A 69,264-nucleotide genomic window follows, 5' to 3' on the forward strand; every position below is an offset into this window, starting at 1 on the left:
ATAGGAATGTCTGAAAAAGCTCAAGAAAGCATGAGAAGGCACTTGCAGGACCTACAGGTTAGGTTCCCATTCCTTGGGACCTCTCTACACCCACAGGCAGTGTTTAGGGATAGACAACAACATCCCAAAAACTGGATGTGGTGTAGTAACATGTAGTAACATGAAGGCATCTCCTTGCAAGACGTTGGCATCAGGAGGCTCTCGCGTACACTGAGAGCAACTTCATCATACAAAAATGCTTGGAATGCTGCAGGGACGGTCTCAGATGATTCAGGTTTATTATTCATGTTCATGGATTGCTCTCTTTACTCTGTGGGTTCATAGGCAATCACCTCTGGTGATTTTTCTCTCCCTATAAAAGCATTTCTGAGGTATTTTGTATGCATTTTATGATACTGCATAAGTAAGAGACCTGTGCAAATGAAGTTGCAAAGCCATGATCCATCATATTGGAGAAGTCATAGCAGCCCAGTGAAGTTCCCACTGACTGGAAAAGGGGAAATGTAGCCCCTGTTTTTGAATGGGGCAAAAGAGAAGACCTGGGGAATTACAGGCGAGTCAGTCTCACCTTGGTGCCTGGCAAGAGCATGGAGCAAATCCTTCTGGAAACTATGCTAAGGCACATGGAAAATAACGGGATGATTGGTGATAGCCAACATGGCATCACTAAGGACAAATCGTGCCTGATAGATTGTGTGGCCTTCTATGACGGAGTGACAGCACCGGTGGGTAAGGGAAGAGAGACTGCGATCATCTACCTGGACTTGTGCAAAGCATTTGACATCCTTGTCTCTAAACTGGAGAGGCATGGATATGGGGATGGACCATCTCCTGGTTGGTTCACATCAAGGAGCAAGCCTTCTACTGGCTTTTCATCCCCAAATCTTGCATATATTTATCATTCCCTAGACTTTCATAGGATATAAATCATGTCCCTGGCCCCCGGGCGTATGTTATTATAGGGTATGAATCATGACCCAGCACCCTGGGGCAGCTGCACTGGAGGTTTTCTCAGTTAATGAAGCTGCCCCATGCCAGGACCAGCCACTGAAGGGGTGAGCAGTGAGCAAGTTAATCCAGTGTCTGAGTGATTACACAAGTGACATCAGTGGGAAAACGCCTTAATTATCTTCTTTCCCCCCTCAATCAGTTCTTGAAATGAGAGAGGTCTTTGAGATCTCATCACAGCTCCTCTGAGCACAGCCTGGCTGCGGAAAACCAGGGGCAACCTGGGGCTGATGAGGACTTTGGGACAGGGGGATTGAAACTGCAGAGACTCAAGGTGAGAGGTCATCACGAACTTTGCTTCTGCAAGCATGGGAGGGGACCTTCCCCAGGCTTCTGCTGCCCTCCTCCCTGTCCTCCTCACCGGCTAATGCCAAGTTATTCTGCTTTCACTCACTTCTGGAGGATAAAGTTTTCCAGTTGTAGCTATATGCCAGGACCTGGGAAGTCATAGCATCTTTAAACTGCATTTCCTAACAGAGGAATTGGCTTTTTAGAGTTTCTCCATTTTGCCTGCAGACAAAACATGCGATCACCGCAGAAAGAGTGAGGATAGGATGCCCACATGGAGGTTTATTCACCCGAATATGCCACTGATTTTAGGGAGCTGCCCTTGTGGTAGCATGTCCACCATGCCAGCCCTGCTCTGCTCTTCCCTTAAATGTCCAACAAAAAACACACCATGGAGGAATTTGCCTGGCTAAGAGGGCTTTGGGGCTGATCCAAGGTTTGCTATAGCTTTCTCCCCTTGGGCAAAGGCTGCCCTCAGGGATTTTGGGCATCTGAAGCCAGGTTTGATTAGACAAAGCTGGCTAGAAAAAGACTTTCAAAGTGGAGGGATTTGACACCCATGCATTTTGGGTGTGAAGAGCTGTGCTGGCCACCCCCAGCTCCTGGGATGCCTCTTGAAGCTCCAGTGAGAATGGGCAGCAGTTCAGGCAACTGCCTGCCCTGAAGAAGGCATCTACCTCCAGGAAACATGAAGGTCATGAGCTCGGATGTCCAAACCTGGGTGATTTGACTTTCATCCCTATACACATTTAATTCAGGCTTTGGAGATCGATTTCCCCCAACATCAGTGATGAGAGTTTAGGTTATTTACTATGAGGCTTTGTCACCCTATTCACACCTGGTGAGGCTGTGATAATGAGCATGTCTTTTCATGGTGAAAAAGTGCAGAAGGTGAAAATACAGCTGAAATGCACCAAAAGCGACTGAAAATACTGAGCTGGAACAAGAGGCTTTAACAACTGTGCATAAAAGAAGCCTCGAGTGCAGGTAAGCACCAGGGCAGACCAGTAGGATGACTAAAACATGACAAGATTTGGATAGGGATCACAACCCTGCCTATAGCAGAGGGAAGAGAGGCAAGAAGGCTACTGCAACATGCAGCCATGGCCATTTCTATGGAGAATCCTTATACCCAGATCCTGATGGAGTGATCTTGGTGCTGAGGGTACCTGAGCATCCCATTGTTGTTCCCACCTGCAGCAACTCACTGTGATTGCTCCCTGAGAAAAGAGCCCTTTAGCCCTGGGTATCTTCCCCACCTGCATTGAGTAGAAATAATGGGAATCTTTCAAATAATACAAATCTAACTCAAAGTGTTTGTTTGAGGCTTGTTTCTAGAGAGAAAAATAAAACTGTGAATTACCTACTTGGATTGCTCCAAAGGGATGTATAAAGCAGATTTGGCTCTCTGACAGCTTCCAGTGGTAAGGAAAATTAGCTTTCCTTCTTGGCATCCAATGGAAATATCAGAGGAGGGATTATAGCTTGCAGCAAAGTAGAGGGAAGTCCAACAGGGTCTACTGGGAGAAAGGCCAGGAGTGAGTAGAGAGCTCTGTGCTGTCTCCTGCAGAGCTCCCTGGGAGCTTCTCCCACTTTGGAACGGTCAGGCCAGGGTTTGGAGTAGGACAAAGAGGGTAGGGCAAGGATGTTAGAAAGCAGAACCCATGGTACAGAAATGGCTCTTTTGGAGGTGCTGGAATTACTAAATCTAGCAAGGAGAAACTCCCCCACTATTTGTATCCGATACAGTGGTCTGCATTCAGTCTGGATGTAAGGAAGGAACTGTTTACACTGAGGGTGGTGAGGCCCTGTCATAGGCTGCCCAGAGAAGCTGTGGCTGCCCCATCCCTGGCAGTGTTCAAGGCCAGGTTGGATTGGGCTTGGAGCAACCTGGTCTAGTGGAAGGTGTCCCTGCCCGTGCACCCCTCCTCCAAGTGTGCGTTTTCTTCATCTGCATCAGGCTCTTTGGCACCTTTGTGCATTGAGCCCCACAGAGCTCTGGTTGGCAATGCTGAACTTTGGTCTGCTTCATTGGGAGCAACCCAATGGAAGACCAGGGAAAGCAACAGCTCTCTCCTTTCTGCTCCAGACAGACACTCTTGCAGGATCAGCCTCTCCAGCAGAGTGGGCTGGACAAGCACATGAAAGTCGATTCTCCAGGCTGAACAAGCCCAGCTCTCTCAGCCTGTCTCCATAGCAGAGCTGCTCCAGCCCTTGGAGCATCTTCGTGGCCTCCTCTGGCATCGCCTCAACATCTCTACATCCTTCTTATGTTGTTGCCCCAGAGCTGGATGCAGGACTGCAGGAGGGATCTCACCAGAGCAGAGCAGAGGAGAATCCCCTCCTTCAACCTGCTGGTCATGCTGCTGGTGATGCAGCCCAGGATGCAATTGATTCACACCTAAAGTAAGTGATCAGAGACCTGCCCAGGCTGCTCCATGATTACGTGCTGACAGGACTAGCCAGGTCTTGGGATGGTCATGCCATGGTCCAGAGACTGATGTCCTCCCACCCAGTAGCAAGTTCTTCAGGACTCGTTCTTCAGCAGGACTCCAGGAAAGAGAGCAGGAGTATTGCAATCCAGGACAAGGTCAGAGAGTCATGGGCCCTTCCTCAAAGAAATGATGCTCAGCTGTAGGAAAATGTGAAAATGGAGACAACCCTGCCTTTCCTCTGTAATCTCTACTGTGTCTGGGTTTTGTCTGGGGTGGGTGCTTGGCTTTCTTGCTACGGCACTGAGGGCCTTGGGCAAGATGTGGGCGACTCATCAGGTGAGCTGAGCTGGGGTGGTTTGGGTTTCTCCTACAGACAGTGTAGGGAGGGGCTCTACAGGAGGTGGTTTTAGCCCTACCTCATTTAGGACAGGAGACATCACCCTGCAAAGATCTTTATTCTGTGCTCAGACAGGCTGCTAGTGGCCAAAGGAGGCTGCAGGGAGAGCAAAGCAGAGGGTTTCTATCTGTCCGTTTCGTACACTGAGACAAGCAAGAGTGCCCAGGGAATCCAGGAACAATGGGATGTATGAAAGTACAGAAGAATATAGGGATTTGGTTTGCTTTGGTTTGTTTTCCTGGGCCATTACATAAAAATTGCCACCGGGAATTCTGAAATTCTTTAAGCCTTCACTCATTTTTTAGTAGAAGCAGAGCAACAAGAGCTGATTCTTGCTGAATCCAAATAAACACAAAGAAGCAAAATCTCATAAGCCATGCTTTTGGCTTGGCAGGACAAGATGATCCAACTCTCATCCTCAATAAAACAACTCCAAAGAACTCTCTGTATCCCGGTACATCTTGTCTTTATTCCCTCAGTGATACACATGCCTGGTGAGATGTTTGCTGCTGTCTAACCTTGCCTGGTTCCTTCTCAAATATCCCAACAAAACTGATGTTGGGAACTCAGCTGCAGGCAACTGTCTGGGAAGCACTCAGGTCTTTCTTCTTCCCCCCCCAAAAAAACAAAGGCTTTTTCCAGTCACTAAACAAACTAAAGCCATCTCACCATTACTCATTTACTAAGGCAAAGCTTCTGACTGACTTGTCTCAGCAACTTGCTCATCCCTCCATCAGTTACTTCTAATGTTCTTACAGCAAAAAGCCCCCAGCCTTCATTTACCTAGACAACCAGGATGGGTATAGTGCATTAAAAGAGCAATATATAAATCACAGTGGCATTTGCAACTCCATCGTTTTCTGCTCTGTGATTTACATGGGTCAGGCAGAGTAAGAATGAAAATTACTATCGTCCTATCTCCTTTTCCCTAGAGAAAAATGAATTCTTCTCGTGTCTTCTGATAAAAGAAACTGGTCTTTACTGGCAGACAAGAAAACAGCAATGGTAAATGATCAAAGGATCAGCAAAGAAGATGCTCTGAGGGACTGGAGCCCCTCTGCTGTAGAGACAGGCTAAGAGAGCTGGGCTTGTTCAGCCTGGAGAAGAGAAGGATCCATGGAGACCTTAGAGCAGCTTCCAGTGCCTAAAGAGATCAACAGGAAACCTGGAGAGGGGTTTTGACAAGGACCTGTAGGGACAGGACAGAGGGGAGATTGAAATGAGATCTGAGGAAGAAGCTCTTCCCTGTGGGGAGAGCCCAAGGAACAAGACCAAATCTGCTTCATTAAATTCTGTATCTATCTTGTGTACCTTTCCTCTGATGGGAGATGAGGGATGCTGGGTGGAAGGTCTCAGCCCTGGCAAGCTGGTGTCTGGTGTCCAGTAGCATGAAGTGGGATTTTCCTTGGGAAAACCAAGCTCTCCACTGTTAAGGATGCCCATGAATATCCACTAGATTGTAGCACATACTGGGAGGTCCCGAAGCTTAATGTCTCTGTCACCTGATATCTGACACTTTCACCCTCTGCAACAGCAGAAGAATACCATAAAGATGCTGAAGAAGGACTCTTCCAACATGCTCAGCCTCACTTTTTGTCTGTGGGACCAACTGGCTGGGATGCTGCCAGGTATGGTCTAGTTTCTCCTCTCTGGGACAAATGTGGTGTGTGGGAGAGGGCCTGAGGGCATATATATATGGGGTGCTGTGTGTCTTTTGCCACCATATATTCCTAAATAAACAGCTGGGGTCCATGACGGCTGAGCATACGTCAGTGTTCATTCATTTATACTGATTATGTTATCATTTTCTTTCCCCAACAACAAATCCCAAAACAACTAAATCTATGTTTCAGTTTCCTCTTCTCCTTGCAGTTTTCCAGATGGAAATCCAAAGAGCCAGGCTTTGCTGGAATACCTGTGACAGCTGCACCTGTGGTGACCCAGGCAGGAGCCAGCAGTGACCCCACTGTCCCAGTCTTCCCGATGCTTGCTGCAGCGAGGGTTACCCCGATGCGGACCCACACAAAAGGACAGCAGTGACCCTCCAGATGGTGCCACTGGGACAAGCCATGCCTCAGTTTCACCTCCACCGTGGGTGCAATGGGAGACAAACACCCCTCTGAAGCTTGCCATGGGCTGAGCTGCTGGACAATGGGGCAGTGAAGGGAGGGCAAAAGGCTGGAGACCCACGGAAGCTGGAACGTGGACCACCAGATGCACCCACCTCCTGCCCCACGGGCAGGACTTACAGGGGGAATCTTTTCCTCATGCCGGGCTGAGCACACCCGGTGGAGGCTCCAGCCCCGGGTTCACCCTGGGATGCTCCGGCTCCTGTTCCCTGTGGGATCCTTCAACCCTTGTTCACCGTGGGATGCTCCGCTCCCAGTTCCCCGAAGGATGCTCCAGCCCCGGGTCCCCGGGGCCGGGGCGGCCCGAGGCCGGCAAATGGGCGGCCCCGGAGGATGGGGAGGGCTGGTGGGGGGGCGTGGGGAGCCCGTCCCCGCTCCCGTTCCCCGCCTACAAAACCTTCCCGTCCGAGCGGTCCTCGCTCACAGCTTCCCGGCTCCGCAGCCGCCCCACCGGGTCCGCGCATCACCCACCCCCGGGGACCCCCCCCACCCATGGGTGGCTGGCGGAGAGCGGCGGCCCCTCCGCGCCCGTGGGGAGCTGGCGGTGAGGTCGGGGGCTCCCCTTGCTGTCCTCGCCACCCTGCCCCAGCCACCATGGCGCAGCCCGGGGACTGAGCGAGGAGGAGAGGGAAGGGGCCACAGGAAACTCGCTCCCGAGTGGGTCCGCCCGGCAGGTGAGTGATGCCGCGGTGGGGAGAAAAGGGAGAGGGGATAAAGAAAGAGCTGGATCCATTCCCTGGGTTACACGGGTGATGTGTCCCCCTTGGGGGTGGGAACAGGGGTCGGGGAGGCTGCTGCCCAGCCTGCTCCCACCATGGGTTTAGCTGCGAGGGAGGGATGGCGGTGGCAGGAGCACAGCATCCATGGGCTGACAGCGAGGGGTGGCTGGAGCTGGGTGTGTTGCAGGGGATGAGTTTGGGAGCGCTCAGCAGGTCCCACTTTGCGGTGATTTTAACTCCTTCCACACCAGAGCATGGCTGGGGGCTGATTTCCCCCCAACTGAGTGCTGTGATAAGACATCAGTGGCAGCAGGGACACAACTTCCCCAGGTCCCTGGGACCAGCCCAACTCAAGCACTGAGGCAGTGCCAGCCAGACTGGGTCTATGGGCAGAGCTGGCTCAGAACACAGGCAGGGTGCTGGGGTATCTAACGGTGGTGTGGGTGCAGGGGTATCCCAAGCCCTAGGGGTGAAAGAGGTCCTGAGAGGCCTGCATGCAGGCACTGAGCCCTCATCTCCCCATTCCTAGGGAGGGACAGATAGCCAGCACATGCCTGGAGGAGACACTGAGACTGGGCATCCATGAGGGATGTGTTTGAGCATGGGTGGGTGGTAGGAGCTCCCCCTTGGAGCCATGTCAGATTATCCAGGATCAGGCTCCTGCCATGTCAGGATAACACCAAGCCACCAAGCACCACCTCATATGCCTGTTCTTTTCCACCACGGCAGGAAGATGGAGAACAAGGCCATGTACCTGCACACCTTCGGTGAGAGGGAGAACGGCTCCATCTTTGAGGAGCCCTTCGAGGGAAGGAACCTCTCCAAGCTGAACCTCTGTGAGGATGGTGAGTAGGGTTCACACACAGCTTGGTCTGGGGTGGGGGCCTTGAACCTGGTGGTAGAAACCTGGAGAACTTCACGTGGGGACATGGGAGCTTGGATTGCTCAAGAAGAAGCTCAGCAGCTTGGCTTCACACAGACAAAGGTGTCTGGGCTGAGCCAGGTGCTCGGTGTGAGTCCCAGTGCACTGGAGCAGAAGAGCAATGTCTTGGTGGAAGCAACACCATGAGGAATGTGTGGGTCCCAAACAGAGCAGGAAATGTCTCTCCAGGCCACCATGGGCCTCTCAAGCTGCCCAGGATGTGATTTGGTTCTGCCCCTGACCAGAGTTGTGCTCCATGGAGCTTGCTAAAGTCTGATTTTTGTGGGGTTTTTGGCATTTTTTTGTGTCCCCCAAGCCTCTGGCTCTCTGGCATGAGGTCTTGTCCAGAGGTACCCTGCACTGGGGCCGATAGCACCAGGACTGTGCATCAGGACCTGCTTGTATCTCCTGCACATCTCAGCTGGCCTCTATCTCCACTGAGGACCTGCTGAGCTCTTTTCCCTCATTCTTGTCCCATGAGACACTGCTCATTTTTCACTGGATCTGGTAAAAAAAGTCTTGAGTGTCCCCAAGCAAAGAGCCCTGATGAAGTTTTCCCCATCTCTGATGAGTTTCACCAGGGAGGCTTCCTGGCCAGGGTGACAGAGTTGGGTGCACAGCAAAGACATGAGGTCCTCTTTGCTGACAGCTTTGCTTGGAGAGGCTCACCAAGGTGAGGCGCTCTGGTGCTGGCACAATGGGCAGTGGAACGCTCCAGTACCGTGCACCAGGGATTTCCCTGTCTTTTCCCTGTCGTATCTCCACCTGACTGAAAAGGATCTTTGTGCAGGAGTTAGTAGGGCTCATTGGAAGAGCTTTAAACTTGAAGGGGGAAAGGGATAAAACCTTGTGTTGGAAGGACGATGTGCTAGAGAGGTCCTTCAGTCTGCTGTTTCAGTGGAGGTAGGAGATGGAGATCCACGCAGCAGCAAAGATGCAAGGCTTATGGATGTGCTGGAAAGCATGGAAGAGCCTGAGAACAATCACATAGGAATTAGCACTTCCTCCCTAGAAAAGGTGGTGGGATTTGATTGACAGCCAGCTACATTTGAGCCAGCTTGTGCCCAGGTGGACAAGAAGGCCAACAGCACACTAGCTTCTATTAGCAATAGTGTGGGCAGCAGGGCCAGGGCAGTGATCATCCCCCTGTACTAGCACTGGTGAGGCCGCACCTCAAATCCTGTGCTCATTTCTGGGCCCCTCACTACAAGAGAGACATTGAGGTGCTGGAGCGGGTCCAGAGAAGGGCAACGGAGCTGGTGAAGGGTCTGGAGCACAAGTGTGATGGGAAAGGGCTGAGGGACCTGGGGGTGTTTAGTCCAGAGAAGAGAAGGCTCAGGGGTACCCTATCACTCTCTACAACTGACTGACAGGAGGCTGTAGAGAGGTGGAGTTGGTCTCTTCTCCCAAGTCACAAGTAACAGGACAAGAGGTAACAGCTTCAAGTTGTACCAGGGGAGGTTTACATTGGATATGAGGAAAAATTTCTCTCCCAAAAGGGCTGTCAAGCACTGGAACAGGCTGCCCAGGGATGTGGTGGAATCGCCATCCCTGGAAGGGTTTTAAAGAGGTGTAAAGGTGGTGCTTGGGGACATGGTTTAAGGGTGGGACTGGCAGTGCTGGGTTAATGGTTGGACTTGATCTTAAAGGTCTTTCCCAAGCTAAATGATTCTAGGAGACCTGTGGAGCTGCTGGAAAAATTGGACTGGTTCTGAGCAGGCTTCCCAGCACTGCTGTCTCCAGCACAAGCATGGGATTCAGGGTGATGGGGACTCGTCCTCCCAGTTCTAGGCAAGTGGGGCAAACCCATCTCTGGCCAAAGTGCTTCTGGATGCTTGCATGGTGAAAGTGGCTCGTGGTAGTTATTGCAAGAGGAGATGGGGCATTGCTGTGTGCTCACCTGCCCACCAGCCCTTGCAATGGGCACAGCTTTGAGTCCAGAGGGTGGATTTCCCACCAAGTAGAAACCTGAGTCTTGATGCCAATCCTCAAATTGATGTCGCCCTGCAAGGGTCCCCCTGCCCTCAGCTCCTGCCTCTGCTCACCTTCCTGCAGCAGAAGGAGGCTCAGATTCCCCCCAGGGGCTCTGTCCCCATGCTCTGCCACACTACAAACATAGCAGGGGAGTGGTGGAGCCTGGAGGGAGAGATGCTGGAAGAGATAGGAAGGGGGAGTTGGTGTTCTCCACAGCTGAGGCCACCATTCCCACCAGAGACCTCTCCCTGGTACGGGGCCATGGCAGGGAGGGTTCAAGGTATCCCTGGCTTTGGTGCTTTTGTGGTAGTTTTGCTCATTCATAACTCACCCCAGTGCAGAGTTGGGTCTCCAAGGAACCCAGGGGAGAGTTTGCTGGAGCGAGGCTGTGTCTGGTCTGCAGCTGCGCAAGGCAGGGACAAGGTCAACCCTGAGAGCATCACCATGAGATGGGATAATGAGAGTCCCTCCTGGGCTCATGGAAAATGCTCGTTATGGGGCTGCAGACCTGTGTGGCAGCGTGCTGCTTGCTGCAGAATAGTGAGGGTTGGGAAGGACCTGAAGAACCTGAAGTTCCAACCCCCCGCTGCCATGGGCAGGGATTCTGTGACCCTCAGGACAGCATCCCTGGACCGCCCCAGGGTTTGCGGGATGACAAGTCCTGGCTGGTTCCAGCCTTCCACCTCCTGCACCCGCAGTGACTGGGCGGGCCACAGCTCCAGCTCCCCGGGGCATGGGCAGGGGGAAGAAATATTTGCTTTTCCCCTTGGTTACTGGCCGGAGCCCGCCCGTGGGCTCCTCGGAGCTGGGCTGTTGTGAAAACCCTGCTTACGCAGCTGCGGTCCCTCCTGCTCTTCCGAGAGCAGCAAAGAGGAGTGGGTGGTTCGGGGCTCGGGGCCAGCTCCTCCCGGAGTCTCCCAGGACCTGATATAAGTGTTAATGTCAGAAAAATATTGCAGCTTTCCTCATGCTGAAACCCTCGGCTCCATCTGTTTGGCAAATGGGAACCGCGTGCGGGTAATGCATCGCAGATGGAGGGGTCTCGGGGGAGAGACACCGCCTTTCGCACCTGAGCTGGGGCTCCCCGTGCACCCCACATCCCCACGGGATCCCTGCTGGGTGTCAGCAGCCTGACCTCAGCACTGCATCATTTTGGAGCCCCAAAATGGGGCTGAGTGAAGCAATACACCCTGTGTAACCCTTTGCTGGCTGGAGGCTGCTACAAAGCATCCTCCTACAGCAGGATGGACACATGGACCATCCGCAGGGGAAGGGTGCAGTAGGGAAAGGACCCAGCCAGGCTAGGGCCATCCCCAACCTGTTGTACCTCCTCTGGCACCCTAAAAGCCAACTTGGTCCTGCAGGGAGCTCAGCTCCTGCCTCATGGATGGGGGTGAGATGAGGTGAGGTCGCAGAGCCCAACAGGGACAGTCTCAGCCGGAGGTGAGCATCGCTCATGGCCAGCTACGAGTGTGGTCTGCTCCTCGGGAGGCTTGACTTTGGGGCTGTGGTGCTTCAACTGTTACGCTGGATGCATGCAGGCTCTGGATCAGTGCCACATTGTGCCTTGGTGCTTAAAGGGCAGGAAGCAATGGGATGTAGGCACCCAAATGTCAAGTGAGCGGGAGTTTTGGACTCTTCCTCCACCTTTTGTTGGTGTCTCCCTTTGGCAAGCGGAAATAACCAGGCGGTGCTGTGTGCCCCGGCATAAAGTTGCTGGTTCTCAGAAACCTTGTGTTTCTTCAAGGGTCCAACACAGAAATGCTGATACCCAATGCCCTGCACCTCGTCCCAGTCGGGCAGGGACACCCAGAGAGCCAAGGTGTCAGGATGAACCATTACTGAGCCTTGAGGCTGGGGACAGCGAGATGCAGGGTCTGTATCCAGATCATCCTCTGGCTATCCTCTGAGACCACAACCTGGCCCAGATTTCAACACAAGCTGAAGCTCTAAATACATGCAAAGTCCACAATCAGGTGATATTTCTCAGCCACTGGGTTGGCAGCACAGGAGCCTTTTCTCATCTCTTCTTGTATTTTCCTCACAGCTATTTTACTCATAAACCCCCACCTCCTTCACACACAGCTCTTGCCGCTCAGGCCATGCGGCAGAGTTGAAGAGGAGCTGGATTGCAGCTAGCACAGATTTGGGCAAGCTGGGTCTTTCAGGGGCATCAGGGTCTGGGCATCTTGTAATCACAGAATGGTTTTGGTTTAAGGGACCTTCGAAGCTCATCCACTTCCAGCCTCCCATGGGCAGGGACTTCTTCCATTAGATGAGGTTGCTCAAAGCTCCGTTCACCCTTGTGCTCCAGACCCTTTCCCAGCTCCGTTTCCCTTCTCTAGGCATACTCCAGCAACAAAATGTCTCTCTTGTAGCTGTTGACCAACACCTCCAGGTCCTTTTCTCCCAAGCAGGTTTCCAGCCACTCTTCCCCAGTCCTGTAGCATTGCAAGGGGTTGTTATGGCCCAAATGCGGGACACAGCACATATCCTTGTGGAACCTCACATAACTGGCTTTGGCCCACTGACCCAGCCTGGTGTCCCAGCCGCACTTCAGCCTTCACCTGGCAGCTTGGGCTTGTGCCAGCATCAGTGGTACAGACTCAGGGAAATCCACGTGGTCCAACTCAGGACATGCAGAGCTGTGCCAGCACCCACAAGCCATTCCCAAAACTATATGTGCAATGTTTTCTCCCCATGGGAGATGGATCCCAGCAGTCCAGGTGCATGATGCTTTCCCTGTCCCCCAGGGCCTGGGCGAGGGATGAAGACAGCAGGACGCTGTGGCCGGCTGGGCTCTTTGGCGGCACTGAAGTACGCTGTGGTGGGACTCTACCTCCTCGTCTTCCTCATCCTCGTTGGAGTCTTCATCCTTGCAGGTAAGGGCTGAGCCTGCATCCTAAATGGTGCAGCAGTACCCTAGGGTGATACCTCTGGCTGCAGTTGCTCAGAGAACTGTGTCTGGTCACGGAAATGGGACCGCACTTCTGTTGCCCCTGCAGAGGTGTTGGGGAGGGTTTTCCATGCTATCCAGGGGAGGAAAACATGAGATCCAGCAGAAGCAGAGTAAGGAGGCAATGCCTGCCTTGGTTTACAGCCCCTGCTAAGAGCAGGCATGGCCTCCACAACCTGCTTTCAGCTCCTTGGAGACAGCAATATGAGCCCATACCGTCTCCATGCTGCATGTCTGGAGTGGTTTTGATATAAGCTTTGAGGCTGGAGGGTCCAGGCACCGTGAGCTGGGGATGGTGATGCTCAGGAAAGGCTCAGGAGCCCCATGTTTTGGGGTTCAAATCTCTCACATCACTAGGTGCTGAGTTTACCCAAACCCCCCATTTTGCTTGGGGTAAGGATAAGCCCCAGCTCTATTGGTGACAGAGGCAGGGCATTATCCTTGCACAGCACATCACACATGTGCCAGCAAAACTCCTGCCTCCCCTCTTCAGCTTTTGGATGAGCACAAGGATGGGAGAGCTGCTCACAAATGCCTGTAATTGCTCCCAGCCCCAGCTCATCCCTGCACACATCCCCTATGTGGTCCTCATAGCCACAGGCTTGTTTTCCCCTTTGTCCTGCTGGAAGCAGTTAGAGAAGTTGCCTGGTTTAACCCCTGATCCCAGTACCCTCCTTCCACCCGTACCATCCCCATGTGGGCTGGATGGGGGGGTTTGGATGGGAGCTACAGAGTGCTTGGGTGGGAGATGCCAGCTCCTCACTTCCCACCCACCTCCTTCCCAGCTTTAAGCCCATCATTGACAGTGGGGGGATATGGGGATCCCCCTTTCCAGTCCTAAATCACCACTAGCTGCTCTCTAGGGCTGGGCAGGGCTGAGAGCTGCTTCCACACCATTCCTTAGGGATCATTTCTGTGCCTTGCCTGCAGCAGGCAGCTGGGGGATGATGGATCTCATGCTGAACTCCAGCCGCTGGAATGCCAGGACTATGAAGGCAGCCCGTGTCTTGTGCAAAGGGTGGATTTATTTCTTTCCTGGGCTAGGGAAGAGACAGGGGAGGTTTTGCTGGAATTTTGAAGCCTTTCCCACTTATTTCTTGCATTACATTGTTTTAATGTTGTTGTTGGCCTGCGGAACCCAGAGCGAGGGATGCCATGAATTGTGCAAAGAGCTGGGGACAGGCGCTCTTGTCCTGGGCTGAGCTACAGCTGCTCACCCCAGAGCAGCTCCAGCAATAACATTATGGCATCAGCTCACAGCCGGGACAGCTGGAGGGTCACGGGCATCTCCAAAGCTTCCGAGCCCTGTGACTGGCAGGATTTCAGCTTTCTTACTGAAAGACCCAGTAAAACCACCTTACCCCTGGGCTGTTGGAGTCTTGCGAGAGAAAGGCAAAATGAAGAGAAAAATAGTCTCTTCCATTATTGCTTTCTGCATGTCTGGAGTTCTAAGCCAAGGCTCTGATTTTGGATGGAGCTGACTCACAAGGGCTGGAACCAGCCGTGCTGCCCTGGGCAGTCTTATCACATCAAGGCAAACCAGAGGCACAGGCTGGTCTTGCAACAGAGTGAGGAGACCAGATCCAGCTGGGAGCCACATGTAGACAACACTGATGATCCTCAGGTTCAGGTGCCTGTGGCTGGAACCTCGACGTTGGAGCTGATGGTCCTCAGAGGAGTGGGATTGGGTGTTCATGGGCAGCCTTAATGGTAGAGAGCTTGTTTTTCCTATGGAAAATCACACTTTGTGCCACTGGAGACCAGACACCAGCTTGCCAGAGGTGAGACCTTCTGCCCAGCCTCCCTCATGTTCCAAAGCAGACTCGCTCTCACCTGCTCCTTAGGCTGGGGTGAGCCAACCACGACGCTGTTAGAGGAACATCATTGGTTTGTAGCATCCCAGACTGGTTTGGATTGGAAGGGACCTTAAAGCTCATCCAGTTCCAAACCCCTGCCACAGGCAGGGACACCTTCCACTAGACCAGGTTGCTGCTCCAAGCCCTGTCCAACCTGATCTTGAACACTGACAGGGTTGGGGCTGTCTGGGCAATGGTGATGGGGAAACCAACCCTGGTCCATGCCCTCCACTGCCAGTATCCCTGCATCCCAGGGCCGGAAGCACAGAGCAGGGATGCGCCATCTGCCTTGCTCCCCTGCTTCCCATCCTGTCCACACTTGCACAACACACAGTACTTCCCAGCATGGCTGGGGCATTGCAAGGGAACACCTTGCAGAGACAACCTCCCAGCCCGTGATGGTGATCCCAGCATGTGAAGTTCATGGTTTTGGCAACGCAGATGCCCCAGGCATCACATTGAAGCTGGCTTGGGCAGGTGTCCTGCAATGCGCTCTGTGGAAAAGGCCCAGAAAATGAGTAAAGTGCCAAAAATACCGTGAACCACCTCGGAGCTGTGGAAACAGGATGTTTTCAGCAACAGAACCTGGGGTGGTTTCAACACAGGCTGCTTTTAATAGCCTCTCTCACAAGCCTGGCAGCAGTTTTGTGGCTCTGGGAACACACTCCCTTTCTCTCTGTCCCAGACTCCATCATCATCCACTAAAAAGGCACCTAGCCCAAAGCAGGACTCCACTCTCAGCTTTTTTTTTGCAAGGTCTGTGTTAAATCCAAGCCACCTGCATGCACAGACCTGCACTTTGGTGTTTGAACCTGGATCCTTGGGAGGCCAAGGCTCATTAGGACGCAGATAACGAGCCAAGAGCCTTCATGCGGGTATCTGAACCAGACACATGAACGGGCATCTGAGTTGCACCCTACCTCCATGCTTATATTTGCATTGAGAGCCGGCCACGCTTCCACACACAGAACCCCTGGCGTCTGGCAGAAGCATCCAAGGAAATGAGCACCCTCCATTTCAAGAGCTGTAGCCCCATAATTCATGCTCTGAGGATGCCAGTGGAGATGGAAGCAAGAGAGCCCCATGGCCAGCCATTGTGTGAGCTCCCCAGTCAGCTCCATCACAAACTCCTCCTGCTCCCCACAAGCTGGCTCCAAAGCAGGTCTGTGCCTGCAGCCAGCATTTCCCCAGGGATACAGAACAAACCTGAACAGCCAAAAAGCTGCTGGCAGTGGGGGACCCATGGACCTGTGCCTGGGCTAAGAAGAGACTCACGCTGGAGCCGAGTGCTGGCTGCTCCCTACCATCCCACACTCCCCATCCTGCCCATCTATACCCAAATCCTTCTGCAGCTTTTTTTTCCAGCCCAGGGCTTGGTTTCCACCCTTTCTGAAATACTGGAGGTGATGCTCTTGTGCAGGGCTGGGACCATAGGATGTCGGTCTCATGGTTAGGGTGCCCAGACCTGCTCCTGTCACACATCCAGTCACATGTTGAACTTCATGCTCAGCATCTGCCCAACTTCACAGTGGAAATAAACCCCCCTGCCACATAATGCTGCAGGAGTCGGATTGCCAGGGGTGGTGAAAACACTTGTGTTCACTGTGCACACAGCCACTTTGCAGCATCGCCTTGGCTATATGTGAGCCTGAAAGGGGGAAAGAAAGATTTTGGGTGCATGCAAGGGTGCGAGTGCCTGTAAGTGCTCATGGTGCAGGGCTGCACCCAGTGGCAGGGACAGTGTGCCATGCAGTAGGGTGCATGCATGTGCTTGTGTGTGCTTGTCCACTCTGTAAGGCTCCTCCAGGACATGAGAAGTATTAGGAGGGGTGTGAGGGCACAGGGCACGTTTGCCATTAACCCCCAGCAAAGATGTGTGAGTGTGAGTGTGCACAGCACAGGGTGCATGTGCATGGGTTGCAGCGCAGAGAGGGAAAGTGCACGCCAGCGCATTTGCATCGTTCTGTGCTCATGTAAGTATGCATATATATAAATATATGTCTATTTAGTAACTTCAAGGTGTTTCTCTCCCGGTGCTTTTCCAACCTTCCTGCAGCAAGCTGCTCCACAGCTTATCCCAATGACACCACCCCCAACCCCATCTCTCTAAGGCTTTCCTTTGCCACCTTTGTTTGATGCAATTTAGCACCTTTCACACCCGTGTGCATGACTACAGGCACACATACTCTGTGCAGCAGCAGCAGCAGGGCCTGGAGAGGATTCTGGGGTAGTGAGGCTCTTGCAACCCTTTCCTTCTTGAAACAGTGGTGGGGAACAGCAGCCACAAGATGGCATGTCCCCAAAAACAGAGCCACGCATGTGTGTGCATGTGTGCTGTGTGCATGTGTGCTGCGTGCATTCACATGTGTGCACGCCTGTCCGTGCATGTGCTCTGTGTGTGTATGCATGCGGGTGCATTTGCACATGTGTGTGCATGTGTCTGTGCTGCGCACAAGCATGCATGTGCTCACATGTGGAAGTACCTGTGCTGTGCCCATGCCTGCACACGTGTGCATCTGCACACAAGCTGTGGGCATGCATTTATGTGTGTGCTCCACGCTCCTAACTGTAATGCTCCCCAGCTCCTGCTTTCATGAAAAGAAAGAAACCAAGGAGGGCTTTGCAGGCTCACAACACCCGCCTTCCCCTCCTCTGGCTCAGGATTAGTCCATCCTACCAACCCATCAGGTGGAAAGAGGGAGGCAGAACACTTGGGGGGCAGGAGAGCTGCTGACATGCACACACGTGTATGCACAGGGCAGCCCAAGGCTGGAGGTTCTAAGAAGCTTCCCGGTGTGGTTTTGGCTGCAGGATGCTCCGTAGCAGCCTTGGTTACTCTCAGGTTGATGGCTGCAGTATCAGGGCCGGGCAAAGGAGATCCTCAGGGATTCTGGCTGGTCATTGGAAGTGGTATGTGGGAATGTGAGGAACTCCGCAGGCTTTGCAAGTAATTGCAGGTGCAAAGGAGAGGAGCTGGCCCATGATTCCCAGCCTTTGGCCACCACAGGACCTGGGCTTGGGTTATTTCTTCTTCTGCCGCCCACACTGGGCTGCTTTTCCCCTTGGTAAGGAAGCCATGGTTGTCTCTGCACCCTGACTTTGGAAAGACTTTATGGAGCAGCTTTGGTCACCCATCCCTTCACCAGCCCCATGATGACTTTTCCCAAGGTCTTTCCTTGCAATTGTCCCCCCTCAGGGTGGCCTTGGGCACATTGCTTGGTGGCTTTTGCCATTGTGAACCCCCATGGGCAAAGACAATGCCTGGTGCGTGCCTGAGATGGTGATGCTGAGATGTTCCCCCTGCAGCGATGCAGGTGACAAGCAGGGACATGCAGAAAGGACCAAAACAATGTCACCATCCCTACGGAGGAGAGCACACTGCAGCTGAAGGTGGGACAGTCCAGCAGTGAGATTATTTAACAGCGGGCAATGAATAGAGGAAAGATGCCTTCAGTGCCTGGAAGGTGCTCAGTTCCATTATGGTCTCTCTGAGCACAGTAGGCTCCTGCTCCTCAGAGCATCCACCCAGTGCCCCTACTAGCACTAGGTGGCTGTGAGCCTGGGGTTCTGGAGCCCTTCGTGTGTGCACGTCTGCTTTCACCCTCGCCTTGCTCCAGCAGTTCTAATTCAAACCAAATGACTCCGCACAGCTTCTGTCTGTGGAAATGAGGGCTGAGCTGCCAGGCCGGTCCTGCACCAGCCTGCAGCATCGCTCCAGCCAAAGCTCCACCACAGCTGAGAGAACAATAGGGATTATTTGTTTTCCTTTAGGAAAAAAAAAGGAAAATCTCATTATTTGCATTGGTTTGGGTTTGAGTCCCCTCTCTGGGCTGAATTGGAGACCCAGCGTTAAGGCAAGGCAGAGGGAGGAGATATTATTCCCTTGCCTGGATCATCTTTCTGGGGTCTACCAAAGTGTACAGCAGGGTGGTGGGGTCTGGGATGGGGCTTTACTGGTTCTATTGGGCTTGGTGGGAAGGGCTTGCTGGAGCAGCGCTAGGAGAAAACTTCTCCCCAAACTTCCAGGTTCACTCTCTGAATCCCATTTTGGGCCTCTGGAAGCTGGTGCGAGGCCAAGAGGGGTTTGGGATGGGTGATCAGGAGCTCTCTGCCACCAGAGATGCAGAGGCAAGGGGTGAAGCATGCTCATGAGCCATGGTGGGTTTCCTCCCTTGGGAAGAGCCCTGGCAGCTCTTGGAGGCAGACTGAGGATGCTCCTGAGCCAGAGTGGGTTTCCTCCATTGGGAAGAGCCTTGGCAGCCCTTGGAAGTGGATTCTCCTGAGCCAGGGTGTGTTTCCTCCCTCTGGAAGAGTCCTGGCAGCCCTGGGATGTAGATGCTCCTGAATGGGGTGGGTTTCCTCCCTTGGGAAGAGCCCTGGCAGCCGCGGGATGCGGGACGTGCTGGTTGGAGGCTGACAGCAAACCGCACCCAGCGCCATGGAGACCTGCCGAGCCAGCCTCATGGTCCTCATTAGAGAGCAAGGGGCTGAGCTCAGGTCCAAGATCAGCGGCCAGGAGGGAAACCTGAGTGTTAAAATTAAACCTCAGTGGGAGAAGAAGTGGTTTTAAGGCCTGTTTTGAGCAAAGGGAAGCGGATGGTGTTAGCAGCCAGTCCTCTGACCAAAGGCAAACAAGCTGGACGAAGCCAAGAGGCAGAGCTTCATAGCATCATGACCCATCTGGCAAAGCTCAGAGCCACCCTGAAGTCCTGAGCTGCTGGGGGCCTTTGCTGTCCTTCCTGAGCAAGGCACCTCCTTTATCCTTTCAGAAACAAACCTCCTTCTCCAAACATGGAGAAAACTGTGGGGGCAAAGAGGGGCTGATGGGATGAACCTGTTGGGATTTGAGGTAGGGCTTTCACCTCCAAGCACCAAGGAACAGGGGACATCCAAGTGCTTCTTGGAAGGGGATGGGGTTGCAGCTCTCAGGAAGGTCCCACCTCCATAGGGTGGTTTCTGATGCCCTGCTCCTCTCCATCCTTTGCAGTCTCCAGACCACAGACTTCCCCTGAGGACCTGAAGGCACTGATGGGGAACGTCAACCGCCTCAATGAGAGCTTTCGGGATATGCAGCTGAAGCTGCTGCAGCTACCTCTGAAGGGCGACATGCTGGATCACATCTGGAGGCTCCAGGACCTCTTGCAGAACCACTCAGACTCCTTGTTCCTCATGACGGGGTCACTGCAGAAGCTGGAAGGGCTTCTCTGGAGCCTGCAGACCCAGGCCAGCCAAACCGACAAGGCAGTGTCCAACCTCTGGGACAGCTTGACCCAGCAGAGTGACGCTGCTCAGCAGGAGATGTACAAGCTCTCCGTGGAAGGCAACAGCAGCCGGCTGCTGCTGCAGCACCACGACCACCTCCTGAGCCACCTGGGCAGCAGGGTGGAGAGCCTGAGCGACCAGGTAACGACCATGAGCGGCGCCGTGGACACCATGAACAGGACCTTGTCCTATGACGTGAACATCCACCATACCCGCATCAAGGACCTGCAGGTGCTGATCAGCAACGCCACTGAAGATGCACGGCAGATGCGCCTCATCCACATAGCCATGGAGGAGCAGCTGAAGCACGAGCTGGCCATCCTCAACAACATGACGGAGGACCTGCGTCTCAAGGACTGGGAGCACTCCATCGCGCTGAAGAACATCTCCGTGATACGGGGTAAGCCGAGCACCTCTTGTAAGCAGGTCGCTTGCTGGTATGTGAAGGTGTTGTGAGGAAAGGGGTGTCCTCTGTGCTCTGGGTGGTGGTGGAAATGGTCCCTGTGTCATGGGGGTGACCTGTGGGGACGTCTCAGGTACTCTTTGGTGTATCAAATGTATCAGGCACCACTGTTCAGGTGTCTGCGGTGTTCAGGTGTCTCCATCACCTTGGACTCTCCAAATGCTCCTCCAGCCATTTTAGGAAGAAAAGTTCCAAGGTTCCTCAAAAAATGCCAGGAAAAACTGCTAGGTTCCTCCTTACCACACAGGTGAATAAGACCAAGCACAAGAGATACAGTGGGTTTTCTGCCCTGCTTCATCCTTCAGTGATCAAGCAGAATGCTGCCCACTGGTACCTTCAGTCATCATCAATCACATCATTTGCTTTACCATACATCCCCTTTGCTCCATTTTCCCCTTCTCATCTTCTCCTCCTTTAACATCCTCACCTCCTCCCAGACCATGGAATCATAGAACCATAGAAGTGTTTGGGTTGGCAGAGACCTTAAAGCTCATCCAGTTCCAACCCCCTGCCATGGGCAGGGACACCTTCCACTAGACCAGGTTGCTCCAAGCCCTGTCCAATCTGGCCTTGAACACTGCCAGGGATGGGGCAGCCACAGCTTCTCTGGGTACCTTGTGCCAGGGCCTCAGCACTCTCATCATGGTGAAAGATACAACCCATCCGTGCTAACTCTGGGCTATTGATTCCAGTTTTGCTGAACCACATTTTTTCTCTGTATTTATATGTGTGCCTTGGTAATCCCTCCCTCAGCCTGCTACACATCTACTCCCTTCTTCTTAATTATCTGAAAAGTCCAGGCATTTGTCATGCTGTTATCCCATGAGTGTAGCTGCACAGCCTGGGTTAACCATCTGCTTGGACCTTTCTTCCTCTCTGATGTCAGGAATTTCCATCTGTTTCAGATCTTACTGCCTTGCTGATGTGGGATCATAAAATCACAGAATGGTTTGGGTTGGAAGCAGCATTAAAGTTCATCCAGTTCCAACCTCCTGCCCCGGGCAGAGACACCTTCCACGAGACCAGGTTGCTCCAAGCCACATCCAACCTGGCCTTGAACACTGCCAGGGATGGGGTAGTCACAGCTTCTCTGGGCAACCTGTGCCAGGGCCTCACCACCCTCACAGGGAAGATTTTTTCCCTAATATTTAATCTACCCTCTTTCAGAAGGATATCACACACTTCCCACCATCCCACAGCACTAGATCCTCTAGGACAGCCCAGCTCTAAGGGGACCAGCTCAGATGGAGATGCCTGCACTGGAGAAACCCATGTCTGCTGTTGCAGACCTCCTCTGCTGTCCTGATGTGACTGGGGAGCAGAAAGAGGAAGGTCCCTCTGTACTGCAGCAAGGGAGAGGGGGCTTTTGCTTTGAAGATCTTAGAGGCTGGAATAGGAGCAGAAGCAAAAGGAGGTGCACTCCTTGGGAGCAGCTTGGCTTCATGGGATGATGGGGAAGGGAAAGGGAGCAGGACAAACTCACACAGGACTCATCCACGGCTGTTCAATTCCATGACCTGATCAGAGCCCCAGAGAATGAACAGGCCATAAGGCAGATTAAAAACCATGAAGAAACCCCAGTGCAAGATCTTGGGGGCAGAACAAGAGGATGGGTGCAGTTGCTGTCCCACTTTTAGGCTGCTGGTTTGCACCTGCAGAGATGCAATGGGCTGGTGCTTCCAGCTGAAACAGCAGATGGGAAAGGACGGGGCTGACGCCAAGGCACTTGCTCCCTCTGGACATCTGCTGAGCCGAGAGGGGACAGATATGGTTTGAATCGCAGCAGCTATACCTCCCTGTCCAGGCCAAACACCACCCTTGGGTACCAGCAGCTCACTGGGGTCACTTTCCTGGTCCTTGGGGGGATGTTGGCTCCCTATGCCTGGTTCAGGGCTGCTGGGACCACATTGCCCCTACTGCTTTGAGGTTTCCACAGCTGCTCAGTCACCTCCCCTGCCCTCTCTTCATCCTGTTGCCAGGGGGAGGATGTCACCCTCTCTTGGATGAAGCCACCAAGGAAGGGGACCGTCACAGAGCCCAACACGCTTGTGCCATGTTAATCCAATTAACATAAGCAGAAAGTGAAACAAATCCCCCCTCGATGGGCCAGCACCTGATTTATCAGCCACTGCCCTGACACATTCCTGGCATCCCCAGCTTCCCTCTCTCCCCATCCCTCCTCCTTCCTTGCTTTCTGTCGGCAGCGATTGGTCATGGATAATTTTAGAAGCCTTATACCCAGCTGGCTATACCCTGGCTCCAAATGTTCTTGGATTAATTCACCATGGTCCCAGCTGGATTTGCACCAGCAGAGCCAGTCCCTGGCAATGTAAGGATGCCTGCTTGGGGTGCATTTTCCTTTCCCCAAGACCTTGGCTATCTCAGGCTCTGGCTTTTGATGCTGTTTGCTGGTGATGGCAGCCTGGGGAGGTCCCCAGGCTCATCTCCAGCAGCTGACCATGCCAAGCAGCTTGTGTGTCCCAGAGAGGGCTTGGCCTTGCACTGCAGAGGGGCTCTGGGTCTTAAATAATGTTGTCAGCAGGAGGGAGGATGCCCAGGATCCATCACCCGCCTGGATCCGCTTGTACAGCTCCCTGGGTGGGATGTGCTGGCTCGCAGCAGGTCTGGCAGGATGATTCCAATGGTCCTGTCTGGCCATCAGGTCTGTTCACGTCATGAAAGTCCTCATCCTGATGGGTTTGGAGGGTTTTCCTCCTGGGCTGATGCAGCCCAGCCCTGTGCAGGCAGGATGGTGAAGCAGGGGATGCATCCGGGCTGCTGTTTGCTTTCCTAAGGGCAACCTTCCATCAGTGCGGGGTGGGGACCAGCCTGGCACAGTGTCTGCAGTGCTGCTCAGACTCTCCCAGCCACCCCTCCCAGTGCTCCTCCACCCCAGCTGCTCCCTGTGTCCCATCGCACCAGCTCTCCCTGGGGATGGGACCATCTCTCCTCATGGAGCTGCATGGATGTAGCAAAGAGGTGGTGTTCTGGTGGGTGATGGACCACAGGGCTCACTACTATGAGCCCTGAAGGATGAATGCCAAAACTTAGAAGGCAGCAAACAGGCTTAAATTGATCTGCCCATCCCAAGCCCCATTTCTAATCCAGGCATTAGGGAAAAGGAATATGGGATATATCTCTTCCCTGGCTGCATTCTTCCAGCCTCCAGCTCTCACAGAGCAGCTGAGGTTGTCAGTTTCCCATGGACATCCTCCATGAAACTTAGTTCCTTTCTTAGCCTGTCCATGCCTTTGACCTCTCCAGTGTCTCATGGGATGGTTTTCTGAGATGGTAGAAGAGAGGAGGATGAGCTGAGCTGAGCTGAACTAAGCTGAGAAGAGAAGAGAAGAGAGAAGAGAAGAAGAGAAGAGACGAGAAAAGAGAATAAGAGAAGAGACGAGAAAAGAGAAGAGAAGAGAAGAGAAGAGAAGAGAAGAGAAGAGAAGAGAAGAGAAGAGAAGAGAAAAAAGAAGAGAGAAGAGAAAAAAGAAGAGAGAAGAGAAAAGAGATGAGAAGAGAAGAGAAGAGAAGAGAAGAGACGAGACGAGACGAGACGAGACGAGACGAGACGAGAAGAGAAGAGAAGAGAAGAGAAGAGAAGAGAAGAGAAGAGAAGAGAAGAGAAGAGAAGAGGAGATGATGGTGGCAGAGGGCTGGGGAGGCTGCACTGTAGCAGCTGATTTTAACAAGAAAGGGCAGCTCCAACCCCGATCCCTCTGAGAGGCGCCCTGAGCAGGTAGCTCCCGTGTCCCTCCTAGGGTTAACAGACCCGAGGTGGGGCTCTGGTGTGGGTTACTTCCCAGTGTGCTATAAAACCAGAGCAGATGGAAATTGTCAGAGCTGTCCCTGCACAGGGGACCTCAGCCGAGTCGTGTTGGAGCTGGAGTGGGGGAAGCAAGGCATTCTGTGTGAGCAGTAGCTTTGCTCCAGTGCCATTCGTGTGGAAGCCCTTCCCTTTAGGGAGGATGCTTGGGGCAAAGTCAGGGTGATGAAAGGGGAGCCCTTTCCTCGGTGGCTGCACTGCAGATGTTTCCAGGGTTGCTTTTAGTTTTGCTCATGGGGAGAAAGCATCTGTTTTGTTTAAGCAAGTGGTTTTCAGCAGCTCAGCCTTTGCTGTGCTGGGGTGCAGGATGTGAGGGAAGAATTTCACCTGAAACCAGGATCGCATCTGGGTCATGCAGAGTTTTCACTGCTCATCCTGGGACACCTGGGCATGTGGTGATAGAAAAACCCCTTTGCCTTGACCCTTCCTCTGCTATCCACCAAAATCACCATTACCTCTATGAAGCCATGGATCTGTGATGGGCTCTGCTTCTTGTAATGCCCTGTGGGATGAAATTATTGGTATTGGCATATTTGCATTCTTCCCTTCTGCATTCTCCATTATTTCATTTCAGAAGGGGTTGGGTGATACAGGGCAGCCTAAATATAGCCACGTTATCATTCCCCATCCCTGGCAGTGTTTAAGGCCAGGTTGGATGGGGCTTGGAGCAACCTGGTCTGGTGGAAGGTGTCCCTGCCCATGGCAGGGGGTTGGAACTGGACCATCTTTAAGGTCCCTTCCAACCCAAACCATTCTGTGATTTTAAGATCCCACATCAACAAGGCAGTAAGATCTGAAACAGATGGAAATTCCCGACATCACAGTGCATCCCTCATCTGGTTCCTGTCCCGTGTCCTCTGTGGAGTAGCCCTTCATTGATGCTGGACCTTTTCTATCATGGAACATCCTGTCTCCCCCATCCAGGGTCAGACAGTGTCCCTTCTGCACGTGGTTCCTCTTGTTCCCACCCAAAAATGTCTCCTCATTGTACTCAGCTCTCTGGGGTGTCCATTGTTCCTTGCATCCTTTTGTTTTGCCATCTAAGAGGAGAGGTGCCTCGAGGGTTGTGGATCAATCCCCATGTTGTAGGGAATCACACAGGGAAGAAAAAACCCAGGGCAAGCTAATGCAGCATTTCCCCATAGTCCTTTCCCAGGCTCTGACCCTCTCCACTCGGGAGGTTTCCTGAGCTTGCTGTGCTTCATCTGCTCAGGAACCCACTAATTCCTGCATAATATTTGCAGATCCTAAATACTCATCCATTAGGACTCTTAAACATCCTCCCTCTTCCTCTCCTGATCCTTTTGCTTTACCACATTGCCTGTAGCCCTGGCTGGTTGCTGGCTTTCTGCGCGGGTGGGAGATTATGGCTTTTGGGGTTTCTTAGGAAAACAGTCTTAACAGTTTTCAATTATCAGCGTGGCTTGGTGGAACAAAGGCCGAATGAGCCCTCCTGGCCTCTCTCTGCCCTATTTTCTGTCATCCCAGGAGTCTTCTTTCATTTTATTTTATTCTGTTCAAATTCCTTCTTCCAATTGATTTAGCTCATAATTGTTTTCAGCTTTGTGGACTTGGCCCCTTGCAGGCTGAAGCACGTAACTCTGTTACTGGGTTGGACTTTCTGCTCACTGATGAGAGTTTACACTGCAAAGCAATCACTGATGACCGCTTCCTAATGAGATCAGTGATGCAAATCCTCTCCTAAAGGATCATCTCGGCATTTCCAAAATGCATTTCTTCTTCTTTCTTTCGTTTTTTAACATTATTTGACAGCTTGGAGATGTCACAACTTTTGGTCAAAAGGGAATTCCAGGAGACTGAGTTATGCTCAAGGTGGAACTATAGGAGCAGCAAGGTGAATGGAGTTATGCTTGGCCTTTAAAATCCATAGGACATGGAAGAAAGGCTGCTGCAAGCCCCCTCAGTGTCACTTTGCTCATGTCTAGAGAGATCTGCGTTTATTCAAGGTCCCTGGGCCTGATAGATGATAATGGCTGGTGAACGGTGGGTGGTGCACACACTCATGCATCTGCTGCATGGTGGTGTGCAATGGCTGCACTCCTATACCTGTGTATTTGTGTTGCAGGGCCACCAGGACCCAAAGGAGACCAAGGCAATGAAGGGATGGAGGGTGAACCTGGTCTTCCTGGCCTGCCTGGGCTGCGAGGTAAGGAACAACACATCCATAACCCTGCAAACCTTCACCTGAAGTCCATGGAGTCATAGAATCATAGAACCACAGAGTGGTTTGGGTTGGAAGGGACCTCAAAGCTCATCCAGTTCCACCCCCTGCCACAGGCAGGGACACCTTCCACTAGACCAGGTTGCTCCAAGCCCAGTCCAACCTGGCCTTGAACACTGCCAGGGATGGGGCAGCCACAGCTTCTCTGGGCAACCTGTTCAAGAGGACACCTGGTGACTCCCCAGCCTGTCCCCTGGGACTTTGCTGGCTACGCACAAGTCTTGAAGAGCAACAGGATTAACCTGTTGATGTGCTGCCCCATCTCCTGCCAGTCTTCAGGGGCAAAAGTCTCTCTCATCCCCCATCTGGCCCTGGGATAGAGCTGCAAGGGTCCATCACTTGCAGGCTGATGGCCCCTGGATCCTTTGACAGACACCCAGGCCAGGTTTGTGCAGGACCTGGCCACCACCCTGTGCTCTCTCAGACCAAGCACTTACAAGGTACCAGGGCTGGCCCCACTGCTTGCACCCACCGGGCAGCACATGGGGACCCAGCACTGGGGTCCCTGACAGGGAGGACTCGGGCACTGGCTGCAGCTCTGAGGCTTTTCATAGGACACATTTTTCAATGTCAAAAATTCCATTTCCTGCCCCTTTCTTAATTCCAACCATTGTTTTTGAGATAATTCAATTAAAACAAAACCAGCAGAAGACAGCCCCCAACCTGAGAAACAGGCTTGAGCCTCTTTCTGATTTCAAGCCAAACCTAGAAATACTTTGCATTCAAGAGCCAGGGATGGCACAGAGGTGAGGGAGGATCCCTTTTGGTCAGGGCTTCCTGTCTCCAAGAGGCTCTTTTCTATTGAGGTGACTGTATCCATCCTGCCTGGAGCATGGACCTCCTTCTCCATCCAAGAGGGTGTCCAGCCCTGGCTTCACCTTGATTGAAGGCATGACCCACGTAGGGCTGTTGGTGTCAGAGTCAGGCTCAGCACCCCAGCCCTGTGCATCTGAGCTGCTGGTCCTGGGCTGGGCTTAAAACCTCCTATTTTGGCATCCAGCGAGCAGCAGGACCAGCCAAGTTAGGCAGAGCCAGCCTGGAAACAGGACTGCTTTCTGCAAGCCCTCCTCAGCGCTGGCTGCAATGCTCATTTCACCAACAGCTATATTCTTTTTGTGTTGACAGATTCATGGCTATTTTTCTTGGGTGTAACAAGCATCAGAAATTCATCGTCTGGCTCCTTTCCTTTTCTTGGTTGTTTTTCTTGTTTAAGCAGAAAAACAAAACAACCTCTGGAGGGTTCACCTTTGGGAAGAGTTGCTCAAAGGGCCACTATTTTTAGGTCTTTCTCTGTCTCCCTTCCTCTGCTGTGATCACAGCATCAGCCCTTTGAATATGGGAAGCTCAGGTTCAGGTACAGCCAGGCGTTGTAAAGCATCCCTGGTGCATCCCCTTTTGCATCCCTCTGCACCAGTGCCTCTACCTAAGTACAAAGGCAGGTCCTGACTTCCTGCAGCATTCCCCCTGGAAAGGAGGAGTTGGCTGGATGCAGCAGGGAGAGAATTAAGCCCCAGACCGTGTCTGCTGGAGCTGGTGCCCAAATTCTGCCTGGCAGCTTTTTCTCCTCTTAAACCAGAGGAAAATATTGACTTAAGTTTGGAAAGCCCAGCCCAGGAGGGGCAGGAGGCGCAGTGCCAAAGGGATCTAGGGCTCCCTCCACACGGGAAGGGGAGACCAGCAGCACTGTGCCTGGCTGGGGGCTGAGCTTGGGTGGTGAAGCAGCTTCTCCCCCAAAGAGCTTTGGATCTGACCCAAACTCATGCTCGAGCTAAGTCTCTGCTGGGCTGACCTGTTGGGACCACCCCCAGGTCCCACTAGAGCCCATCACCAGCACAGGAATCCCTCCCTCCATTTCCCCTTGCTGGCCTGCATGGCTGGGGCTTGGATGTGTCCCCTGCAAAGGGAGCCCAAGCTCCCAAATTGAAGCCCCATTTCCCACCTCCTGGGTGCTCAGATAAGGGTTTCAATCCAAACCCTTTTCTGATAAATAGCAAACCCACCTGATGAGTGTGTATGGCTGTGAGGGACCTGCAGCTCATGCTGGGTATATCATGTCTCCTTAGGGTCTCTGCTCCATCCTAGCTCCTTGCTCTTCCTCATTGGTCTCCAGCTTTGGAGCCCAGTTAACTTAATCTGAGCCTTAAGATGCTCAGAGCTGCATTAGCACCAGCCTGTGTCTGTGTTAATCCTGTCCTGTATCCAGGGGAAGATGCAGAAGGAAACACTCTCAGGTGTCTCCTGATGGCCCCTGACTCCTGGAAAAGAACCAGAGGCTGGCTGCCATGCCTGCTGGCAGGCAGGACGTGTTTGAGTATGTGCACATCCGGTTTGTGCAGGTCTCTGCTGCAACAGGGTCATTTTGCATCTTTGTCCTCATCTCCAGGGCTGCCAGGGGAGAGAGGACCACCAGGACCACGTGGCTTGAAAGGGGACCAAGGAGACCTTGGCCCTCCAGGTCCAGTGGGGATGCGGGGATTCAAAGGTAAGGACCAGCCTCTGTGCATGCTTGTGGCTGGCTCGTGGGGTCTGGTTGGGTTTATTGGGGAGCAGACTGGCTCTGGAGACCATTGGAGGGAGAGGGTCAAAACAGCTGTGGGGCTTGGCATAGCAATGTTGCCTGCACTGAGCCCTCACCAGAGCCCCGTGAGGACCTGCCGGACTGCTGTCCCACGCTTGGCTCCAGAATAGCTTTAGGAACAGCCTTGTGTTTGTTTTCTGGTGACCTTTTCTGGCTCGCTGTGGTTTTGCAGCATCTCACCACACCCCGGCTGAGAGCTGTGGGTGTAAGAAATGGCCACGCACCTTTTTAGCAGGACAGATCTGCCCCACGAGACCTTCTCAAAGACATTCCATGCTGCAACCTAGGACAGGATGGATAAACCCAAAACATGCTCTTTCTGCCTCAGAATGCCTTGTGGGCAGGGGGAGGCAGGAAACCCAGCCCAAGGAAAGGGCACCACCCTGGGCAGAGCTGCCCTGCCTGCATCCTGCCCTGGTCTCCAGTGGCTAAAGTGGTGTATTTCACTCACCTCATGCTTGTGGGTCATGTTGATCCACACTGGCCACCATGACCTGGGGCCATGGCCATCCAGGACTGGGAAATGCCCTGGGCCCTGCAGGCAGCACTCCAGGCAAGGAGTGGGTGTTGCTGAAGGTCCTGTGCAAGCTCTTGGCTCCACGCAGTTAGTTCCTTGGGTGAATTGCACATGTGAAAGCTGAAGGAAAATGTCCTGGCAAGAGCTGGTGTCCAGTTTTCCTGTACATTCTGACCCTGGTCATTGCCAGAGTCAGGGGTTAGGGAGGGATCCCTGTGTCCTGTCTGGTGGTGCATCCTTCACATGCTTCACAGTGGTGGCTGTCTCCTTCCTATACCTTGCATGCCACCAGAAAACCCCCTGTAGTCTAGGGGCAAGAGCATTTCTTCCATCCCTTCTCCACTTTGTGGTGTCTTTAGAAGAAAGACCTTTCCTAGGAACATGACATCCACTTCTCACTGCCAGCGCCTTCCAGGGCAGCCCTGGTCCAGATAGAAAGGAGATGCAGGAGATAAGATGCTCCCAGTGGCCTCCTTCTGTAGCCAGAGAGCAAAGTGGAGCTCTCAGAGCTGCAGTCTCCTGCAGGATTGGCACCCATCTGGTCCTCTTTGCCTTGAGCCGTCACTGCTGTTATCACCCGCTCTACTGACAGGATGGCTCTTTTCATCCCACTGCCCTCCCAGGCACCCCAGTGTGGGCACAAGCTGACCTCCTGGAGCCTGTTAGCTGCTGGAGATGGCTCTGCAAGCCCTGTGGCTGCTTAGGTGATAATTGTGCAGCACCAGGTACTCTTGACAAATGCCATTGGGTGCCATTTCTGTCACACCATCCCATCTAACTGGAAGTGCAGGGTTTCTGGGCTGGTGGCTGGGATAAATCTCAATCCTTCCACCAAGGCAGAGACTGCCAGTGGGAACAGAGCAAAAATAAAGAAACCATGATTTAGTGCTTGTTTTCCAGCACTGTCTCTTGGGTTTTGGAGGTAACTTTGCCTGCAGGATTGCAATATGGTGTTGTGGGGGTGCAGGACTTTATCTGAAGTGAAAACGCCTGCTCTGGTGCTCCAGGAGCTCAAACTAACCCTGGATACATCCAGGCACAAGCCTTGCAAAGGCGTGAGTACTGCAGGGACCAGTGCTAACGCAAGGCAGACATCGGCACTGAGATGTTCCTGGCAGCACATCAAAGGCTGAGGTTTGCCAACCAAAACCACAACGTACTTTGGGACCACAGTTTCCTTCCCTTCCCTGGAGCAGAGGAAAGTGGGCTTTTCTCACCAGCAGTGCCAAGCACTCATTAGACAAGCAAAGTATCCCAAGGAGCCTGGGCCCATTGAACTGGGCTTCAGTGAAGGACCAAGCCCTGATGCCAGACTTGTTCTGCAAATTGCATCCCTGGGGGATGTGCCCCTTCTGGAGGGAGGAGCTTATTGAGCTCCTGCATCCTGTTTCCCCCGCATGAGAGATGTTAATAGTTGATGTGCTGGGTCAGTGCTGAGATGTTTTAGCAGACCCCATGGTGGCATCACAGCTCCAGCAAGGAGCTCTCTGGAGACACAGCAATGAGAATGAAGCCTTTTTCCAGTGCTTACCAGGCCAGGGGGTGGTGGAGACCATCCCAGCACAGCCCCTGCCTTCAGGGGACAGCCGTGGCTATGATGCAGCAGTAAAAGCATCAGCCCCTACAAGCTTGGTGACCCTTCCCCAGTGTGTGCACTTCTGGTGTCCTCAATAAAAAGGACATGGAACTGTTGGAACAAGTCCAGAGGAGGCCACAAGGATGATCAGGGGACTGGAGCACCTCCCGTATGAAGACAGGCTGAGAAAGTTGGGGCTGTTCAGCCTGGAGAAGAGAAGGCTGCATGGAGACCTCATAGCAGCCTTCCAGTATCTGAAGGCCAGGTTGGAAGGGGCTTGGAGCAACCTGATCTAGTATGAGGTGTCCCTGCCTGTGGCAGGGGGGTGGAACTACGAGATCCTAAGGTCATTTTCAACCCAAACCATTCTATGATTCTATGATCTCAATCCCCTCTTGCCCAAGGAAATGAAGCACTTCTGCTCTTGGTCTTGGGAGTCGATGGGTCTTTGCCATGTGGTGCATTGCTTCTGGCTATCATCCTGTCACTGGTATAGAGTAATCCTTCCATCTGAGAAGGACTCCTGTCTTGAAGAATGTTAAGTTGTCTCAAGGCCTTGATGCACCCAGCTCATTGTGCATTTCTTGGAAGCCTTGGTTTGGGTATGCCTGCAATGTGGCAAAGCCATCAGGCATTCCTCTTTGGAGTGTGGACCAACTCCAGTTCCCACCACAGCCCATCACCAGCAGAGGGTCCCTCCCTCCACCTCCCCTTGCTGCATGGCTGGATGTGACCTCCAGGTCTTAGATGTGTCCCCTGTGAAGGGACCCCCTCATCCCACTTCCCAGAGGTCAGGGGTGCTCAGATAAGGGGGTTTCATCCAACCCCATTTCCAATAAATATCAAACTGCGCTGGCAGCAAGTGCTGAATTTCTAGGGTTTATGGGATTCTCTAAAATTTATAGGAAACAGACACAGCCAGGCAATGGTCCAAACCCAGGATTTAAGTAAAGGCCTGTTTTTCTGCAGCACTAGTCTTACACTTCTATAATGACTTTCTTCTGAGCACAGGAGAACTATTGCTTCCCCAGGAAATGCAGCCTGTTGTGGGGCATGGAGCATCTGGGGAAAATGAGCCTCCTCAGCAAAAACCCTGGATCAAGGGACAGCTTTTCCTCTCCAAAGAGACCCAGGATTTTCCCTTGCTGTTGGTATTTTCCTGTCCTTGATGCATTTTCCCTCAAAACTACCCCAGTGGAGTATTATTTTCCTCATTTCCAACTGGGGAAAATTATCCTGGAAAGTGAGTAGACATCAGTCTTCTTCACTCTTCCATGGAAAACGCGTTAGGGAGGAAACAATAGTAAATGAGCCAAGGTAGGCAAGGTAGGGATTGCTAATTTATAGATAAAGTCAGGGCAATACAAGAAATCCCCTTCCTAAACACCATGTACAGGCAAGGAGGAGGAATTGGCCATGTTGCAGAACATGTTCCTACCTGTGAAGATGGGGCTCTGGCAGCTTGCACTTTGTCAGGATATAAATGATCTCAGCATTGCATATGCTCTCTCTGTCCGCTCCAGCAGCTCCCATTGCACTGACTCCTTCTCCATTCATAACCCAGTTCTGCTCCTCAAGAGTCCCTGGAACCATTTTCCACAGCTAACCCTAACCCTAAGCTGACCCCACCTACTGCTTTTTGGAGACCCGCATGCACTTTGTTGACCCTGCATCAGGGCTTGCTGGTGAGCAGCACCTGGCCTTGAAGATGTGTGCTGCGGGGCATCTCACTCTGTCTATGCCAGGAGCCTCTGGCTTCCCCGATGGCATTCCTGGCTGCTGGAGTGGTCTCAGCACTGGTCCTGCTGCCTTTGGCCCACTGCGCCTCTTCATTGTATCATAGAGTGGTTTGGGTTGGAAGAGACCTTGAAGACTATCTAATCCAATCCTCGGCCACGAGCAGAGACACCTTCTACTAGACCAGGTTGCTCAAAGTCCTGTCCAACCCAACCTTTAATGTTTCCAGGGATGAAGCATCCCCCACCACTATGGGCAGCCTGTTCCTCTTGCTGCAGTGCAGTAGGTTCCATTTGTGCCAATATTTTTTGGCCTTGGTCTTTTTCTTAAAGGTCTCTAACCACTTCTGACCACTGAGGTCTCCCATCCTATCTCTCAGAGTATTTCCTTCCCCGGCAGCATGTCTAACTTGTTGCTGTCACGTCCCTGAGATAAGCAACAATACAGCAGTTGAGTTATTCACTCCAGGAGTCTCAGCCCACAGTGTTTCTACCCAGTGCCTTTCCCTCAAGCTCCACCCTTCCACCTTCACCTCCCTCCATCATTCCTATAGGATGCAGCCTGGACCCTGCAGGGAAAGCACTCCTGCTCTGGAAAAGCCAGATTTTGGGAAACAAACACATAATAACTGTTGCTTTCCAGCCCCCTTTTTCTCGAGGCTGGGGAAGGAAGGTGCTGGAGAGCATGGGCTGCTCCCATCACGTGCTGGCGAGCAGCATCTCTGGCCGCTGTCCCGCTGCTCGGGGGGCTGCTGTCATCTGGTTCCCATCAGCGGGGCAGGCTGCAGGCAGCTTTCCTCCATCCGACACAGCTGCGGCTGCCCAGGGGAGCAATCTCGCTTTCCCAGAGCCTCCAAGTTAAAGGGCAAGAATTTCCTGCATGCCTTTTTTTTTTTCTTTCCTTCTTAATATTTTATTTTATAAGACATTTCTGAGTGTGTGTGTGCGCTGTTTGTTATTCTTACAGAGACAAAAGGAAAGGCTATGTTGAAGTGGGGCCGTGTTTCAGGGCTGGGGCTCACTCAGAGCATCACTGCCTGGAGCAGCATGGAGCATTACAGTATCACACAGTATCACAGGATGCTAGAGATTGGAAGGGACCTCAAAAGTTCAGCTAGTCCAATCCCCCTGCCGGAGCAGGAACACCTAGATAATGTTACACAGGAATGTGTCCAGGCGGGTTTTGAATGTCTCCAGGGAAGGAGACTCCACAACCTCCCTGGGCAGCCTGTTCCAGTGTTCCGTCACCCTCACTGAGAAGAAGTTTCTTCTCAAGTTTAAGTGGAACCTCTTGTGTTCCAGTTTGTACCCATTACCCCTTGTCCTATCATTGTTTGCCACTGAGTAGAGCCTGGCTCCGTCCTCGTGACACTCCCCCTTTATATATTTATAGACACTGATAAGGTCACCCCTCAGTCTCCTCCAAACTATAGAGTCCCAGCTCCCTCAGCCTCTCCTCATAAGGGAGATGCTCCACTCCCTTAATCATCTTTGTGGCTCTGTGCTGGACTCTTTCAAGCAATTCCCTGTCCTTCTTGAACTGAGGGGCCCAGAACTGGACACAATATTCCAGATGGGGTCTCACCAGGGCACAGTAGAGGGGAAGGAGGACCTCTCTCGACCTACTAACCACCGCCCTTCTAATACACCCCAGGATGCCATTGGCCTTCTTAGCCACAAGGGCACAGTGTTGGCTCATGGTCATCCTGTCGTCCACTAGGACCCCCAGGTCCCTCTCCTCTACACCGCTCTCTAACAGGTCATTCCCCAATCTATACTGGAACCTGGGGTTGTTCCTGCCCAGAATCAGGACTCTACACTTTCCCTTGTTATATTTCATCAAGTTATTCCCTTGATGAAATGAGTTATTCCCTGATCCCTCTGCAGCTTCAGGGCAAAGCCAGGACCAGCAAAGCCAAGCGCACAGCCCCATTCAGGACAGTGTTTTCAGTGGTGCATACCATGGGATAACACAGCTGCTGCCTGACAAGAGCGAAGCTGGAGCACAGGGAGGGTTTAAGGGAGGTGGTGGGATGCAGACAGAGGCAGCCCATGCTCGGAAAGCCAAGCCATGACACAGATAATTACTGAGCTCATTATTTTCATATGGAAATAGGCGTGTTGTTGAAGGCAGCCTGTTTATCCAGCTGGTCTGAACCCTCCAGCATCACTGCTTCTCCATGGATACAGGGTTTGGGTTCAGCAAATCTGCTTGCAAGGAGGTACCAGCTGGGTGCAGGAAGGGTCAATGCTCCATTGAGGCTGTGGGAAGCCACGTCCTTGTTAATGAGCCCTGCAAAATGAAGCTTTTTTCGCCCCAGACAGGGATTTTCAGAGCCCAAATTCAGTGTTTGCTTTCCTTTAGTCCTGCTCTGCTGTCGCTCTGCAGCCAGGGCTTGGCTGTTTGGGTGAAGGGGTAGCAGAGTGGGTGGGATGGGAACACCAGCCCTCTGTCCTCCTACAGGACATGAACCACAAGGGGAGTTGGGGGGGACGGGGACATCCTCCCATTCTTACCCTGTGCACAAAGCAGGGGGTGGGTGTATTGCACAGCTTCATATAGCCAAACAGGGTATCCAGGGCAGGGGTCCCCCACGGATGCAGAGGGAAAGAGCTATATTGGGCATGAAATACAGAGACACCGAGCCCATAGGGGATGAACCCTGCATGAAGCCATGTCTTCCCAGGGATTGGTTGGGTTTTACTTTAAGAAGAAAGATCCCAGAAGATGGGGCTGTGGGAAGATGGGTCCCATTGCCATGCAGCACATCCAAGGGGTCAGGAGAGGGGCTGACAACTCATTTTGCTGCTTCATGGCTAAATTTCCCAAAACTGATAAAGCCCCTCAAGAGCTACAGCATTACCTAAGAGCAGGGCATCCACTTAAAGTCTGATTCTAGCAAGATTTATGCCTCATACTCTTTCTTTTCCTAGGTGACCGAGGCCCAAAGGGAGAAAAGGGGGACCGAGGCAGCAGCATGGGTAAGCTCTTGCTCATGGCCATCTCCTTGGAGTTCCAGGAATGGTTTTGGGGGAGTTTGTGGGGTTTGGAGTCTATCAGGGAGATACCTGCTGCAAAGCAGGCAGGAAGGCAGTGGTCACTGCCAGGATGAGGCTGCTGAGCCCTGTGCTTGGGTTTTTCCTGCCTGGGTAAAGAGGAGCCAGAGCCAGCAAAAGGTGGGAGGGATGTCACAGTGAGGATGCTCAAGGAAGGTAAGGGGGAAGCACCTTGGCTGCAATGGGCATGCTGGGACTCCAGCCAGGCTGATGGGGTTGGATTGAGGATGTCCAAAGCTGGCTGGGAGTTTTCACTCGCAGGCACAAACAGGATCAAGGCTGGGTTTAAGCTCACTCACCCATAGAGGCAAAGAGCATCCTCACTATCCTAGGGAGAGCCTAGAGCTGGCAGCAAGAGGAGCAGAGATCCATAAGGACGTATCTCTTCCACCACTTCCCCATGCCAGGATTGGCCCCAGGAAGTGGTTTTCCAGGGCTTCAAGATGGAAACACCCATTTGGATGAAGGCACCTGGGCCACACTGTGAGGCCGTGTGGCACCAACCACAGCTGTGCTATTGCTTTGGGATTCCCTCTGGGGCCAAGACCTGCACTTGCACACCAATCGCCAGCATTGGTCTTCTGGGTTGGCAAGCCAAGAAATGCATGGGAATGAGCCTGGGGCTGGATCCTGCCCATCCTCTGCTGTGCTGTGACTATGCCCTGCAGGGAGCTCATCCCTGAGACCTCTGGGGTTACTGATGGTTTCCTCCAAGCTTTGGACATCCCTCCCGCCACCCAAAAGCATCCTTCCCACATCAGGCATCCATGCAGGGGCTCTAGGTCCCTGCCACCAGCCACAGAGTCCCCCAGATGGTGCCAAGCAGAGTAAGGATGCAGCAGGGTTAGAAGAGGAGCAGCAGGAGAGGCAGCTGGGGAGCAGGAAGCACCAAGGTGGGATGCATGATTCACCAGCACCCCAGCAAGGACCAAGGACCCCAGCCCCGTCCAGCCACTGCTTGGTGAGCAAGTGCAGCTGGTATGCAGCTGCAGTATGGATGATTGCTGTTTAATTTCCTGTCGTACCCCACATCTACCCCTTGGAAACCTGATGTTTGTATCCATATTGCCAAACCAAAGGGAGAGGAGCAGGGCAGGGGCAGTGGGAGAGGGCGGTGGAGAGCCCAGGGAATCAGGGGCAGATGGTCTCCATTACCAGGGAGGAGATGATATCTCAGCCCAGCTGCAGAGAATCAGGCCCTTGTTTTCTCGGCCACTGGGAGTTATTTCTCCTCTTTAGCTCTTCCTTTCTTGTTTTGCTGGTTTTGGAGGCTGGGCAGGGAGGAGGTCGAGAGGTTTGGAAGTAATTGCTGCAGCAAAACAAATGAACACACACAAGATGATGCTGTTGGGGATTGTTGGAGAGGGAATGGGCCAGGGAGTTGCTCTGGGGTGGACAGGGCCAGGCCACTTCACAGGCAGGGGGCTGCTGCAGGATGGGATGCTCACATCCTGCTCTGGAGCTGCAGCCTGGGAGAGCCTGATCCTGGGCAACCTTCTGCAGCATGAGGTGGACAATCCACTCTGGTCCCCGGGCATCTCCCAAGGGTTATTCCATCCTGCTGGGGCCAGGAACCAAGCACAGCCCCAAGCTCATGAGCATCAAAACAGCCCTGGGCTGGGGATGTCACAGGCAACTGGCACTGGTTTGGGAGGAGACTTCTGGGGCTTATTAGTTTTTATTAGCCTGCTAAGTGATGCTTGTTGTGGGCTAAGTGGAAGGGCTGTGGCCAGGACTTGTGGCTGAGCTCTGTGGCTTTATTAGCAGCCCTCACCCTGTTGATTAATGGGAACATCCCAGTCCCACCTGGATCTGTGCCTTGATTGCACATCTCCTCCCCTCCTCGAGGAAGCAGTTGTCTTCCAGCACGCACAGGCTCTGATGAGCATCCAGCAAAGAGCTGGGCTGAAGGCAGGCTTGCAGGGGGAGGAATGAAGACTCAGGGATAACCAACTGGCTTGAGCTGGAGATACGGAGCTGGACAGGATGAGCAACCAGCTGATGCTGGATATAGGGAGCTGGTTTTGGATCAGTAGTCACCTGCCTGTTCCCCAGGGAATGTGGGCAGCTCTGGAGGCTGAGATGGATGGTTCTACAGAGAGGATTATGCCTGTTGAGGGGCTCCATGCCCTATTTAGCTATTGCTTTCTTTAGCCATCACAGACATCCAGGGAAGGATCCCCTGCTCTGGGATGCTCCAGGTTTCAAAGAGAGACAATGGTTCCAAAGCCAAGTCATTTCCTGGGGCAGGGAGAGCAGGAAGGCCCAGAGACCTCTTATACGCCACAATGCTGGTGGCAGGGGTCACTGAACACATGGAGCCAGGAAGGTGACACTGAAGGATTACCACATTGAACCAAGTGGTGGATGAAAAATGCTGAGCCCTGGGTCTCCCTAGCCAGGACCTTGGGTTTCCCTGGTTGCATCCCTCCACTAGCTCACCTGGAGCAGGGAGGTTGGGCTGGCTCCCTAGCAGGAGACACTGGTGTTGGACCTGGTGCAAGCTTGGTTTGGCAGGAGCAGCTCCCCTGGTAGCGTCCAGAGCTGTGGTGCATGTGTTCAACTCAGAAGAGTCACTTCATCCAACCCTCAGATGACACCATCCCTGGGCTCAGCCAAGGCAGGTGCCTCGGCAAACCTCCTCAATGGCTGGGAGGAGACACCCATCCCAAATAGCAGGGGCTGGTGGAAGGACACAGCCGACAGCATCCCAAAAGCCCCTCTGCTGAGATGTGATGTTTATGGCAGGGCTGTGGACCATATCAGTGAGATGGATCAGGAACAGCATGAGATGTTTCCTGGCTCCTCGGTGAACCCGATGTTCTGCCCATATCCAGCAAAACATGCTCAGGGTTTCCAGATCCTTTCTTGAACCTGATTCTGAGCAGGTCCTGGAAATGGGAGATCAGCCAGTGCTGAAGCCACACAAGGACTGCTCTTTCTGGAGGTCATTGGAAGAGGTGGCCCTAATCCCACTGGGAGCAAGCCAGGGAAAACCCAGAGCCCAAAACATGCAGGTCCCAGCCAACTGGCAATGCCAAAACCCATTGGATCTCTGTGCAGCAGGTCCCAAACACTGCTCTGGTCTCTAAACATCCCCTTAACCCTGCACCTCCCAGCCCTGAGAGCCTGGGACCCTGTTTCATCCACCTTGGCCAGCCCCACGGTCACCAGTTTGGGTGGGCAAGGTGCCTGAAGAGACCTGAGCCAAGCGTGACTGCCTGCAGCATCCCACCACTGTGGAGTTAAAGCAGAGGTTGGATCAGTGGCAGATTTTACCCACCTCTTTGCAGCTCCCCCTGCAATGGTCATCTCTTGGTGAGGTGAAGACCTTTTGGGTTCATCGCTTGAGAACCTGCCATGGTCCATGTGCTGGCAAAATCACAGATGAGGTTTTGGTGCCTCTTACACTGCTGGGACTTTGGTGGTGGCTGTGGTTGAGGTGGGTTTGTGGCGTTGAAACCCCTGACACCCTCTCCACAGGGATGAGCATGGGATGTAGAGGATGGTCACGAAGGGGGAGGCTTCAGTCTGCCTGGAAATGCTCCCAAATCCCATTTATCTTCGCATTTGAGAAGAAATGTCACCGAGCATTTCCAGTGGGAATGTATGTTTTGATTGGGGAAAAGAAAACCAAATCCAAGCCCTGGCTTTGGGAAAATGTCTTTTAATATAAATCCCTGAACATCTGCAGAACAACCTTGTTTGGGGGAGCCTAACTCCACCCTCAGCTGCTGCCCCAGCCCTTGGTGAGTCACAGAGCGAGCCCAGCTGCCTAACAGCAATTTTCTCCATCTGACCCCTTTCTCATCCCAAATAAGAGGGTGTGTGGCATGTTCTTTGCTGGGTTTCTTTGGCTTGGGGTGGAGGAAGAGCCATAGTGGTTTGGTTTTGGTGCTGAGCTCCTCAGTCATTCTCCTGTCAGATAAACCATCTCCCCATCCTTCTCCCTGGCTGAAGGATGAAGGGATGCTGGTCTCACCTAGCAGGAGGGTGGTGATGGGGGGAGGAAGGCTCAGCAGCCACAGGAAGGCAACTGGCAGCAGAGGGAGCAATGCCACGATGGGGAGGAGGACAAGCCATGTCCCTCCACTCCAGTGCAGCATTTCAGACCAATGTGAACATTCCCTCACCATTCCCTCAAGCATGAAGTCAGGGTCCACCCAGGCAGCATGGACTTGGGCTGGGGTTCTGTTTCCAGGCTGGAAGAGCTTCCTCATCACTTGCCATCCCCTTTCACAGTCCCTTTTGGAAACTCTTTGTGCCTGGGTTTGCTGGCATCTCACTCCTCCCCTCGGTTGCTCAGAGGCTTCTTCGCACCCCTGAGCTGTCTCCATGTGGACCTTAATGGCTTCAGGATTGATGCTTGCTCAGTACCTGCCCTCCCTGCAGCACTTTAAGGCTGCCAACAGCTTTCCCACCTTGGCAAGACCATTGCAAGGCTCATCCACCTTGAGCAAAACCCTGGGTTTGGTGGGACCCCTTCAGCACTATGCTCAATAGGGGTGCTGTGTCCCCAGGTCTCCTGGAAGTGCATCACCCCATGCTTTGTGCAGCTGCATGCATCATGGAGAGGGCACATCACCCACACACGGTGGGTGAGATGCCACCATGCCCCCTCTGACCTCCCTCTCTGCTTCCAGCAGCAGCAGCCGAGGAGGGGATGATCCGGCTGGTGAACGGCTCCGGCTCCCACGAGGGACGGGTGGAAGTCTTCTACGACCGGCGCTGGGGCACGGTGTGTGACGACGGCTGGGACAAGAAGGATGGAGACGTGGTGTGCCGGATGCTGGGCTTCCGAGGCGCCGAGGAGGTGTACCGCATGGCCCGCTTCGGCCAAGGTATGACCCACCTCCGCCCCCGCCTCACCCAGCATAGGTACCTGGGGCCAGCCTATACATAAACCAGAGACCCTCCCAGAATGACCCTTGAGGCATCCAGCAGGTCCTCTACAAGCAGGACATGGGCTGTGGTGATCCAAATAGCTTCAGTCTGGTTTATTCAGTATTGGGTGTCTGCAAATATTGTGGCTTTGGCTTGTGGGACCGTGTGCGAGGACATTGCCCAGAGAAGTGGTAAATGCCCCATCCCAGGCAGTGTTCAAGGACGGGGCTTGGAGTAACCTGGTCTAGTGGAAGGTGTCCCTGCCTGTGACAGGGGGTTGGAATTGGGTGAGCTTTAAGGGCCCCCTCTAACCCAAACCATTCTGGGATTCTGTGATTGCTGGTGCTGGCGCAGGCAGCTCCTGCCGTGGCTCTGGCTCCCTCGGCACACCCTGCCCCATGCTGACTCAGTACCCCAGACGCATCCCCAGGGCTGTTGTTTTTGAAGGAAGCTTCATGTTTTTCATCCGGATGTGACTGTTGAGAGCTGCTTTCTCTTTAGAATAACAACTGAAGAAAAGCTTTTAAAAGCAGAGGGGAAATGCCAGGAATGCTCTGGCGGGTGGAGGGGTGGCCTTTGGCCCCAAACTGTTGGTTTGGGGTGTTTCGCCCAAGTCAGATCCCCTTCCACATATGCCTTTTAATCCTTGAGTTGCCTTCTTTCCAATGGCTCGGGGCTGCCAAGCAGATGATTGACCCCAAAAGCAGGTAGCCACCACGGCCATCAGCTAGCCATGACCATGCTGGTTGATCAGACCTGTTCTGTGAGGGCAGCTGGACCCCTCCAAGAGTTGGTATCCCTCACACCAGGCTTGGTAGACCCTAGAGCTTGTTTCAGCATGGCCTGCACATGTGCTTCATCACCCTCACAGGGAAGAACTTCCTAAGATCTCATCTCAATCTCCCCTCTGTCAGTTTAAAGCCATTCCCCCTTGTCCTGTCCCTACAGACCCTTGTCAAAAGCCCCTCTCCAGATTTCTTGTAGCCCTTTTAGGCACTGGAAGCTGCTCTAAGGTCTCTGCAGAGCCTTCTCCATACTCAACAAGCCCAGCATTCTCAGCCTGTCTCCATAGGATTTCTTCCCTGTGAGGGGGGTGAGTGCCCCATCCCAGAGGCAGTGACCCCATCCCAGAGCAGTGGCAATGGTGAATCAGGATGTGTCAGGACATTTCATGCTTACCAAGGAGAAAAACTGGGATGCAAAGCATAAAATTATGAATCAATATTTACTCCTAAATATGGGGTGTCCCAGCTGAATCCGGGCATCTAAAGGTAGATGTAAATGTAAATGGGGTTGTTCTCCCTTTTCAGTGCTCAGGTACAGCACAACTGGGATAAAGGCCTACACACGTGTCTCTGATTAGTAATCACAGGAAAACCTTGCAAAGCAGCTCCAGTTTTGCAGCATTTTTGATGCTTGTCTGTTGATCCACACATCCCCAGAGCCGATCTTGCCTGAGTTCCTGACCTCCAACACGAGACTCCTCTGGGAGGGTCTCCATGTAATGCTGAGTGAGCTACAGGATGCTGCCATCATCTTGGCTGTCCAGGGGCATCTTTTCTTCTCCATGGGCAGCTTGAATCTTCCAAGTAGCCAGATCCTTATTTCCAGACCTTTTCATTCAAGCATTAAAAATCAAAAATCTCCAGGAAAACTCCTCTACTTCTGATGCCACCACATATAATAGGAACTGACACATACTTAATACATGTTACTATAAAGAAGGATCGATATCATAGGTGAGGGAGTGAATTTTCCTAACAGATGAACCCTTTTGTTTCAGGATTGGTTGAATTATGTTTGCTTTAGCCTAATTGTTTAGGTGATGAGGTGATGCACGTGGAGGGGATCCACCAACATGCTGATGCCGGTGCTGGTGCCAATGCCACTGACCGGGTCCCTGTCTTTGCAGGCACGGGGAGGATCTGGATGGACGACGTCTCCTGCAAGGGGACAGAGGACAGCCTTCTGCGCTGCAGCTTCTCCAGCTGGGGCAAGACCAACTGCGGCCACGCCGAGGACGCTGGTGTGAAATGCCTGACACCGTGATGGGGGGGGGACAGGGACACCCCCGGCCTGGCTGCGGGGGTTCCAAGAGTCTCAGCCCTCCCCACAGCTTCCCCTGTGCTTCCTGAAATGGGTTTATTATTAGAGAAATAAATGCCTTTTTATTATTCTCTACCGTGCTGCTGCAGCCGTGCCTGGGGGGGTCACAGTGTGATGGGGCTGCGGGGAGGGATGCATGGGGGAATCATAACTACAGACCCTGAGACGGGCTCAGCCCTGGTTCAAGAAGCCCCTGCAGTTGAGTGGGGGTACAGAGCCCCCTCCAACAGAGACACCCTTCCCTCAGGGATTGCAGTCCCCCAGGAACACCCACAAGGACTTGGGGACCTGTAGACCCCCCCCCAAAGAGGGGGACCCCCAGAGACAGCCCTGACCCCCGCCACAGCCTGGGGCTTGATTCGGAGAAAACTCCAGGAATGAACTCGCCGACAGTTTCAAAGCCGACAAGCAGGTACTCTTTATTGCGGCGCCGGGAGACACGGGGATAGCTCCTCCTAACGTGTGTCCCCGTATTGCTATACAGGCGAACCTTGTACATGAGGCTGCATATGAGTTACATCATTTTCCAGAACGTTTCCCCCGTGCATACAAAAATGTGGCGGTGGTCTTTAAGGGTCCTTTACTTTTCCAGCAACCTTCGTAGCTTCTGGCAGTCTTTGAAGCACCAGCTTAATTAACATTACAGACATAGCAATGGTCCTCTCCTGCTTACCAGTTAGTTTAACTGCTCCCACCCTAGACATCTGCTAGTCCCAGATACTCCCCATCCCCAGGTCCGGTTTTTCTAGTCTGCTTTTCATACACCTTTTGTGCTAAGGTCCTAAGGACCTGAACCTGTGTCAGCTACCTTCAAGCACAGCGGTTATTTTCCATTACAAAGCCACAAAACTTAACGTTACCTAGAACTGACTGCACCGTGCTTTTGTGCCTCCCCGTCTCAGGCTCCAACACAGTCCCTCCCCGGAAAGTTTCGGCAATGCCATGGGGACCCCCTCAATGGCTCGCGGATCTCATTGAGACCTTCCCGTATGGGCTGAGGACCTCACAGAGACCCCACCTAAGGGCTTGGGGACCCCAGAGACCCCCACCCCCCAAGGGCTTGGAACCCTATAGGGACCCCCGAAGGGCTTGGGACCCCACAGAATCCCCCCAAACACCCCGGTACTCTCTCCGATCCCCAACCCCCTAGGCCTTGGGGACCCCCATGAACCCCCCAAAACCACTTGGGGACCTTCGCTCTCCCCCCCGCCCCTCCGCGTTCCGGCGAGCTTTGTCCGCCCGCGGCCGCCGTAGCGGGGAGGCGGCGGTTTCGCGCGCGCAGGATTCAAACGGCGGTGACGCCAGCGGCAGGTAACGGTGGAGCGGGGTCGGTCTGTGGGTCCCGGTCCCGGTGTCGGTCCCGGTGTCAGCGCGGGGCTGCTCCAGCCCCTCCTCACCGCGACGGGGTCCAGCAGACCCGGCCGTGCGCCTCCCCTCGCCCCTGAGGTGGGGACCGGGAGTCGCGTCCCCTCCATCCCGATTTGGGACCCCCTCTGACAGCACCCATCAGTGCTCTCCTGCCCCCCTCCTACCTGGAGCCCCGCTCACCCTGGAGGTGAGACTCCCAGTCCCATCCTCTTGGGGGGATGCTTCATACACCTCCAGCTCCCTCCTTTGGTGCTACATCCCGTGCTGGTTCCTTTAGGACACCCATCCCGGGCTCTTGCCTCGCTTCTGAGCCACCCCAGCCCTGTTGCAGGGTTCACCCCACCTCTGCAGGCCAGCCCCGGGGTGATGAGCCCCGCAGGGACGCAGCGCTGACAAGGGAGGGAGCCCATGGAGCTGGGCGTGCAGGGAGGCACATCCCTGCCTCAGCTCTTAACCTGCTTGCTGAGGGGAGCCGGGAGAAGCCAAACGAGCTTCCCAACAGGTGTTATTTGTCTAACTTATGTCCTTTAACGTACCATTGCGGTACCTGTAGCGCCCCTGCCTGGGTTAGGGCTAGAGTCCCGACAGCTTGTGCTCCCAGGCCCTTCCATGGGGTTCCTCCTGCGTTCCAGGGGTGGAGATATAACAAAAGCCTCTCCTGTGTTGTAGGAATCAGGCTTGCATGATGGAAGCCTTCAGGTCTCAAAATAAAATGCTCCAGAGGGAGAAACCAGGTGAGTTTTGTTGAGGTGTGTGCCTTGTTTCTAGAGGGGCTGGTGAAGAAACAGAGTGTATGGGGGTTAACCTGGGCTGCTGCCACTTGCTCTCTTCTTCCCAGTAGGATGGGCGGAGAATCGGGAGGGTAACAGTGAGAAAACTGATGAATTGAGATAAAACTGGCATAATTGGTGAAGAAGAATGATTAAAGGCAGCTCAGGAATCCACTCACTGCCTCCATCCCAGCCAAGCAGCTCTGATCTGCTGCATGGGGTCACTCATGGGGCTGGGTTTCTTTTCTTTTTAGATGTGGGGCCAGTTTCTGTCACTATTCCAGCCTCCCCCTTCATGCAGAAGCTTGGATACGGCACTGGGGTCAACGTCTACCTGATGAAAAGGTACTTGTGAGAGCACAGTGTGAGGTGGTGCTTGGAAATGGGGCTTGGCGTCTTTTCCCCTTAGAAAAATAGAACCACAGAATGGTCTGGGTTGGAAGGGACCTTAAAGCTCATCCACTTCCAGTGCCCTGTCACAGGCAGGGACACCTTCCACTAGGCCAGGTTGCTTCAAGCCCCATCCAACCTGGCCTTGAACACTGCCAGGGATGGGGCAGACACAGCTTCTCTGGGCAACCTGTGCCAGGGCCTCAGCACCCTCACAGGGAACAACTTCTGCCTCAGATCTCATCTCAATCTCTCCTCTGTCAGGTTAAAGCCATTCCCCCTTGTCCTGTCCCTACAGGCCCTTGTCCAAAGCCCCTCTCCAACTTTCTTGTCAGCCCCTTTAGGCACTGGAAGCTGCTCTAAGGTCTCTGCGGCACCTTCTCTTCTCCAGGCTGAACAAGCCCAGCTCTCCCAGCCTGTTTCCATAGCAGAGGTGCTCCAGCCCTCGGGGCATTGGCCTTCCTATACTGCCTGCACCCCTTCAACTGGGCATGTTGTCAAGGAAGGCGGGTGGGATTTACAGCTGTCCCATGTGTGCTGGAGGTGTTGGTGCTGAGAAGGAGCCCACTGTTTTGGGGTAATCCCTTCAGCCTTTCCCTGGAGTTCATGTGCTGGGTCCATTCCTGTCTGCCGTGGCCTGCTGGGCAGCTGCCTCCCTCCCTGAGCCGCTGCTCCTCCACCAGAAATTGTGACTCAATACAAATCTCCTTTTTTAAGACAACTGGAAACTCACTGGAGGAGCACTGTGGATGGGGCAGGGGTTGCACACACGTCTGCAGTGTGCGCATTGGCAAGCTTTCATTTATTTCAGCATTGTTCTTTATTCATTCCACAAAATAAATGCAGATGCTCTCCAAAAGAGTTCCTCAGTGACCTATGTGAGCTTCAAACATGGTGCTGCTTACCAGTGGGGTGGTTCTGAGCCATGTGGGTTTTCCCATGCAGATCTCCCAGAGGCTTGTCTCACTCCCCATGGGCTGTGAAGAAAATCAATTCCAAATGCAACAGCAGCCAGCAAAGCATCTATCAGCAGAGACTGAAGGATGAAGCCAAGATCTTAGAGAACCTCCAGCACCCCAACATTGTGGGTGAGTTTCCAGCGCAGCTTGTGTTGCTTAAATTGCAATTTGAGCCACTGGAGCTGATTCAGGAGCCAGGTGATGTAACACGAGGTGGCTGCAGGGTTTCTCTGGGCTCCTTTCACACCAAGGGCTGTGGGTTCTAGATCTCCCTGGGCCAGGCCTACCCTGGACCTTCTTAAATTAACTTAGTCTTGCTCTGTCTGACAAGAACTGCCAGGGCAGTTTGAATGGTGTCAGAATCATGAATAATTTAGGTTGGAAAAGACCCTTAAGATCATAGAGTCCAACTGTTAACCCAGCACTGCCAAGCCCACCACTAACCCATGTCCCTCAGTGCCACATCTACGCATGCTTTAAATCCCTCCGAGAATGGTGGCTCCACTGCTGACCTGGGCAGCATGTTCCAGCACTTGACAGCCCTTTAGGGAAGAAATTTTTCCTAATATCCAATCTAAACCGCCCCTGGTGCAACTTGAGGTTGTTTTCTCTTGTCCTATTGCTTGTTACCTGGGAGAAGAAACCAGCCCCATCTCTATACAAGCTCCTGTCAGGTAGTTTTAGAGTGCAAGTGAGCCTCCTTTTCTCCAGACTAAGCATCCCCCGGTCCCTCAGCTGCTTTTCATAAAACTTGTGCTCCAGACCCTTCACCAGCTCCACTGCCCTTCTTTGGACCCACGCCAGCACCTCAATGTCTTTTTTTGATGAGAAACTCAACACGATACAACAGTGTGCGCTTGCAGCCCAGAAACCAACCGTATCCTGGGCTGCATCACCAGCAGTGTGACCAGCAGGTCAGGAGAGAGGATTCTCCTCCTCTGCTCCACTCTGGTGAGACCCCTCTTGGAGCCTTGTGTGCAGTTCTGGTGTCCTCAACATAACAAGGACATGGAGCTGTTGGAGCAAGTCCAGAGGAGGTCACGAGGATGATCAGGGGACTGGAGCACCTCCTGTAGGAAGACAGGCTGAGAAAGTTGGGGCTGTTCAGCCTGGAGAAGATAAGGCTGCGTGGAGACCTCATAACAGCCTTCCAGTATCTGAAGGGGGCCTACAAGGATGCTGGGGAGGGACTCTTCATTAGGACAAGGGGTAATGGGTTTAAAAAGGGGAAGTTTAGATTGGATGTAAGGAAGAAGTTCTTTACTGTAAGGGTGGTGAGGCACTGGAATGGGTTGCCCACGGAAGCTGTGAATGCTCCATCATCCCTGGGAGTGTTCAAGGCCAGGTTGGACAGAGCCTTGGGTGACATGGTTTAGTGTGAGGTATCCCTGCCCCATGGCAGGGGGTTGGAGCTAGATGATACGAAGGTCCTTCCCAACCCTAACTATTCTATGATTCTTGTAGTGAGGGGCCTAAAACTGAACACAGGATTCAAGATGTGGCTTCACCAGTGCCCAGTACAGGGAAACAGTCACTGCCCTTGTCCTGCCTTCCACACTTGCTGATAGAAGCCAGGGTGCTGTTGGCATGCACAGGGACCCTGCCTTGCTATCATACTAGAGGGATGGTGAACACCCGAAGCTCTCTCTCTGAGCCAGTGCAGGAGAAAGGCAATGGGGTTTGCCCTAAAATGTGGCTTGTGGCACACCGTGGTGCACTGTTGCCTGTTGAGGTTTGCGTTGGTCACTGAGAGGTTGGTATCTCGCAAGCTGATGCTGTGCAGAGGCTGCCCCGGAGCTGAGAGGTGTTTTGCTGCCAGCTTTGTACTGTGGAGCTGCTCCAGCATGGGGAGAGTCTACTTGTAACATGGCAAAGGATGGGTAACCCCTTTATGGTGTCTGAGATGGCTTCTGTGTGTGGAATGAGGCTCTGGGTCCCCCACTGCTGACACTTTTGTGAGGTGGCAGTTGAGGCTCTGTCATGCTCTTGGCTCTCAGTGATAGGGATATTTTGAGGAGCTGCTTTAGTCTGTGTTTAATTTCTGCTCTTATCTAAAATCTCTCGTGCCAGTCAGAACAGCTTCCTCTGACTTCATCCTTTTATTTGTTCTTTAAACTATCTCGGTACAGTCAGTTGTGCTAGCAATGCTGCGTGCAAGGAACTCTGTATCCCTAAACCAGCACGTCTTGCTTCTGCCAGGAATTCAAGAGCAGAGATAGGCTCAGCCTCTCACACTGCAAACATTTCACTGCTGCTTTTGAAAAAGGTGCCATAAATCAGTTATGGAATAACACTTCAGCTATGCCATTATGCAAGATGTTGCCATTTGTAACTCCACCCAAAAAGTATTGGTTACGGACAGGAGTAAAACACAGGGGAAGAACCTTTACATGACTGTCCATATGCTCAAGCCTTGACCTTGTGAAATGGCCCCTGCAAGAAGAGGGCTTGGCTTTCCCAAAGGTTCCCCACCAGCCTTTCTCTTGGTCCTGTGGCTCCTTGTCTTTGAAATGGGCATGTTGGTCCTGCAGGTCTGCTGCTGCTCTCCTTTCTCCTGGTTGTCCACCCTGCAAAGGTGAGGGCAAACCTCCATGCCCTGGGCACAGGGTGCAAAGCTGACCAGGGAAGCAAGACAAAAGGTGCCTGTGGGCCCTCCTGGAGGAGGAAGCTCCTTTCCCTCAATGAGGCTTGTGGCTTGGGTCTGCGCTGGCCACTGTGGATGTTCTTGTGGCTTTGCCTTGCCATGTAAAGCTGCAAGCAGCTCCCCTGGGGAGTGAATTGGCTTGGGATGGGTTGCAGCATCTGGGAATGCACCAGGAAAGCACCTGGGCAGTAGCCCCAAATGCTTTGGCTCCATCAGGCCGGCAAGCATGCGGAAATGCCAGTGCCTGCGTCGGCTCTTAACAAATGATCTTTGTTGGCAGGTTACCGCGCGTTCACCGAGGCCAACGATGGAAGCATGTGCCTGGCCATGGAGTATGGAGGAGAAAAATCACTCTGTGACTTAATTGAAGAAAGAAGTGCAAAACGGTTGGGCCCTTTCCCTGCTGCCACTATCTTTAAAGTCGCTTTGAGCATGGCGAGGGGGCTGAAGGTATGTTTAATGTTCAACTGTAGCTGTTCTGTGTGGAATCGTACACACTGGGGACACTGGAAATATAAAGGGATTTAGTGTGCTGTGCCAGCAGATGGAGAGCAGATGCTTGGTGGTGTTTCTTTCACCAGGGTGCTGTACAGGGTGAAAACTGAATCCTGAGGCTTGAGACTGAATACAACATGACATGCAACGAGAGGTTTTGTCATGAATATCCTGCTGCCCTCCCTTGGGGCTACCCACTGTCCCAGCTTGCTAGCCAGGAGAGCAGGTTGGCTGCTGGCTCTTGCATCCTTATTGCCACCCCAGGCAGCTGCAGGGAGCTGGTTGTGGCACAGAAATTGGTTAACTGATGCCCATGGCTGCCAGCTGATGCCACTGAGGTTGTGTGTACAGGGAAAAGGTGGAGAAACTGAGACTAAACCACAGCATGGCTTCTGACCCTCTCCTGGGCTCTGCCAGTGCTCAGGGTAAAAGCACAGGTGGCTGTGACAATGAGTCCTGTGCTATTCCTGCCAAGGACATGTAGCTCTAAGCTCCCAGGGTAACACAGACCCACACTTGGCCATCAGCTAATGCCTGTGTTTTGCACCTGCTCTCAAGGGCTTGTTGTTTGAGGTGCTTCTCACAGCCTTTCACTAAAAGTCAGCAGTATGCTGGGTGGAAGAAAACTTCCTTGTAAGTGTTAAGGAAGGTGTTGACCCATCTGTGAGCTTAGTTTAAAGCTAAACACACTAAATATTGAAGAAGCTGGTGCTTTGTTGTCCAAATCCAATGGCACTTCCTGCCTCTCCACAGATGTAGGCGGGTGTTAACAGGTTCTCTCTGCCTCTTAGTATCTGCACAACGATAAGAAGCTGCTCCATGGAGATATCAAGTCTTCCAATGTGGTCATTAAAGGTGACTTTGAAGCCATCAAGATCTGTGATGTGGGAGTGTCCCTGCCCCTGGATGAGAACATGACTGGTAGGTTGGGCTTCAGGAAGGGGATCTGGATGCTTAGTGGCTTCTTGAGGTTGGCTCCAGGAGCAGAGGGAATGCAGTTGCCCTCCTGCGTCCATGGAGAGAAGAACTGGCAAGTTGTTCGCACCCCACATTGCGTGAAGGGGATATCTGGAAGGTCCAGCTTTAATTTTTCAGACCTGTGATGTCCATCTTGTGCCCTCCTGTGCTTGTACGTGGACACAGGATGCTGGCTGACGCCCTGCTAGACTCAGCTGAGGAGATGCTCTTGCCAGAGAGCCAAGTAAATGAATCTTTCTCGTAGGGCTAGAAGGAAGCGCAAGCCAAGTGTGAGTGTTATAAAGGCTTCATGTAAACGAGAAGCAGATGTCTAATGGCGTCGTGGCTTGGCTGTGAGCAGCGGGAATGTGTTTGGGTTAATTACAAGAATGCTTTTCTGTGCCGCTTTACACAGCGCTTGGGCCTGCGACAGCCTCGTAATTTATAAAGCTGCTCCATTAGATTTTTATTAGTGGCTCTTCCCTTTTATAAGGAGCGAGAGAGCGGGAGGCAGCGCCCAGCGTAATCTCCTGGAGAGGAGAGTGGCTCAAGTATCAGTTTCTGGGCTGGTTGAACAGGAAGAAGTCCTTTCCACCCAGCCCTGATTTTGGCTTTGCCTCCCCATGGTCTTGAGGAGACAACGGGCACCAAACAACAGTGAAAGGGCCAGTCCCTGCCCAGGATTAAAGTGCAACAGCCCATTAAGTGCTGAAGGATTTTGGCATTTGCTTGTTGTTACAGGCAGGGCTTTGACAGTCCGCCCCAGGAGACAAAAGTTTCTTAAACAGCTTGAGATTGCCAATAGCTTGGGAGAGTGAGGAGAAATGTGGGACCTCCTCTTGGGAGTGGGGTGAAAAGGATTGGGTCAGAGATAGTGCTGCCTCTGTCAGGCTGAGAGCTGATTGCTTCAGCTCTCCCGAGGCAAATTAAAATCAAAGAGGCATTAAATTGAACAGTGATGAGAACTGGAGAAAACTGCGTCCAGCTCTGGGGCCCCTAACATAAGAAAGATGTAGAGCTGTTGGAAGGAGTACAGAGGAGGCCATGAAGAAGCTCCACAGGCTGGAGCATCTCTGCTATGGAGATAGGCTGAGAGGCTTTACAAGGGCCTGTAGGACAAGGGGGAATGGCTTTAACGTGACAAAGGGGAGATTGAGATGAGCTCTTAGGCAGAAGCTCTTCCCTGTGAGGGTGGTGAGGCCCTGGCACAGGTTGTGCAGAGAAGCTGTGGCTGCCCCATCCCTGGCAATGTTCAAGGCCAGGTTAGACAGGGCTTGGAGCAACCTGGTCTAGGGGAAGGTGTACCTGCTCATGGTAGGGGGTTGGAATCGGATGAGTTTTGAGGTCGCTTCCAACCCAAACCATTTTGTGATCCTATATTAAGATGATGGTTCACTTCTTCTCTGCATGGCCTCAAACCTCATGGAGGTTTCTCTGCAGTTCCCAGCATGTGTTGCTGGGCCTGCAGTAGAGAAGCATGAGCCGCACTGGGTCTGGCACTTCTGCAGAGCATGATGCAGGGCAGGGGGAATTTGAGACTATGCAGGTGTGAAAGAAAAATGGGTTCAGGCTCACAGAATATCCTGCCGTATGGCTTTAGCACACCTGAGCTAACTGACAGGCTAACTCCCTGCTGTGTGTTGAGCTGTGACTGCATCTCACAGTATTTGTGAGTCCTAGCAGACTTGAGCAGTGTCTTTTCCTTTCAGTGAGTGACCCTAACATGTACTACATTGGCACTGAGCCCTGGAAGCCCAAGGAAGCTCTGCAGGACGATGGCATCATCACCGACAAGGCTGACATCTTCCCTTTTGGGCTGACTCTCTGGGAAATGATGACCCTCTCTGTGCCCCACCTCAATCTGGGCGATGAGCCTGATGATGAAGGTTTGTTTCCATATCTTGCTGATGAGCAAATTCTGCTCCTAGGAATGCCTTCTCTGAGGAGGACTGATTTTTATAGTGTGTGTGTTAGTATCCCCACAGTGCTAGGTCTCCCTCAGGTGCCATCCGAAGGGCTTTGCAGTCATCTGTCTGCGCCGTTTGCATCTCTCAGCCATGCTGGGGAGCTCACTGAGGAGTTTGCTGCAGCACAGAGGTGCTCAGCACTACTCCAAGGCCACTTTCAACTTTGCTTAGGTTTTTAAATTCAAATGAGTTGATAGATGATGGTAACTAATCATTGCAGACCAGCTGCTAGCCTGACAGCTCACCTTGATCTTCAGCTGCTTGTCAGCACAGAGAGGTAGGCTTCAAAGATGTCCCTGAGCTGGAGGGCTGCTCCCCTGAGAGCTGTGTAGCTCTCTCAGCCATGCTCCAGCTCCGTCCCACATCCATGCAGCACAGGAGCAATCATCCAGGCTGTAGTTGTGTGGTGGGTGCTGTTGAAATGCCACTAAAATGACATGGCCAGAAAATACCTAAAAATGACATCATGCTTGAAAGGGTACACAAGAATATTTGAGCCTTTTGGAACAGAGAAACTAAACCAAATGTGCTGTGCCACGGCCAGTGTTAGGGTTGCAAATACCCTCTCAGCACTAAGAAAGCTTGGTGGAAGCAGGAGGAGTTACTTTGGGCACCTCCTATGTGCCCATGGGATTGGCCATAGAATCACAGAATCAATCATGCTGGAAAAGACCCTTAAGATCACTGAGTTCAACCATTAACCCAGCAATGCCAGGCCCACCACTAAACCATGTTCACAAGTTTTACACATCTTTTAAACACTCCCAAAGACAGTGACTCCATCACTGCCCTGAGCAGCCTGTTCCAGCGCTTGAGAGCCCTTTCAGGAAGAAATTTTTCCTAATACCCAGTCTAAACCTCCTGTGGTGCAACTTGAGACAATTTCCTCTTGTTCTGTGACTTGTTACCTGGGAGACCAGCCTCCATCTTGTTACAACCTCCTTTCAGATAGCTGTAGAGTGAAAAAGTGCCCCCTAAACCCCCAATTCCCCAGACTGAACACCCCCAGTTCCCTCAGCTGCTCCTTATCACACTTGTGCTTCAGACCCTTCACCAGCTTTGCTGCCCTTCCCTGGCCCTGCTCCATCACCTCAATGTGTAGTTAGGTGCCCAGAACTGAACACAGGATTCAAGGTGCAGCCTCACCAGTGCCAGTACAGGGGGATGGTCACTGCCCTGGCCCTCCTTGGCCACACTATTGCTGATACAGGCCAGGATGCCATTGGCCTTCTTGGAGACCCCCTTGTTCAGAGTTACACAGATCAGATTGGATGGGCAGAGGGTGCTATTGCTGCTTGCAGGCAGAGTTGCACACTGGAGCACCGCAAAACTAACGAACTTACAGGCTGTGCTGGGAAAACTCCTCTTGCCAGAGCCTTCAGGCTGGCACAGCCCCACAGGCTGCCTTGTGTTTTCTAACTGCATCCCCGGGCTGCAGAGCTTTTTCCCAGCCAGCTCTGCAGGGGTGACTCAGTTATTCTGCAGGGAGAAAGGGGATAGATGTGGCTTCAAAACATGTACTTTAAGCCAAACAGAAAGTAATGATGTATCCCAGGCAGTAATTATTGCTAACAGGAATAGCAAAGCTGACATGGAGGTCACATCCCACTGCACACCTGCAAGGCCAAGACTTGGGGATACTGGTGGATAGAAAGCTAGACATGACCTGGCAGTGTGCGCTTGCAGCCCAGAAACCAACTGTGTCCTGGGCTGCATCAGCAGCAGCGTAACCAGGAGGTCGAGGGAGGGGATTTTCCTTCCCTGCTCCTCTCTAGTGAGATCCCCCTGCAGTCCTATGTCCAGCTCTGGAATCCCCAACACGTTAAAGAAGGACGTGGAGCTGTTGGAGCAAATCCAGAGGAGGCAACAAAGATGCTCCAAGGGGTGGAACAGCTCTGCTATGGAGACAGGCTGAGAGAGCTGGGCTTGTTCAGCCTGGAGAAGGCTCCAGGGAGAACTTAGAGCAGCTTCCAGTGCCTAAAGGGGCTGACAAGAAAGCTGGAGAGGGGCTTTGGACAAGGGCCTGTAGGGACAGGACAAGAGGGAATGGCTTTAACCTGACAGAGGGGAGATTGAGATGAGATCTTAGGCAGAATTTCTTCCCTGTGAGGGTGGTGAGGCCCTGGCCCAGGTTACCCAGAGAAGCTGTGGCTGCCCCATCCCTGGCAGTGTTCAAGGCCAGGTTGGACACAGGGGCTTGTCGCAACCTGGTCTAGTGGAGGGTGTCCCGGCTTGTGGCAAGTGATTGGAAGTAGATGAGCTTTAAGGTCCCATCTAACCTTAACCCTTGTGTAATGGATGAGGGGGAGTAAAGCCCCATGACTTTGCCACCTTCTTGTCCAGATGAATCTTTCAACGAAGACTCCTTTGATGAGGAAGCATACTACAACGCCTTGGGAACACGCCCAGCCCTCAACATAGATGAGCTGGACTCATCCTACCAGCACATGATCGATCTCTTCTCTGTCTGCACCAGTGAGGACCCCAAGAAGCGTCCCTCAGCTGCATGCATCGTGGAAGTCCTGGAGGCGAGTCTGGCCTAGGGGTAAAAGCATCTGAGCTCCTAGTGCTCAGGGATTAAGTTAGAAGAAAGAGTAAGTGTACTCCTGCAGTGTTTATCCTTCGAGTATGTGAAAACTGTTCTATGTACTTAAACACAGAGCTTAAGCTCTTTAAATGCTAACCCCTGTTTTAAGGATGTCCTAGGCAACTGGGGCTCGCCCTGCTCTTAGAGCAATCCCCTCCCACATACAGTCAGGTCCCAAGTAGGCTAGATGCTCTGTGCAACAGTTTTCCTTTAATTGTTGTATTACAGATGTTTTCAAACCCTTCCCCCCATCTATGTTGAATTAACAGTTCTGTGACTAAGATGTTAATAATAAATGTATTTTAGTTTATCTCAGGTGAAAGGGGCGTTTTCTCTCTCTTAAGGAGCACATGTGTGACTCTACCAGGTATGTACAAGCTTTGGAGGGCTGTTGTGTAATGTATTTGTGCTCCCGAGGTGGTTGGGGGCAGCAGCCCATAGGTAACAGCGTATTACCAAGGGAGAGCAGCTGCCTGCTCAAGGAAAAAGTTTTCTGACACTACAGGCTGGGAAAAGAGGGTGTAAGATCAAGACAAAAATACATTTCCTACTCCTCTGTATATAAATTTACTAGCTGCTTGTACTGAGGCTACTACCCCAAACAAAGCCCTTTACGACACAGCACTCAGGATTACATACCCACACGTAAAGAAGGAAAGAGCAATCTTTATATTAATTAAACCTTTCAACAAAATTAAGTTATTTGTAATAGAATTCAATTTTAAAAGAAACAAACCCACCTGAAATCCAAGCAAGGTTGCACTAAAATCTAACACAACTCTGTACACAAAGTGACCCTCTCCCCTTCATAGGGGAGGAAGAACTAGCGCTCAGCAGGAAAACAGCATTTGGCCAGGTAACAACATTTAAGTGTTACTTTAAGCCACACAGATTATCTTGGGTGATTTCAACAAACCCCAACTTGAAATCACCAAGTTGAATCAGTTGTTATAAATGAAGTTGTAAACGAGGAAGTTGGGGGTCTGGCAGTATTTCGTGGCGAACAGCTTGCCGTCCGGCGTTGGGTCGGAGAAGGCGATTTCCTCAGTGCTCAGGTAGCAGCCGTACATGAATGTGCTCCTGAAAGAGAGCAGAGCTATCAGCACAGGGCAAACACTTGCTGGCTGCTTCATCCAATACCTGAAACACCCACTGGTGTTTCCCCCCCCTTCCCTCTGCTGCAGGGAGCTGTTAGTGCTTCACTTTGCTTTGAACCAGCGATCAGTGCAAGATCCCACTTTGTTCGTGGATTCTGGTGTAATCAGGAGCCAGTTTAAAATGAGGAGGAAGGGTAATTTAAGATCACATACAAGCAGAAAACCCACACGTGCAGTTTTATATGAGAACCCAGAGGTTTTGGTTCAGTATCTTGGAGCCGCTCCAAATGAAGTTCAGCATGGGAGCATCAGGACTCTTGGGGGCACTCACAGTCAGAATCATTGAATCACAGAATGGTTTGGGTTGGAAGGCACCTTAAAGATCATCCAGTTCCAATCCCTGCCGCAGGCAGGGACACCTTCCACTAGACCAGGTTGCTCAAAGCCCCATCTAACCTGGCAGATCCTGTGGGGCTGGGAGGTATCATGTCACAGAGGTGGTACATCAAACACTAACCACAGGAGAAAGCAAGGGCTGAACATGGGCTGATGAATTTTCAAAATACTGAGCTCCAAATACACTCACGTATGATGATACATATTAATATATAAGTACTCATAGACTTCATACAGCTGTTTTCTATACACAGATAGGGAGCAGATACAACAGAGAAGATGCATGCTGCTACAGGCGCTTGGACTCCCAAGCTCAGTCCTAAGGCAGCCCATAAAAACTTACCCTCATTAATAAGTCTTCCTCCCAGTTTGCTCTGAGCTTGAAAAGCTCAGAATTTCCTGCCTGAAAAAATGTCAAGTGTTTTGGCCCATCAAATTATCCAGTAAAAAAAAGAAATATATTTCCCCCCCAGAAAAGCAGTGTCTCTTGGAAAGCTAGTCTGTGTAGCTCTGCATTCCTCTTGTACCCAGCAGTTAACGGCTTGGCCCATGCTTGTGTCAGATTTTTAATCATTTAAATATCAGATATACATAGAAATCTGTCCACATGGTATCCTTCCACTGCAAAGTGGGGATTCCAGACTTGCTCAGCAATACACATTTCTTCCTTTCCTTAAGTTCCTTCTCAACACTTCTTGCTGCAGTAGTCGCTTTTCCCTCTACATGGATAAACCCCAGCCAGGACCCTGGCTCCCCGCTGCTCCGTACCTGACCACATCCACCATACGCCGGGCGATGCCCTTGCCGCGCCTGGGGCCGAATACCCAGATCCTGCTCACACCACAGATGGCAGGTTCTGGCTCTGTGGAGCAGCGCCAAGCCCGCTGAGTTTGGAGCGCGTCCTGTCCCGGCGATCCCGGCACAGATCCTGGCTCACACAGCACCCGGAAAGCCTGCAGGGATGAGCAGAGGAATCATTCCCAAAAGATGCATGTACCTTCCTGTGCTCCCAGCCTTTCCCCCAGCTCTTCTGTGAGGCAGGACACGACACGCAACCTCACCCGAACCGGGGCAGACACTCACTGCAGCATCAGCCATGCAAACCCAGCTAACTGCTGCCAAAATCCCCCTGACGAAAGTACAGGCTTTTGCTTCAATTCCTTTTTCTTTTGTTTTATGGGTGACTTTTTTTCTTTATTTCCTTATTTTCCTGCCTCCTGTGCTAAGCTGGGATTTCCAATATGCAGCCTTATGCCAACAGCCCCTGTTAACAGCCTGCAACTTCATAGAATCACAGAATGGTTTGGGTTGGAAGGCACCTTAAAGGTCATTCAGTTCCAACCCCCTGCCACAGGCAGGGACACCTTCCACTAGACCAGGTTGCTCCAAGCCCCATCCAACCTGGCCTTGAACACTGCCAGGGATGGGGCAGCCACAGCTTCTCTGAGCAACCTGTGCCAGGGCCTCACCACCCTCACAGGGAAGAACTTCTGCCTAAGAGCTCATCTCAATCTCCCCTGTCAGGTTAAAGCCATTCCCCCTTGTCCTGTCCCTATAGGCCTTGTCAAAAACAGCTCCTCTACAGCTTTTTTTGTTGGTGCCTTTAGGCACTGGAAGCTGCTCTAAGGTCTCTCCAGAGCCTTCTCTTCTCCAGGCTGAACAAGCCCAGCTCTCTCAGCCTGTCTCCATAGCAGAGATGCTCCAGCTCTCGGAGCATCTTTGTGGCCTCCTTTGGACTCACTCCCAACAGCTCTACATCCTTCTTATGTTGGGGCACCAGAGCTGGTTGCAGGACTGCAGGGGGATCTCACCAGAGCAGAGAAGAATCCTCTCCCCTGACCTGCTGGTCACACTGCTGATGATGCAGCTCACGACACGGTTGGTTTCTGGGCTCAAGCGCACACTGCTGGGTCACAGTGAGCTTCCCATTGACCAACACCCCAAGTCCTCCTCCTCAGGGCTGCTCTCATCCCAGTCTCCCCCAGCCTGTGTTTGTGCTTGGGATTGTCCCGACCCAAGTGCAGGACCTTCACTTGGCCTTGTTCACCCTATTATTAGCCTGCAACATCACCCTCTCCCGTATAATTAATATCATGTACCTGCTTGATGGACTCAGCAACTAAGCACCCAACAACCATCTTCTCATTGGCCACAAACAAGTATATTTTAGTCTTGGCTGGGCAGCTCAAAGAAACTTGTTTAAATCCCAATTCGTTATCAACAATCTCTCGTACATCTTCTGCCTAAGGCAACAAAACCAGAGAGAGGAACACATTAAGTACTAACACACACATTCTTTGACTGTGTGTGAAACCTGTCAGAAAAAGGGTCTCATTCCCCCAAATAATCCTGTTTTTTCACAAGGTCAAACTTCACGATGAAGCTGTGAAATGCTCTGCAGCTCCCCACCGTACTGAGAGCTCTCACTGCACACATAGCTAGTGTGAAATAGATATATAGGCCACATTATGTAAATACACGTTTTTCCCCCCTAAAATAAATAGAAGCACTTTAGAGCAATTTTTAAAGTGCTTCCCCACTCCACAAGAGCCTTCTAACTGCAGATAATATTCAAGAACGATCTCCGTACCATAATCCTTCTACACCTGCCCTTTATCCCAAGTCGAAAGGGAAAGGATTGGGTTATGTTGGTCATGTAAGAACAAGAGCTTCAGTGCAGGGAGCAGGGTGAGGGAGGGGTCAGGGCGGGTGTTCCCAGCAACCCGGACTGCTGCCACAGCCCCACTTGCCTCTCCCGTTTACCCCGTGCACTGGCAAACAATGCATGATCAAGCACTGAGGTTGTTCCAGGAGCTGAGCCAGCAGAAAGCTGATCTACAACATAAACCCCCAAAATAAACAAATAAGTACCTTCTTGACGGCATATTTGGGGTCATCTGGAAGAATCAATACAACTTTCCCATCCCAGAACTCTGCCACAACCCGTTCTTTCTTCCAACCCTGCCACACAGGGGAAAAAAAAGCCAAACAACAAGTTAGTGGTCTAGCAAGAGAGAGGAAGTGATTCAGCGAAGGCTCTGGCAGATGAAGCTGTAATCTGACCTGCTGGGGCTTTCAGGAATAAAGTCAAGTCACATTCATTAAACTGATGAAGGCAGACAGTCACTGGATCTGCCTAACTTGCACTTTAACCTCCCCCCTGGATGACAAACCCTTTGCCTGGTGATGTTCTTGGCTATGGCACATCTCCTCCCCATCTTCCTCAGCCGAGCTGCGAGTGAAGCCATTGCCTTACCACATATCGGAGGCCCTCGAGGAATCTCTCATGGTGCTGGATGTGCTGGGCTTCATCCTCCGGGCTAGCAGCGGTGTAGATCATGCCACACGACTTGCAAACTATGGCCCCAAAATGTTTCTGACCAGCATCCTAGTGAGACAGGGAGCCAGCTAAAATGCCTTGAAGCTGTTCAAAACCATGTTCAGTTTAAAGAATGAGGTCAAGAATTGGTTCTAGTAACAATTATCAAAGATTCAAGTATTTGTTTTCATAGAATCATAGAATAACAATGGTTTGCATTGGAAGGGACCTTAAAGTCGTTATCTAGTTCCTATCCCCCTGCCACTGGCAGGGACACCTTCCACTAGAGCAAGTTTCTTGTTTTTATTTGAATTTGTGAAGAGGACAAAAAGCTTTTGCTTATTTGCAGCAAATTTGAACTACCCAGCACGAACTACCCAGGGAACACAGTGAACATGTTATTCCAAACAAGCCTTGAAATAGATCAGCAATATCCTCACTGAGGAAAGAATGTAGAAGAGCCCAACAAAAAAAACCTACAAACTAAAGGAAAACTCTGGATAGTCTTTCCATCAGTTATCTAGAAATAACATCTTTTATCTCTTAGCACACAGGGAGGGGAAGAAAAAGAACTGAATGTCAGTTGTGCAAGCAGAGAGCAGAATGCTCTTTGGATGTCTAGTCACATGCAAGCAGCAGTTTGAGGATAGAGCTGCTGTAGTACTGCATCCAGCTCTGGGGTCCCAACATAAGAAGGACATGGAGCTGCTGGAATGAGTCCAGAGGAGGCCATGAAGATGCTCTGAGGGCTGGAGCATCTCTGCTATGGAGACAGGCTGAGAGAGCTGGGCTTGTTCAGCCTGGGGAAGAGAAGGCTCTGGGGGGACCTTAGAGCAGCTTCCAGTGCCTAAAGGCACCAACAAAAAAAGCTGGAGAGGGGCTTTAGACAAGGGCCTGTGGAAACAGGTCAAGGGGGAATGGCTTTAACCTGACAGAGGGGGGACTGAGATGAGATCTTTGGCAGAAGTTCTTCCCTGTCAGGATGCTGAGGCCCTGGCACAGGTTGCCCAGAGAAGCTGTGTCTGCCCCATCCCTGGCAGTGTTCAAGGCCAAGTTGGACTGGGCTTGGAGTAACCTGGTCTAGTGGAAGGCATCCCTGCCTGTGGCAAGGGGTTGGGACTTGATGAGCTTTAAGGTCCTTTTCAACCCAAACCACCTTGTGATCTTAAAACTAGTGAGGTGAATTGAAGCCTGGTACATTAAGGACTCCTTTCCTGCACTGTCTGCTGCTGCAGAAGTTGCTTTCCCTTCCACACGTCCCACATATAGGACATTTGAGGTTCCCTACATTGCACAGTACCCACAGCATGTCCTTCATGGTCGCAGCCAGGCAGGGCTACAGCTCGTGGCTGGACATGCGCAGGGTAGCAAGGGCTGCTGAGTACACACTGCTGCTTTCCTCTCAGCACAGGCACTCCTCTGGATTTGTTCCTTCCACAGGGACCAGTTTCCAAAACACTCAAAAATTTGTATCTGTGAGGTCTCAAATTTGACAGAAATCATGCAAACAGCTCAAAAGGTGCTAGAAAGGGCAGCTCAGCTGAAAAGAATGATCACATAAGCCCCATTCCCTCAGGAAACAGGCTTGAAAACATCTGCATGTCACCAAGTGAGAACAAATGATTTACTGAAACAATTACTCATCACTGAGGGCATATGTTCTGGAAACATACAGATGTGATGGCTGCACGACGCAGGAGCCTCAGTAACACTGCTTCCTCCTGCTCCATGAGCAGTGCACCATGCTGCAGGGCAACATCAGGAAGGCAGCCATAGAGCTGTCAAAGAGGGCCGCTCATTGCTGCTCCCGTGCTGCCCTGGCTGATGCTCGCTGCTGTGGTTGCAGTGCTATGCTGACTCTGCTCAAATGGTAGGCCGGGAAGCCGTGGGAAAGGGAAGTTATCCAGCCAAATTCATTCCTATAGCATCCATACAGGCTTGGCTGAGTTTTCCTTCAGCTTTTTTTTTTTCCTTCTCTTTAATATCATGTTCCATAAACCTGTTTTGAACTCCAAAATGTAATAAAGCGTTACTCCCAGCGAAACCATAACAATGTATTTCCTAGCTACTACCCTGTCCTAGTCTAGTGCGAACTATCTTAATCACTGCCCTGTTACGGTCATTGCAGTGTGGTTGGGTTGAAGTTTACACACAAGAAAATCTACTTCTCAGTGAGCCTCGAGGCCTGTTTCTTATGTTCTCAGTATGGAGAGAACCCAGTGTGCCCCAAGGGGAACCTTACGATTATCATCTGGTCTCTGGAACGCTTGCAGAGTTCTTTTGCTTTCTTGTTTTTCTGCGAGGTGTGAGATGTTTTTGCAGGTGGGCTGGACCCAAATGGAGGAGTCGCTTCATCTAGTGCAGCCTGTGTCCTGAAAATCATTTCAGAGAGATGAAAATTAGGCATTGGTTAACATAACACGTTGGATAGTGACTTGTACCACAGAACACCTCAAAGTAGGAAAGATACAGCAAAGATTCTCAACAGCCATGGTGCCAGCTCTTCTGGAGGAAGGAGGGTAGGAGGGGACTCTAGGAAGAGCTACAATTACAACAAAAGTTAAATAACTTAATTAAGCACCTCTCCCACTTCCACAGCCACCCCATCTCCCAGATATGAAAATTAAGCAGCTCCTTGAACAGTCAAGGAGATATACAACTAACTGAGAAACAGAGGGCAAGGTCCACAAGGCATGGAAACTGCAGGTGAAGAAATAGGTGCCCAAGTCACAGAATCACAGAATGATTTGGATTGGAAGGGACCTTAAAGCTCATCCACTTCCAATCCCCTGTCACAGGCAGGGACACCTTCCACTACACCAGGCTGCTCCAAGGCCTGTCCAGCCTGGCCTTGAACACTGCCAGGGACGGGGCAGCCACAGCTTCTCTGGGCAACCTGTGCCAGGGCCTCACTTCCCTCACAGGGAAGAGCTTCTGCCTAATATCTCATCTTAATCTCCCCTCTGTCAGGTTAAAACCATTCCCCCTTGTCCTGTCCCTACAGGTCCTTGTCCAAAGCCCCTCTCCAGCTTTCTCGTTGGCCCCTTTAGGCACTGGAAGCTGCTCCAAGGTCTCCCTGGAGCCTTCTCTTCTCCAGGCTGAACAAGCCCAGCTCTCTCAGCCTGTCTCCATGGCAGAGGTGCTCCAGCCCTCAGAGCATCTTCATGGCCTCCTCTGGACTCATTCCAGCAGCTCCACATCCTTCTTATGCTGGGGGGCTCCAAAAGCTTGACACAGGACTGCACCACCATAAGCCCCAGCCCCTCATGCCAACACCCCTTTAGAGCAGGGAATCAGAGCATCTTGGGAAAGCCCTCGGTGCTGGGGCTGAGCTCTGCTCTGCCTCCTCACAGGACCAGCCTCCCACAGAGGGAAGCAGATCGAGCCATGGACAATAGGAATTGTTCCTATTCAGATGTAGACATGGAGGATTTACATGAATTTTTACAGTGTAGGCTTAAGCTACAGAGAAGCATGTTGTTAGGGATGATAATAATTGCAGTTTTTCTAACCTACCTTCAGGCTTCTATGCCAAAGGTGGCATTTCTTAAGCCATCTTAAAGCAGGAAATTGTAACGGGTGAGCAGTAAATCTTAACATGGAATTAATTTAGAGCTACACCAAACAATTTTATAGATTTGGATACTAAGGAGAATTTCCAAAGCAGAGACTTCATGGAGAAAAAACTTGTGCTCATCAGCCTCCCAGGAGACAACTGCAAATCCAAGACTGAGCTTCAGTTAATCACAAACACCAGGATTTCCACACATTCCAGGGTTCCACTTGCACCACGGAAGGTATTTGAAAAGCCACATGAGGAAGGAAAGCAAATATTGCAATCAGATCTCTCTTTCAACACTTCTGTGGCAGAGGACTACAGTAGCGCGACAAGTTTATGCAATAAACTTTGCAAAGTTTATTTTGGCTCTTTTCAGAGCAACTTTAAGTGGGGATTTTTATGTTCAAAATAAACTCAGAATGCTCTTATTGTTAACAAAGTATATCAAGAAGTTGATTCAATATGGGAGAGGGACGTGCAGCCCTGGTTCTTCCATGGGAAAACAAGTCTTTTTTCCACTAGAGGTCTAAGGGTATGACGGCAAATTAACTGAAGTAATAAGCTAATTGGAAACTCAGACACCAGGTTGCACCTGATGAGTAAAGAGTTCCAGTGCTTGCAAGTAATTTAGCACTACCATGCCTTTTATAGAATCGAAAAGCAAACTTCACAGGCTTGTTTCATTTAAATCACACTAAATATCAAACATCATCTTGCAGGCTTTGAAAACACCAGCTCAGGTGAGCACGGGACACTGGAAGAGAAACAGCTGCTTCCAGAAATCCTTTTCACCCATTTTTATAGCAACTTCTCTCCTGTCTTTGGTCTGGATCAACACTGCTGAGCATGCTGCTACCTAGTGCTGCCATACTTAAGTATCTCAGGTTAAAAAAGTCAGTGCATAACAAACCGCACCTGACCAGAAAGAATACACATGTTCTTTAAATTCATTGCCAAACCTCTATGCCACAAGGTTCATTGTTTTTTATAGAATCACCAACCCCTAGAATGGTTTGGGTTCAAAGGGACCTTAAATCTCATCTCATTCCAACCCCTGCCATGAGCAGGGACACCTTCCACTAGACCAGATCGCTCCAAGCCCCCGAGGTCCTACCAGGCCTTGAACACTGCCAGGGATGAGGCAGCCACAGCTTCCCTGGGCAACCTCTGCCAGGGCCTCACCACCCTCACAGGGAAGAACTTCTTCCTAAGATCTCATCTAAACCTCCCCTTTTTCACTTTAAGGCTACTTCCCCTTGTCCTGTCCCTACAGGCACTTGCGAGAAATCCCTCTCCAGCTTTCTTGTCAGTCCCTTTAGGCATTGGAATATGTACAAATTCACAAGCAAAAAGTACTACAGACAGTAGGCAAACATGTATTTCCTTATTCACAGACTAGAACTCCCCTAAACCAACACAAATTTAATCTTGCGTCTTCTCTTAAAAACAAGCAAATGAAAAAACAAACCAACACACCCCCTCTCCCCAACAAGCCAAGTCTCCCTCAAACTTTCAAAGACTGGGAGAAAGCTAAATCATCATATTAAGAATTAGTATACTTAAAATAATGATTCTGCAGATATGAAATATCTGATCCTTCTTGGAGAGACTTAGCAAAGAGTAGCCTACCTTTTCTTGCTGGCGGGAGATGAGCTGAATATGGGGTAGATGACAGCCTTTGAAGGCGATGCTGGAAAAGACAAGCAAAGTTATAGTGGTTTAGAATTCTTTTTAGCAGCAGAACATATTGATACATGGAAACAAACATTCAAACAGCAGTAAGACTGCAAAAATCACAGAATCATAGAATAGTTAGGGGTGGAAAGGACCTTAAGAACATCAAGTTCCAACCCCCTGCCATGGGCAGGGACACCTCACACTAAACCATGCCGCCCAAGGCTCCGTCCAACCTGGCCCTGAACACTGCCAGAGATGGAGCATTCACAACTTCCCTGGGCAACCCATTCCAGGGCCTCACCACACTAACAGGAAACAATTTCTTCCTTATATCCAAACTAAACTTCCCCTCTTTAAGCTTTAACCCGTTACCCCTTATCCTATCACTACAGTTCCAAATGATACACAACAGGGGAAATGAACTCCATAGACAAGAGATTCAGAGAGTACTGGGAAGATGTCGATGATGCAGGATAGAAAGATGTCCATGAGTGGAATCCAGCCATAATGCAATCACCTTAAATGCATTGGAAGTGATGTTGATCAAGGTGTCCAGTGCTTTCCCCTCTCACATCAGAATCATGAATCAGAAAGTTCTGCTGCAGTAGTTTAGTGCTTCCTAGCCTCCTAATTAAGAGTGTTAATCAAGCAGAAGTTTCCCCATTTCCCATTATTTTGGCTAAGGCACCCTGAGCCTACAGCTTCTTCAGCCTCAAGAAGCTGGGAAGTGGCAGGTTAACCACTAGGTTACAGCACACGAGTTGCAAGTTTTAGAATAATGTCACAAAGACTTTGGTAAGCAAAGCCAAAAAAACCCCAAACAACGTCAACAACAAAAAAAGAACCCCAAGAAAGCACTAGCTTGGATTCTTTTTCTCCTCTAGGGTAAAAAGTTTAGGCACTAGACTGCTTTACAACATCATATTTTGACCACGTTCACCCAGAGCAACTTCCAGTCCCTAAAAGGGCTGAAAACAATCTGGAGAGGGGCTTCTGACAAGGGCCTGTAGGGACAGGACAAGGGGGAATGGCTTTAACCTGACAGAGGGGGGACCGAGATGAGATCTTAGGCAGAAGTTCTTCCCTGTGAAGGTGGTGAGGCCCTGGCACAGGTTGCCCAGAGAAGCTGTGGCTGCCCCATCCCCGGCAGTGTTCAAGGCCAGGTTGGATGGGGCTTGGGGCAACCTGGTCTAGTGGAAGGTGTCCCTGCCTGTGACAGGGGGTTGGAACCAGATGAGCTTTAAGGTCCCTTCCAACCCAAATCATTCTGTGATTCTATGATTCTTAGGAATTAACAGAAACTTAGTGACATCTGCAAGCAGAAGAGTGGCTATAACAGCCTCCAAAAAACATGCCATGAAAATGAACCGATTTCTAGGAAGCTGTACATAATAGAAAGTATCTTGTTTGCATCAGCAGTGGAAAAGATCATAAGGACTCATGAAGACACTAACAAACAATAAAAAGCCTACAGATTCCTAGAAATGCAGGACCTTAAAGGCCAAGACACCTCTTTGGAAAGGTCCCAGCAGGCAAATGCAGATGATGTCTGGAAACATGATGGCAACAGCTTTATAAGCAGGTGGAAATCACAGCCAGAGGAGTCTTTTATCCAGAGCTAGAGTTTGCAGGAAGAGCAGCAGCTACAGGAGGGAGGACGCCACTCCTCGGGATGAGGAAGAGCCACAGGAAAGAGTTGACCTTCAGTAACAGGCTTCACTACTTTCCAAAAAGCTGATGAGTAAGTTCCCATGTGAAGCAAGAGGAAAGGGGGGGGAGGGGCGTTGTGTAAAAAACCCAAAAAGCTCAGGAGTGCTGGTAATTTCTTCAAGAAACAGATTAAGACCAGATGTGCCAGAATGAAGTGGAGTGAGACACAAACACAGCTAAATTGTGTCTTTTTCTCTCACTGGAAATTCAAGGAATCACAAAGGGAACAGAAACCAGGGGAGAGCAGAGCAGCAACACGAAGGGCTGAAAGCAGAAATGCCAGACTGCAAAATGAGCTGTACCTGGGGAGGCAGTGGCACCCTGCAACAGAAGAAAACCCACGTGTTTTGCTACAAAAGAGGAGGAAACACTAAAACCAGATAACAAACAATGACAGGAACATGTAGTGCCTTTTCATTTTAGTCATCAATAAAAGAATGAGATGAGAGCGTCAGCACAATTAAGACCAAAAGGAGATAAACTTCAACAGCTGTGGAAAGATGTCAAGGGCACACACAGATAAATTAGACCTTTACAGGCTCATAAGGATTGACTCAACCCAGGGCTGCTGGGACTGGAATAGAGAGTGCTGCCTATTTTTAAATGGGAAAAACGGAGAAACCAGGAAATTAGGATAAAATAACATGACCTCAGCTTCTGCAAACATACTGGCACATGTTAGTTCATACTTGGAAGATGAGACAGCAGGTATAAGCCAACACATTATTTTGCTTTAATAAAAAATACTTAAGCAACATATCTTCTTTTTTTATCTTCTCTTTTAATCTTTTTTTTAAGTGAAATATAACCCCCATTTTCAAGAAGGGGAAAATGGATGACCCAGGGAATTACAGACCAGTCAGTCTCACCTCTGTGCCTGGCAAAATCTTGGAGCAGATTCTCCTGGAAGGCATGCTAAGGCACATGAAAATCAACAAGGTGCTTGGTGACAGCCAGCATGGCTTCACTAAGGGGAAATCCTGCCTGACCAATTTGGTGGCCTTCTATGATGGGGCTACAGAACTGATGGACAGGGGTAGAGCAGTTGATGTCATCTACCTGGACTTGTACAAAGCATTCCACACTGTCCCACACGACATCCTTGTCTCTAAGTTGGAGAGACATCAATTTGATAGGTGGACCACTCGGTGGATAAAGAACTGGCTGGATGGCTGCATGCAAAGAGTTGTGGTCAATGGCTCAATGTCCAGCTGGAGACCAGTAACGAGTGGCGTCCCTCAGGGATCGGTGTCGGGACCGGTCTTGTTCAACATCTTTGTCGCTGACATGGACAGTGGGATTGAGTGCGCCCTCAGCAAGTTTGCCGATGACACCAAGCTGTGTGGTTCAGTTGATACCCTGGAGGGAAGGAATGCCATCCAGAGGGACCTTGACACGCTTGTGAGGTGGGCTGATGCCAACCTCATGAGGTTTAACCATGCCAAGTGCAAGGTCCTACACCTGGGTCAGAGCAATCCCAGGCACAGCTACAGGCTGGGCAGAGAAGAGATTCAGAGCAGCCCTGTGGAGAAGGACTCAGGGGTGTTGGTCGATGAGAAAATGAACATGAGCCGGCTTCAGTGTGCACTCAGCCCAGAAAGCCAACTGTATCCTGGGCTGCATTACCAGCAGCATGACCAGCAGGTCAAAGGTGATCCTGCCCATCTACTCTGCTCTCATGAGACTTCACTTGGAGTATTGTGTGCAGTTCTGGTGTCTTCAACATAAAAAGGACATGGAACTGTTGGAACAAGTCCAGAGGAGGGCCACGAGGATGATCAGGGGACTGGAGCACCTCCTGTATGAAGATAGGCTGAGAAAGTTAGGGCTGTTCAGCCTGGAGAAGAGAAGGCTGCGTGGAGACCTCATAGCAGCCTTCCAGTATCTGAAGGGGGTCTATAAGGATGGTGGAGAGGGACTCTTCACTAGGACTGTAGTGATAGGACAAGGGGTAATGGGTTAAAGCTTAAAGAGGGGAGGTTTAGACTGGATATAAAGAAGCTCTTTACTGTAAGGGTGGTGAGGCACTGGAATGGGTTGCCCAGGGAAGTTGTGAATGCTCCATCCCTGGCAGTGTTCAAGGCCAGGTTGAACAGAGCCTTGGATGACATGGTTTAGTGTGAGGTGTCCCTGCCCACGGCAGGGGGGTTGGAACTGGATGATCTTAAGGTCCTTTCCAACCCCAACTATTCTATGATTCTATATATATCACTTGTTATTCCCAAGAGGAAGTATAATAATTATTGTTTGTAATTTAATGCCAAAACAAGAAATATAGAGCGGACTCAATTTGGTATCAGGAGTAAAGTGTAATATGTGCTTCTATCTTTATAGGTAATACCTAGCACATAGGGGCATTTATGAGTTTAACTTTAAAAGCATTCTTGCACTGAGAAGGGTCAGAAAAAACAGGCTGAAATAAGGATAAGGGGAAACACTAC

At 51.6% G+C, this 69,264-nt stretch overlaps 3 protein-coding genes across 5 annotated transcripts in view; 2 read left to right on the top strand and 1 right to left on the bottom strand.

Annotated features, from left to right (window-relative positions):
• Nucleotides 1-7,682: 7,682 nt before the first annotated feature.
• SCARA5 (scavenger receptor class A member 5) lies at nucleotides 7,683-43,003 on the top strand. Of its 2 annotated transcripts, none has more exons than XM_057432184.1 (8): nucleotides 7,683-7,821; nucleotides 12,626-12,754; nucleotides 19,672-20,346; nucleotides 26,319-26,399; nucleotides 28,858-28,956; nucleotides 35,816-35,863; nucleotides 40,585-40,779; nucleotides 42,735-43,003. In XM_057432184.1, exons 1-8 carry the CDS (start codon nucleotides 7,710-7,712, stop codon nucleotides 42,869-42,871), a joined length of 1,476 nt encoding a protein of 491 aa, XP_057288167.1. In that variant the 5' UTR covers nucleotides 7,683-7,709; the 3' UTR covers nucleotides 42,872-43,003. The 2 variants fall into 2 exon arrangements, with proteins under 2 accessions (XP_057288167.1, XP_057288168.1); XM_057432185.1 differs by having other exon boundaries at nucleotides 40,588-40,779.
• A 2,211-nt stretch (nucleotides 43,004-45,214) lies between these two features.
• On the top strand, nucleotides 45,215-55,375 carry PBK (PDZ binding kinase). Its single transcript, XM_057432180.1, has 6 exons — nucleotides 45,215-45,411; nucleotides 46,402-46,544; nucleotides 49,340-49,509; nucleotides 50,346-50,475; nucleotides 52,221-52,397; nucleotides 54,822-55,375. Exons 1-6 carry the CDS (start codon nucleotides 45,215-45,217, stop codon nucleotides 55,019-55,021), a joined length of 1,017 nt encoding a protein of 338 aa, XP_057288163.1. The 3' UTR covers nucleotides 55,022-55,375.
• The window catches only part of ESCO2 (establishment of sister chromatid cohesion N-acetyltransferase 2), a 23,030-nt gene continuing 8,698 nt past the window's right edge, over nucleotides 54,933-69,264 (bottom strand). Inside the window, exons 5-11 of one of the 2 annotated variants that reach the window (XM_057432182.1) lie at nucleotides 65,066-65,126; nucleotides 62,120-62,249; nucleotides 59,815-59,946; nucleotides 59,430-59,519; nucleotides 58,658-58,801; nucleotides 57,284-57,511; nucleotides 54,933-55,072 (exon numbers count right to left, since the gene is read on the bottom strand). In XM_057432182.1, the coding sequence (XP_057288165.1) occupies nucleotides 55,061-55,072; nucleotides 57,284-57,511; nucleotides 58,658-58,801; nucleotides 59,430-59,519; nucleotides 59,815-59,946; nucleotides 62,120-62,249; nucleotides 65,066-65,126 (797 nt within the window). In that variant the 3' untranslated portion in view covers nucleotides 54,933-55,060. Of the gene's footprint in view, nucleotides 55,073-55,711; nucleotides 56,146-57,283; nucleotides 57,512-58,657; nucleotides 58,802-59,429; nucleotides 59,520-59,814; nucleotides 59,947-62,119; nucleotides 62,250-65,065; nucleotides 65,127-69,264 lie in introns of those variants that run through there. The other variant, XM_057432181.1, reaches the window with a different exon arrangement.

The sequence above is a fragment of the Pezoporus wallicus genome, unplaced genomic scaffold (genome assembly GCF_028554395.1).
Source record: "Pezoporus wallicus isolate ANWC-B61680 ecotype Strahan unplaced genomic scaffold, APGP_CSIRO_Pwel_v1 contig_11438, whole genome shotgun sequence".
Classification (NCBI taxonomy): Eukaryota; Metazoa; Chordata; class Aves; order Psittaciformes; family Psittacidae; genus Pezoporus; species Pezoporus wallicus.

Excerpts from the sequence above, each read along its gene's own strand:
- PBK (XM_057432180.1), top strand. The coding sequence starts at position 45,215 with ATGATTAAAGGCAGCTCAGGAATCCACTCACTGCCTCCATCCCAGCCA. Across the intron at positions 46,545-49,339 it reads CCAGCACCCCAACATTGTGG|GTTACCGCGCGTTCACCGAG; the intron begins GTGAGTTTCCAG and ends CTTTGTTGGCAG. Across the intron at positions 52,398-54,821 it reads CGATGAGCCTGATGATGAAG|ATGAATCTTTCAACGAAGAC; the intron begins GTTTGTTTCCAT and ends CTTCTTGTCCAG.
- SCARA5 (XM_057432184.1), top strand. The coding sequence starts at position 7,710 with ATGGAGAACAAGGCCATGTACCTGCACACCTTCGGTGAGAGGGAGAAC. Across the intron at positions 7,822-12,625 it reads GCTGAACCTCTGTGAGGATG|GGCCTGGGCGAGGGATGAAG; the intron begins GTGAGTAGGGTT and ends CCTGTCCCCCAG. Across the intron at positions 28,957-35,815 it reads GGGGATGCGGGGATTCAAAG|GTGACCGAGGCCCAAAGGGA; the intron begins GTAAGGACCAGC and ends TTCTTTTCCTAG.